Raw genomic sequence first — 72,089 nt, forward strand, 5'->3', positions numbered from 1 at the left:
TCTCTCACTTGCTCCATCCTTTTCTTGGTGATGGGCTTGTCCTCATCAATGAGGATGTCTTCCTCTATGTCAATTCCAGCTGAATTGCAGAGGTGACAAATGAGATGAGGGAAGGCTAACCTTGCCATAGTAGAGGACTTGTCCGCCACCTTGTAGAGTTCTTGGGATATAACCTCATGAACTTCTACTTCATCTCTAATCATGATGCTATGAATCATGATAGCCCGGTCTATAGTAACTTCGGACCGGTTGCTAGTGAGAATGATTGAGCGTTGGATGAATTCCAACCATCCCCTAGCCACGGGCTTGAGGTCATGCGTTCTTAGTTGAACCGGCTTCCCTCTTGAATCTCTCTTCCATTGAGCGCCCTCTTCACAGATGTCCATGAGGACTTAGTCCAACCTTTGATCAAAGTTGACCCTTCTAGTGTATGGGTGTGCATCTCCTTGCATCATGGGCAAGTTGAACGCCAACCTTACATTTTCCGGACTAAAATCTAAGTAATTCCCCCGAACCATTGTAAGCCAATTCTTAGGGTCCGGATTCACGCTTTGATCATGGTTCTTGGTGATCCATGCATTGGCATAGAACTCTTGAACCATTAAGATTCCGACTTGTTAAATGGGGTTGGTGAGAACTTCCCAACCTCTTCTTCGGATCTCATGTCGGATCTCCGGATATTCGCCCTTTTTGAGCTTAAAAGGGACCTCGGGGATCACCTTCTTCTTGGCCACAACTTCATAGAAGTGGTCTTGATGCACCCTTGAGAGGAATCTCTCCATCTCCCATGACTCGGAGGTGGAAGCTTTTGCCTTCCCTTTCCTATTTCTAGAGGTTTCTCCGGCCTTTGGTGCCATTAATGGTTATGGAAAAACAAAAAGCTTTAGCTTTTACCACACCAAACTTAGAAGGTTGCTCGTCCTCGAGCAAAAGAAGAAAGAAGAGAGTAGAAGAAGAAGAAATAGAGGAGATGGATTGGGCTTTATGGTTCAGCCATTATGGGTGGGTTTGGGTGGGAAATTTGTTTGAATTTGAATGGTGAGGTAGGTGGGGTTTTATGAAGGATGGATGTGAGTGGTGAAGAGAATGCTGGGATTTGATAGGTGAGGGGGTTTTGGGAAAGAGGTATTGAGGTGATTGGTGAATGGGTGAAGAAGAGAGAGTGGTGGGGTAGGTGGGGATCCTGTGGGGTACACAGATCTTGAAGTGTCAAGGATATCTCATCCCTGCACCAAGTGGCGTGCAAAAACGCCCCTTTCTGCCAATCCTGGCGTTAAACGCCAGGCTGCTGCCCATTTCTGGCGTTTAACGCTAGCTTCTTGCCCATTCCTGGTGTTAAACGCCCAGAATGGTGCCAGACTGGGCGTTTAACGCCCAATCTGCTACCTTTACTGGCATTTAAACGCCAGTAACTATCTCCTCCAGGGTGTTCTATTTTTCATTCTATTTTTCACTTTGTTTTTGCTTTTTCAATTGTTTTTTGTGACTTCACATGATCATCAACCTACAGAAAACATAAAATAACAAAAGAAAATAGAAATTTAACATAGATAAGTAAAAATTGGGTTGCCTCCCAACAAGAGCTTCTTTAATGTCAATAGCTTGACAGTGGCTCTCATGGAGCCTCACAAATGTTCAGAGCAATATTGGAACCTCCCAACACCAAACTTAGAGTTTGAATGTGGGGGTTCAACACCAAACTTAAAGTTTGGTTGTGGCCTCCCAACGCCAAACTTAGAGTTTGACTGTGGGGGCTCTATTTGGCTCTGTATTGAGAGAAGCTCTTCATGCTTCCTCTCCATGGTTACAGAGGGATATCCTTGAGCTTTAAACACAAGGGAGTCTTCATTCACTTGAATGATCAATTCTCCTCTGTCAACATCAATCACAGCCTTTGCTGTGACTAGGAAGGGTCTGCCAAGGATGACGGATTCATCCATACACTTCCCAGTTTCTAGGATTATGAAATCAGCAGGGATGTAATGGTCTTCAACCTTTACCAAGACATCCTCTACAAGTCCATAAGCCTGTTTCTTTGAATTGTCTGCCATCTCCAGTGAGATTCATGCAGCTTGTACCTCAATGATCCCTAGCTTCTCCATTACAGAGAGAGGCATGAGGTTTATGCTTGACCCTAGTTCACATAGAGCCTTCTCAAAGGTTATGGTGCCTATGGTACAAGGTATTGAGAACTTTCTAGGATCTTGTCTCTTTTAAGGTAATCTCTGCCTAGTCAAGTCATCCAGTTCTTTGATGAGCAATGGAGGTTCATTCTCCCAAGTCTCATTACCAAATAACTTGGCATTTAGCTTCATGATTTCTCCAAGGTACTTAGCAACTTGCTCTTCAGTGACATCTTCATCCTCTTCAGAGGAAGAATACTCATCAGAGCTTATGAAAGGCAGAAGTAAATTCAATGGAATCTCTATGGTCTCAGAATGAGCCTCAGATTCCCATGGTTCCTCATTAGGGGACTCCTTGGAGGTCAGTGGGCGTCCATTGAGGTCTTCCTCAGTAGAGATTACTGCTTCTTCCTCCTCTCCAGGTTCGGCCATGTGAGACGTATTTATGGCCTTGCACTCTCTCTTTGGATTCTCTTCTGTATTGCTTGGGAGAGTACTGGGAGGGAGTTCAGTAATTTTCTTACTCAGCTAACCCACTTGTGCCTCCAAATTTCTAATGGAGGATCTTGTTTCAGTCATGAAACTTTGAGTGGTTTTGATTAGATCAGAGACAATGGTTGCTAAGTCAGAGTGGCCTTGCTTAGAATTCTCTGTCTGTTGCTGAGAAGGTGATGGAAAAGGCTTGCTATTGCTAAACCTGTTTCTTCCACCATTATTATTGTTGAAACCTTTTTGAGGTCTCTGTTGATCCTTCCATGAGATATTTAGATGATTTCCCCATGAAGGGTTATAGAAAATACAATGGCAAAAGGTCTTATTTATAGAAAACTGGTAGCCTAGGGTTTACAGAAATAAGTAATTAATGCAGAAATCTTCTTCCGGGCCCACTTGGTGTGTGCTTGGGCTGAGCATTGAAGCATTTTCGTGTAGAGACTTTTCTTCGAGTTAAACACCAGCTTTTGTGCCAGTTTGGGCGTTTAACTCCAGCTTTTGTGCCAGTTTTGGAGTTAAACGCCAAAATTCTTGAGCTGACTTAGTACGCCTGTTTGGGCCATCAAATCTTGGGCAAAGTATGGACTATTATATATTTCCGGAAAGCCCAGGATGTCTACTTTCCAACGCAATTAAGAGCGCGCCAATTGGGCTTTGGTAGCTCCAGAAAATACACTTTGAGTGCAGGGAGGTCAGAATCCAACAGCATCTGCAGTCCTTTTTCAGCCTCTGAATCAGATTTTTGCTCAGGTCCCTCAATTTCAGCCAGAAAATACCTGAAATTACAAAAAAACACACAAACTCAAAGTAAAGTCCAGAAGAGTGATTTTTATTTAAAAACTAATAAAAATATAATAAAAACTAATTAAAATATACTAAAAACAAACTAAAAATAATGCCAAAAAGCGTATAAATTATCCGCTCATCAAACACCTATAATCTTTCATGGAGAAATCATCCAAATCTCTCATGGAAGGATCAACAGAGACCTCAACAAAGTTTCAACAACAATAATGGTGGAAGAAACAGGTTTAGCAATAGCAAGCCTTTTCCATCATCTTCTCAGCAACAAACAGAGAATTCTAAGCAGAGCCACTCTGACTTAACAACCATTGTCTCTGATCTAATCAAAACCACTCAAAGTTTCATGACTGAAACAAGGTCCTCCATTAGAAATTTGGAGGCACAATTGGGTCAGCTGAGTAAGAAAATTACTGAACTCCCTCCTAGCACTCTCCCTAGCAATACAGAAGAAAATCTAAAAAGAGAGTGCAAGGCCATAACCACATCTCACATGGCCAAACATGGAGAGGAGGAAGAGGCAGTGATTCCCACTGAGGAAGACCTCAATGGACGCCCACTGACCTCCAAGGAGTCCCCTAATGAGGAACCATGGGAATTTGAGGCTCATTCTGAGACCATAGAGATTCCATTGAATTTACTTTTGCCATTCATGAGCTTTGATGAGTATTCTTCCTCTGAAGAGGATGAAGATGTCACTGAAGAGCAAGTTGCTAAGTACCTTGGAGCAATCATGAAGCTAAATGCCAAGTTATTTGGTAATGAGACTTGGGAGAATGAACCTCCATTACTCATCAAAGAACTGGATGACTTGACTAGGCAGAGATTACCTCAAAAGAGACAGGACCCTGGAAAGTTCTCAATCCCTTGTACCATAGGCACTATGACCTTTGAGAAGGCTCTGTGTGACCTAGGGTCAAGCATAAACCTTATGCCTCTCTCTGTAATGGAGAAGCTAGGGATCATTGAGGTACAAGCTGCAAGAATCTCACTAGAGATGGCAGACAATTCAAAGAAACAGGCTTATGGACTTGTAGAGGATGTCTTGGTAAAGGTTGAAGACCATTACATCCCTGCTGATTTCATAATCCTAGAAACTGGGATGTGTATGGATGAATCCATCATCCTTGGCAGACCCTTCCTAGCCACAGCAAAGGCTGTGATTAATGTTGACAGAGGAGAATTGATCATTCAAGTGAATGAAGACTCCCTTGTGTTTAAAGCTCAAGGATATCCCTCTATAACCATGTAGAGGAAGCATGAAGAGCTTCTCTCAATACAGAGTCAAATAGAGCCCCCACAGTCAAACTCTAAGTTTGGTGTTGGGAGGCCACAACCAAACTCTAAGTTTGGTGTTAAACCCCCACATTCAAACTCTAAGTTTGGTGTTGGGAGGTTCCAACATTGCTCTGAACATCTGTGAGGCTCCATGAGAGCCCACTGTCAAGCTATTGACATTAAAGAAGCGCTTGTTGGGAGGCAACCCAATCGTTACTATTCTATGATAATTTTCTATTTTCTATTGTTATTTTATGTTTCCTATAGGTTGATGATCATGTGAAGTCACAAAAACAATTGAAAAAGTGAAAAACAGAATGAAAAATAGAACACCCTGGAGGAGAAACTTACTGGCGCTTAAATGCCAGTAAAGGTAGCAGAATGGGCGTTAAACGCCCAGTCTGGCACCATTCTGGGAATTTAACGCCAGAAAAGGGCACCAGACTGGCGTTTAACGCCAGGAATGGGCAAGAAGCTGGCGTTAAACACCAGAAATGGGCAGCAGCCTGGCGTTTAACGCCAGGATTGGCAGAAAGGGGCGTTTTGCACACCACTTGGTGCAGGGATGAGATATCCTTGACACCTCAGGATCTGTGGACCCCACAGGATTCCCACCTACCCCACCACTCTCTCTCTTCTTCACCCATTCACCAATCACCTCAATACCTCTTCCCCAAAACCCCTCACCTATCAAATCCTACCATTCTCTTCACCACTCACATCCATCCTTCATAAAATCCCACTTACCTCACCATTCAAATTCAAACCACTTTCCCACTCAAACCCACCCATAATGGCCGAACCATACACCCCCTTCTCACTCCTATATAAACCCATCTTCACTCCTTCATTTTCACACAACCTAAACACCACTTCTCCCCCTTGGCCGAAACACAAAGCCTACTCCATCTCCTCTATTTCTTCTTCTTCTACTCTCTTCTTTCTTCTTTTGCTCGAGGATGAGCAACCTTCTAAGTTTGGTGTGGTAAAAGCTAAAGATTTTTGTTTTTCCATAACCATTAATGGCACAAAAGGCCGGAGAAACCTCTAGAAAGAGGAAAGGGAAGGCAAAAGCTTCCACCTCCGAGTCATGGGAGATGGAGAGATTCCTCTCAAGGGTGCATCAAGACCACTTCTATGAAGTTGTGGCCAAGAAGAAGGTGATCCCCGAGGTCCCTTTTAAGCTCAAAAAGGGCGAATATCCAGAGATCCGACATGAGATCCGAAGAAAAGGTTAGGAAGTTCTCACTAACCCCATTCAACAAGTTGGAATCTTAATGGTTCAAGAATTCTATGCCAATGCATGGATCACCAAGAACCATGATCAAAGTGTGAACCCGGGCCCTAAGAATTGGCTTACAATGGTTCGGGGGAATTACTTAGATTTTAGTCCAGAAAATGTAAGGTTGGCGTTCAACTTGCCCATGATGCAAGGAGATGCACACCCATACACTAGAAGGGTAAACTTTGATCAAAGGTTGGACCAAGTCCTCATGGACATCTGTGAAGAGGGCGCTCAATGGAAGAGAGATTCAAGAGGGAAGCCGGTTCAACTAAGAACGCATGACCTCAAGCCCGTGGCTAGGGGATGGTTGGAGTTCATCCAACGCTCAATCATTCCCACTAGCAACCGGTCCGAAGTTACTATAGACCGGGCTATCATGATTCATAGCATCATGATTAGAGATGAAGTAGAAGTTCATGAGGTTATATCCCAAGAACTCTACAAGGTGGCGGACAAGTCCTCTACTATGGCAAGGTTAGCCTTCCCTCATCTCATTTGTCACCTCTGCAATTCAGTTGGAATTGACATAGAGGAAGACATCCTCATTGATGAGGACAAGCCCATCACCAAGAAAAGGATGGAGCAAGTGAGAGAACCTCATCAAGAGCATGAGGAAATTCCTCATCATGAAATCCCTGAGATATCTCAAGGGATGCATCTTCCTCCACAAAACTATTAGGAGTAAATCAACACCTCCCTAGGAGAATTAAGTTCCAACATGGGACAACTAAGGGTGGAGCACCAAGAGCATTCCATCCTCCTCCATGAAATTAGAAAAGATCAAAGAACCATGAGAGAGGAGCAACAAAGGCAAGGAAGAGACATTGAGGAGCTCAAGCACTCCATAAGATCTTCAAGAGGAAGAACAAGCCGCCATCACTAAGGTGGACCCGTTCTTTAACTTCCTTGTTCTTTATTTTCCTATTTTTCGAAAATTATGCTTTATGTTTATCTATGTTTGTGTCTTTATTACATGATCATTAGTGTCTATGCCTTAAAGCTATGAAAATGAATCCATCACCTTTCTTAAATGAAAAATGTTTTTAATTGAAAAAGAAAAAGAAGTGCATGAATTTCAAATTTTAAAACAGTTTAATTATCTTGATGTGGTGGCAATACTATTGTTTTTCTGAATGAATGCTTGAACAGTGCATATTTTTGAATTTGATTGTTTATGAATGTTAAAATTGTTGGCTCTTGAAAGAATGAAAGGAAAAGGAGAAATGTTATCTGATGATCTGAAAAATCATAAAATTGATTCTTGAAGCAATAAAAAGCAGTGAAAAGCTTGCAAAAAAAAGAGAGAGAGAGAAAAACAAGCAGAAAATGCCAATACCCCTTTAAACCAAAAGGCAAGGGTGATAAAAAGGATCCAAGGTTTTGAGCATCAGTGGATAGGAGGGCCCACAGGAATAAAATCCTGGCCTAAGCGGCTAAACCAAGCTGTCCCTAACCATGTGCTTGTGGCGTGAAGGTGTCAAGTGAAAACTTGAGACTGAGCGGTTAAAGTCGAGGTCCAAAGCAAAAAGAAGAGTGTGCTTAAGAACCCTGGACACCTCTAATTGGGGGCTCTAGCAAAGCTGAGTCACAATCTGAAAAGGTTCACCCAGTTATGTGTCTGTGGCATTTATGTATCCGGTGGTAATACTGGAAAATAAAGTGCTTAGGGCCACGGCCAATACTCATAAAGTAGATGTGTTTAAGAATCAACATACTTAACTAGAAGAATCAATGACACTATCTGGATTCTGAGTTCCTATAGATGCCAATCATTCTGAACTTCAAGGGATAAAGTGAGATGCCAAAACTGTTCAGAGGCAAAAAGCTAAAAGCCCCGCTCATCTAATTAATACTGATCTTCATAGATGTTTTTGGAATTTATTTTATATTCTTTTCTTTTTATCCTATTTGATTTTCAGTTGCTTGGGGACAAGCAACAATTTAAGTTTGGTGTTATGATGAGCGGATAATTTATACGCTTTTTGGCATTATTTTTAGTATGTTTTTAGTATATTTTAATTAGTTTTTATTATATTTTTATTAGTTTTTAAATAAAAATCACTCTTCTAGACTTTACTATGAGTTTGTGTGTTTTTCTGTAATTTCAGGTATTTTCTGGCTGAAATTGAGGGACCTGAGCAAAAATCTGATTCAGAGGCTGAAAAAGGACTGCAAATGCTGTTAGATTCTGACCTCCCTGCACTCAAAGTTGATTTTCTGGAGCTACAGAAGCCCAATTGGCGCGCTTTTAATTCCATTGGAAAGTAGACATCCTGGGCTTTCCAGCAATTTATAATAGTCCATACTTTGCCTGAGATTTGATGGCCCAAAATTGCGTTCCAAGTCAGCTCAAGAATTCTGGCATTTAACTCCAAAACTGGCACAAAAGCTGGAGTTAAACGCCCAAACTGGCACAAAAGCTGGCATTTAACTCCAAGAAAAGTCTCTACACGAAAATGCTTCAATGCTCAGCCCAAGCACACACCAAGTGGGCCCGGAAGAAGATTTCTCCATTAATTACTTATTTCTGTAAATCCTAGGCTACCAGTTTTCTATAAATAGGACCTTTTGCCATTGTATTTTGAGACTATCAATCTTTGATAAGTCTTATGCTATCTTAGACACGTTTGGAGGCTGGCCATTCGGCCATGCCTAGACCTTGTTCTTATGTATTTTCAACGGTGGAGTTTCTACACACCATAGATTAAGGTGTGGAGCTCTGCTGTTCTTCATGAATTAATGCAATTACTACTGTTTTTTGATCCAACTCAAGTCTATTTCTTCTCCAAGATATTCATTCACACCCAAGAACATGATCAATGTGATGATTATGTGACGCTCATCACCATTCTCACTTATGAACGCATGATTGACAACCACTTCAGTTCTACATGAACAAGCTTGAATGTGTATCTCTTGGGTTTCTAATCTAAGATTGGAACCTTCGTGGTATAGGCTAGAATTATTGGCAGCCATTCCTGAGATTCGGAAAGTCTAAACCTTGTCTGTGGTATTCCGAGTAGGATCTGGGAAGGGATGACTGTGACGAGCTTCAAACTCGCGATTGTGGGGCGTGTGACAGACGCAAAAGGATCAATGGATCCTATTCCGACATGATCGGGAACCGACAGCTGATTAGCCGATGTTGTGACAGAGCATCAGGACCATTTTCACTGAGAGGACGGGATGTACCCATTGACAACGGTGATGCCCAACATAAAGCTTGCCATGGAAAGGAGTATGAATGATTGGAAGAAGGCAATAGGAAAGCAGAGGTTCAAGGGGAACAAAGCATCTTCATATGCTTATCTGAAATCCACCAATGAATTACATAAGTATCTCTATCTTTATTTTATGTTTATTTTCATCACCTTAAACTCCATAACCATTTGAATCGCCTGACTGAGATTTACAAGATGACCATAGCTTGCTTCAAGCCGACAATCTCCGTGGGATCGACCTTACTCACGTAAGGTTTATTACTTGGACGACCCAGTGCACTTGCTGGTTAGTTGTGCGGAATTGTGACAAAGTGTGATTCACGTTTGAGAGCTCCAAGTCTTTGGCGCCATTGTTGATGATCACAATTTCGTGCACCAGCGTGCGCACAGCTACCCGTGCGAACGCACAACCGCCCAATCAGTGCGCGTGAACCGCTTCGAGCGCGTCACGCATCTAGCCAAGCATCGCCTAGTGTGCGTGCGCACGACTATTCTGGATTTTATGCGAGGTGTGCGGATGCACGTATCTGTGCGTCCGCACAGGTGTCCGCACATGACTTCATTAAAATAGCACGTGACTCGCGATTTGGGGGCTTTGAAAGCCCATTTCTGATGTCTCTTAGCTCATATTAGAGGGGAATTGAAGATCACAACATAACATAACATTTAGTATAGTTTAGGAGTAGTAGTAGTAAGCTTTAGTTAGTTTTTCTCTAAGTTTTTCATCATCTCTATTAGGGTTTATATTAGGGTTTTACATTCAAGTGCCATTTCTATTTTTGATCTTGGATTTTGCTAGCTTTTATTTTAAGTATTCTCTTGTTATTACTTTTTATAGTTACATTGTCATTACTCTTTCTTCTAATTCAAGTTATAGTTCAATTTTGCTTCTCTCTTGCAATTTCAATTTCTTGTTGATGAATTTGATGTTTGATATTTGTTTCATGCTTTCTTGTGTTATTCTTGTTGATTGAGATCAATTGTTGCTTTTAGTTTCAAGCCATTTCTCATTTTCTTCATGTTTAAAGTTTTTGCCCACCAAGTGTTTGACAAAATGTCAAACATGATTTTAGGCTAAATTTTTGGTTCTTGGCTTGGGTAAAGTGAGCAACTGGGTTTCTAGAGTTAGAATGTCCAACATTTAGTTTCAATTCTTGGATTGTTAATCGTTCTTGTTCCCACTAACGCTAATTTGTTGCTAAACTAATTAGCAAGCAATTTAGGATTTGTGGGTTGAGAACACTTATGCTCATTTAACTTATCTTCCGATGTGAGGGTTGATCAAGTGAGACTAACCCATCATAATTGTCATAGTTGTGGTTCCAACAAGGAAAGGACCCTTAGCTCACTCCAATCCAAGACTCTTTTTGATGCTTTAAATATTTCATACATTTAAATGTTAATCTCTTTTATACTTTACTTGTTTATACTACATTGCTGGTTCTTTAATTTCTTCATTAGTTCAATCATTACAATTTTGCATGTTCTTTTATTGCTTTATATGTTTATTTCTTCATTGACAACTCCTTGATCACTACAACCGAAATTGCACACTCATAGTTCTATAAGTACTCCTTGGGAGACGACCTGGGAGCTAAATACTCTTGGTTATAAATTGGTTTGAATTGTGACATTATCTTGTGAATTTCCAATTTGATTGGTGGCCAGTTTGTCGGGTTAGGACTATGCTCACAACGTCGATTTCAATTTCCTAACCCATGCGAATCGGACATCGTCACTATTCTTATGCTCATTACCCTTGACTTGCTTCCTTATAGCATATTGCAAAATTTGTGAGTCCACCCTCTCTAACTCCAACTTCTCCCATTCCATGCTTCATTGTCTTGGAGTTAGACTAGGTGCTTGATTCTCTTGTGCTCATTATCTTTTTCGCATGTGCTACCTTATATGTTTCTTGATGCTTAGGTTTATTCTTCTCATGCCTTATACTTGCATGCTTCTCATACTCTTGCATCTCATGCTAGTGATATGCCCCATGATTATATTGTTGTCTTGTCACATGTTGTAACTGCCATGTCATCAAGACGTTTTTCCCTTTCTTTGGGCTTAACTTTTCACTTGCATGTTATTCTCCACGTGTTGACTCTTTGGGTTTAATGTTTCCTCTTTTTCTTCCTTTTTCAGGATGGCCACCAGAAAAGGCAAGGAGAAGGTGTTGAAAAAGCCGGCCACAAAAAGGGCACCCCAAAGATCCACCGCCAAGGCACACCCTACACTGGGAGCTAAGCCCCTCTCCAGGAAGGCGAAGACAATCATTTATATTGATGAACAAGAGAAGGAAAATCCTGCAAGGGACCCCACAAGGTTTCCCAACCGCTTTTCCGAGCTCATCTTCCCCACCATGGTTGAGAGGAATTATCATTCTGAGCATCTACTCGCCCCTCCGGACCACATTGTTCAGTATGTGATGTCCCGCATTGAGCGGCGGCAACGGGAATTTCTAATGTGGAGACAACAGGAGGCCAACCTTTCTTGGGAGGTGGAGTTCTACTCCAATTACCACTCCCCTTCTCTTCAGTCAGTTTATGTGCGCCGAAAGCAAGTCCCGGTTTCGGAGGAAGCTATTCAGCGGGTGCTTAATGTCTCACAAGAGTGAGGTCGATCCCACAGGGATTGATGGATTGAGTAATTTTAGTTAGGTGATGAATTTAGTTAAGCGAATATTTGATGATTTGAGTGAAACTTGATTAACAGAAGCTAAATTGCAAGTAAATAAAAGGGAGAGGGTGAATTGATTGAATCTTAAAGTGCAGAAGAAGTAAATTGCAGAAACTTAAAGTGCAAGAAAGTAAAAGAGCTGAAACTTAAATTGCAAGAAAGGTAAATGACTGAAACTTAAAGTGCAAGAAACTTAAATTGCTGAATTTAAATTGCTGGGAAATGTAAATTGCTTGAAGAATAAAAGGGATTTGGGTGTTGGGATTCAAATTGAACTAGAACATGTAAATTAAAGTAAATTAGAGAGCTATGAGATGAAGAGAATCAGATTAGGATCTCAGTAGCAAAACAGAAATGGAAAATTGCTTGAAGAAACAAACAGTAAGAAAACTTAGCTCAATTATGAAATTCTCAAAGAGAAATTGACAATTGAAGAAGAGTAATGAGAACAGAAAGCAGATCTAGATCTCAATTACTCCCTTGATAACACAGAAAATAAATTGCAGAAGAAATGAAAATGAAAACAGAAAAGGAAATTCCGATCCAACTTCCAATTCTCAGAATTATCAAAATAAAAGTAGAAGATGATTCTCAGATGAATGATTTCAATGGAATTCTTCAATCTCAATTCAGAAAACCCAAAACAGAAAGTAGAAGTTGCAGAAGCAAGAACAAACAGAAAGAAAACTAGATCTAATCCCAATTCCCCAAATTTCAAATGAAAATTAAAAGTGAAAAAACTAAAAAATGAGCAAAAGGTCTTTCTTCAAATAAAACTTGCTCCTATTTATACACTTTCTATTTTTGTCTTCAAAGCTTTTTGGAATGGGCCTTTTGGGTTTGTGAAGAAATGAATCCAACTTGGCACTTGGTGGCATGGGTCAGGGAGCATTTAGTTCACTCCGAGTGGAGCGTTCTGTGACCAAAATGAACGCTGCGTTCATTCTCCTAGGCGTGCCAATTTTGTGCGCCTTGTTCCTCCAGCGTTGCTTGCCGTTCACTCTTTGAACGCTACCCTTTTGCTGAGCCTTCCTCCCTAAGGCTTGAGAAGCACGAAAACGTTGCAAAAGAGAACGCTACGCTCTAATTTTTGAACGCTACCCTTTCTTGGTGCGTGCCTCCCTTGGTTGAGTGCTGATGACTGTAATTCACACCCCATTCAAAATTGGTGAATTAGTTCTTTTGGCAAGAACACCAAAATTTTCGTCAAGTAATAACCCACAGTGGAGTGGCATCATATCCACAGAGATTGGCAAATTCGAGCAGTTTTAATCAATTGATGAATTAGTCAAGCGGATCAATAGGATTGTGAAGTGCAGAATTGTAAATGACATAAATGTAAATGACTAGAATATAAAGAAAAGCAATAAAGTGTAGGAATATAAATGGCAGAATGTAAAGTGCAGAATCATAAATGACTTAAATGTAAATGGGAATGGGGCATTGCTGAATGTAAAAATAAGCTGTAAAGAAATGGATAGATAAGAATGGGGAAATTCTTTGAGATTGGGAGATGTTGTCTCTTTGGATTAAATCTAGCATATATCCTCTTCAATCATGCAACTTATTGACCTCTTGGCAATCATGATTGATTGAGCCCCAATCCCTTGGTGACTCAATCTCTCAGATCTTGATCAGTAGCCAATTCCTTGGTCTAATTGCTCATGAAGAGAGATATGCTTGGTCCCTGATTATACCACACACCATTGTAGATCCAAGTAGAGGGAAGATTATATGTCACATATCCAAACACCAAAACCCAGATTCTACTAAAGTGTGAGAAGGGATTTCAAGCATGGTTTCATGTTTCCTTTCCTAAGGTTCCCATGAAACCCAATTGTATTCAATCTCTTTTCCAAGATAATTGAATACTAAGCATTAAGAACGAAATTCCTTATAGCAAATCAAAGAAAAGATGAAGTGAAAAAGAGTTTCACTATTATCAATCCATCAAGTGAGAGGGAAGTTAGCTACTCATAGCTCAAAAAGTACTCAAAAGTGAAGTGTAAAAGTGGATCTAAAACTGACTGCTTAACCCCCTTCTTCAGTACTCCTTGGGAGTATTTATACAACTCCTAGTAACATAAAAGAATTACAAAAGTGAAAAAGGAAAATTACATTTTGGAGGGAAAAGAAAACACTCAATAAGCATGACTTCTCAGCTGGCGTGTGGTTGGTTCTTTTCTGGCATGTCACATGCCCTTCATTTCCAGCTTGACGTGCCACACCCAATCCTTCAAGTGGCATGCTCGTCCCTCTAACAACCTTGGCGTGCCACGCCTTCGAACTCAAGTGGCACGCCCCTTGCCTTTCTCACTTCTCTTTGCCTTTGGAAACTTGAACTGGCGTGCCATGCCCAAGGTCTGGTATGCCACGCCCTTGTTCTATACTTGGCTAGGCTTCTCTGGAAAGTTGAACTAGCGTGGCACGCCCAGGGTCTGGCGTGCCACACCCCTTTTGTGAGTGAGTGGTTCCTCTGTTTGGCGTGCCACGCCATGAACTCAAGTGGCACGCCCCAATGCTTCTTTGCTCTCTATATTACACTGGCGTCCCACGCCTGGTTGCTCAAGTGGCACACCTAAGTGAAGAATGGTGAGTGGCGTGCCACGCCTTCGATACCAAGTGGCACGCCCCATGTAATTGGCCTCCTTCATCCTCTCTGAAAACTCATACCAGCGTGCCACGCCCATGATCTTATCTTGGTTCCAGTAGTTGGCGTGCCACGCCTCAGCCTTCAAGTGGCACGCCATAGTGAAATGCTAAGGTTGGCGTGCCATGCCTTCGATACCAAGTGGCATGCCCAGTTCAAGTTTCCAGAGGCAAAGAGAAGTGAGAAAGGCAAGGGGCGTGCCACTTGAGTTCGAAGGCATGGCACGCCAAGGTTGTTAGAGGGACGAGCGTGCCACTTGAAGGATTGGGCATGGCACGCCAAGCTGGAAATGAAGGGCACGTGACATGCCAGAAAAGCACCAACCACACGCCAGCTGAGAAGTCACGCTTATTGAGTGTTTTCTTTTCCCTCCAAAATGTAATTTTCCTTTTTCACTTTTGTAATTCTTTTATTTTACTAGGAGTAGTATAAATACCCCCAAGGAGTACTGAAGAAGGGGGTTAAGCAGTCAGTTTTAGATCCACTTTTACACTTCACTTTTGAGTACTTTTTGAGCTATGAGTAGCTAACTTCCCTCTCATTGAGAGAGGGAGCTCTGTTGTACTTGATGGATTGATAATAGTGAAATTCTTCTTTTCTTCATCTTCTCTTTGATTTGCTAGAAGGAATTTCGTTCTTAATGATTAGTATTCAACCAAGGGATTGGGGCTCAATCAATCATGATTGCCAAGAGGTTAATGAGTTGCATGATTGAAGAGGATATAAGCTAGATTTAATCCAAAGAGACAACATCTCCCAATCTCAATGAATTTCTGATTTAGAAGAGAATTTTTGATGGTTTAGAATTTCACAATTGAAATCTCGTTGCAAGTATAGTTCTACACCAACAAACAATCCTCTCAATCAAAAATTTGATTGTCACAAATAACAATCCCCAATGAAAAATAACCGGAGTATTTTGGACTCCGGGTCATCTCACGAAGAGTTGCAATGAAGTGTATGATTATTGGCTATGAGGGGTATAGAGGGGTTTTTGGTTGATAAGAGGGCAAGAAAATAAATGACAAGAAAAGTAAATTAAGCAAGTAATTAAAGAAAACAATTAATAAAGAGAGACATTCATGGCAATGGATTGAGATCATAGGCTTTCTATCCTAGTCATGCATGATTAATTCATCTTATTTAGTTAACTCACACATCGGGAGAATGTCAAACAAGACTAATTAATCATGTCACAAATTGAAACAAGAATTTATCTCATTACGTCATCTCCAACAAATAGGGAGAAAGTCTAACGAGACTAGCCAATCTCAATCCAAAAGTCCTAACCAACTCACTAATTAAATTAGCAAAAGATTAGCGTCAATGGAAACAATACTAGCTAACAACTCTAGATCACCAACATGAGTTGGGTTTTCATGACTCAAGATTGCCCAATTACGCTTTCCAAGCCAAGAATGCTCAAAATCTACTCTAACATCCTTCCAAGCATTCTATCAAACACTTGGAAGGCATAAAAGGAAAGCATAGTAAATGTGCAAGAATAATAAAATCTACCAACTACCAATAGCAAGAAAAGTAAAATCAATAACTCAAATCAACAATAAAAATAACATCAAACATAAAATTGCATTAAAGGAAAATTAAGATCCAACAAGGTTCATGAACATAAAAGTAACAAAATAAAGGAAATGAACAAGAGAAACTAAGAAGATTAAGATGTAACAACAAGAAATTAAAAAGAAAACTAAATCAAAACAAGAATTAAAAGTGAGATTCAAGAAAATTAAACCTAAACTACCCTAAATTCTAGAGAGAAGAGAGAGCTTCTCTCTCTAGAATTCTATCTTAAAACATGATGAAAACTAAACTATGATTACTTTCCTCATTCCCCCTTCAATCCTTGGGTTCAATAGCATCAGAAATGGGTTAGATTGGGCCCAAAAGGAGCTGCAAAATCGCTGGGGGCGATTTCATTAAAGTGGGCCACGGACAGCATCGTGCGCGCCCCTGAACGCGAAGCAACATATGACAAATTTTATATCATTTCGAAGCTCCAGATGTTAGCTTTCCAACGCAACTGAAACCGCCTCATTTGGACCTCTGTAGCTCAAGTTATGGTCATTTGAGTGTAAAGAGGTCGGCTTGACAGCTTTACGGTTCCTTCATTTCTTCATGAGTTCTCCCACTTTGCATGCTTTTCTCCTCACTTCTTCCTTCCAATACTTGCCTTATGAACCTGAAATTACTCAACAAACATATCAAGGCATCGAATGGAATTAAAGTGAATTAAAATCACCAATTTTAGGGCCTAAAAAGCATGTTTTCACATTTAAGCACAAATCAAGGGAGAATTGCAAAACCATGCTATTTTATTGAATAATGTGGGAAAAGGTGATAAAATCCCCCAAAATAAGCACAAGATAAATCACGAAATCGGAGTTTATCAAATCTCCCCACACTTAAACCAAGCATGTCCTCATGCTAAGAATAAAGAAGGACAAGAAAAGGGTATGAACATTTATTCAATGCGAATAAACTATATGAACCTATCTACATGCATGCAACTAAATGCATTATGATTCTACCTACTTGGTCGAAAGCAAATCAATCTCCAAGAACACATATGCACAAGTAGGGCTAAGTAGTATGATGACTCATGAATCCTACCAATTCAAATATCAAAATGAAGTTCAAATAGACTTGCAAAAAGAACGCTCATGAAAGCCGGAAACAAGGAATTGAGCATCGAACCCTCACCGGAAGTGTATCCGCTCTAGTCGCTCTAGTGTATAGGGTCGATCACTCAATTCTCTTCTAATCATGCTTTCTATGATTTGTTTTTCATCTAACAATCAACAATTATTCAATGCATGCATACATTCATCATGAGGACTTATTCATAGGTTGTAATGGGGCTAGGGTCAAGGTAGGATGCATATGGTCAAGTGAGCTTGAGATTTGCATCTTTGATTAGCCTAAGCTCTCACTAAACACATATAACAACTTATACAGTTCTAATACAATGCCTAGCTACCCATGATTCCCACTTTTTCACATACTCATGCATTCTTTTTAATTCACATTCCATATGCATTGATTTTTATTGAACTTTACTTTGGGACATTTTTGTCCCCCTTTTTTTTATTTCTTTTTCTCTTTATATATATATATATTTTTTTTTTTATTTCATCATTTCATTTTTTTTTGTATATACAAATGTATCAATGCATATGGTTTTTATATATAGTGTATGAATATGTACCCAATTCCCAATATTTTTAACAAAAATAAGAATTACACTTTTACCTCAACTAATGTCCCAAGTTTCCCATACCCAGATGATACACACTCTCACTAGCCTAAGCTAATCAAAGATCCAAATTAAGGACATTTATTGTTTTTCACTTAGGGGTAGTGATGTGCTAAAATTAAGAACAAAAGGGATTCAATAGGCTCAAATTTGGCTAACAATGGTTGATGAAAGGTAGGCTATTTGGGTAAGTGAGCTAAATGAAGTGATGGCCTCAATCATATAAATGCATTCATACATGGAATAATGGACATAAAGAATCAAACAAATCAAAGATTATAATCATAGAAAGAGAACAATGCACACAAGAATGGAAAGTAAGTGGTTATAAGATGTAACCACGCAATTAGGCTCAAAACTCACATGCTTGTGTTCTTAGCTCAAAAACCATGTTCCAAAATAAATTCTTCAAGCAAGTTCAACAAGAAAAACATTTTTCAAATTGGTAGGGTGCCCTAAAAAACAATGATTTCTTGGAAAAGAAATCATCACCCTAACCAAGTAGTCCTAACATAAAAAGAAGTGGTAAAATATGTACAATTTCTAACTAGCATGCAACCTATCTTGCAATGCAACAACTAACTAACAAGGACAAAAATTAAGAATTGGTGTTGAAAAAGGAAGTTGTTACCCATGGAGATCAGTCGGACGACCTCCCCACAGTTAAAAATTTGCACCGTCCTCGGTGCATGCAAAGAAGAGCAAGGTGGACGGGTTTCTACAATTGATGAGTTCTTTCAAAAGGTTGTGCGGGTGGACTTGTTTGTTGCCCCATTTAGAAGCTTTCTCATTCCTTTCCTTCTTGGTGGCCAACCTAAAAGGAAGGAAAAAGAAAGAGAATTAAGCCTACAACAAAGATAGCAAAGCAATTAGAACATAGGCGGGGGCTAATGCCAAATAAGAGTATGATTCTCAAATACATGGTAGCTACAACATGTGAGTGAGAAAGCAATTCAAGCAAAGGCATATTAACTAATACTTGATGCGAGAACAAGTTAAAGCATGAAGAGCACTCAAAAGCATCAAGTTCAAATAGAAAGAATGGGTCATGAAAGACATGCAAGCTCATATCAATGCACAAAGGATACAAGGATCATCAAGGGTTAAGCATTGAATTGGAAATTTCATCACCCAACAATATCAAACAAGTTAAGTAGCACCAAGATTAACCAAGAATTTCTCAACAATTGAGTACGAAAATTCAACACCATTATTAAAATAAGAAACTTAGAAAATAAAATAAGAATAAGCTATAAAAACAAAATTAAAATGCAATAAATGAAAGTAAGCAAATGCAATAAAAGAAATTGGAAGAGAAGAGAAAGAAATTTTTTTTTACCGGCGCGGACGCGCGAAGTGCGTGCACGCGCAAGTGGCATGCACAGAATAGGCACAAAAGTGGCACAACTCTCTGGAAAATGTACCAGGAGTGCAAATGGGTGATCGGTGCGCGCGCACAAGGTGCGCTAGCGCGTCGATCCATGAATTGCCAAAAGGGCGCGTATGCGCCAGGTGCGCGCACGCGTGGTTGGTTTGTGTCTCGCGCACAAAGTAGGCGCAAGTTAGGCACAACTCTCTGGAATTTGGCTTGGAAGTGAAACCTTTGCATCCACGCGTACGCGTACATGGCGCGTCCGCGTGGATGTTCGAAAATGCTTGAGGCGCGCGTACGCGCCAGGTGCGCGAACGCGCGGATTGGTGCTCTGTTTTTCAAAATTTTCCAAGTTCTTGCACCAAACTAAGCATTCCAAACCTCCAAACAGCTACCCAAATACCACAAAAGCCTTATTCAACATGCTAAACTACCAACTAAACTCAACTAATTAAACAAAACATGAAATTAAACCTATTTTACCAATATGTACAAAAGAGAAAAATGAAAAGATGTTACCATGGTGGGTTGTCTCCCACCTAGCACTTTTGTTTAGTGTCCTTAAGTTGGACTTATGGGAAGCTCCTCATCAAGGTGGCTTGTGCTTGTAACCATCTTGGAACATCCACCAATGCTTGAATCTCCATTGTGCTTCATCAGTCAAAGATAATAACTCCAAGCTTTGATGGAGTTCTTCACAAACCATAGGCTCCCAAAGTTGCTCTTCCTTGTGTGATTCGGGATCCCACACTTTGTTTTCACACCCATCTTGAAGTTGACTCTCATTATTAGCCCATCCGGGTGGTGAGCAAGGTGAATTCTCTATAAAGTGACCAACAATCCTCCTAGACCCATCTCGGTGAGCACTACTCCAACCTTTATATCTCATGTTTGATGCATCAACCATAATGAGCCTTGATTTGCAGCGCCAACCACGAAACATCTTTCTTTTATGCTTCATCCCACAAAGCATTCTAAGTTGGCCATCCGTTTCAAGCAAACCATATTCGAGTGGGATAATAAAGCTAATAGAAATGAGTTTCACCCACTCAAATAAAGGTGTAGATGGCAACCTAGGCAAAGGTGATTCCAAGGGTCTTGACAAGGCGTATTCAATTCCCATCCTCCTTTTTCTAAGGACTTCCACCTCTCCACAAGATCTCTTAATTTCAATCCTTTGTTCAACAATTTTATCTAAACCTTTTCCCTTACTCAAATCACAAATGGGAGGACAAGAGAAATTTGCCTCCACATTGCTTTCCATCTCCTTGGGAGAAGGTTCTTCATGCTCAAAGGATTCTTCACCACTAAGACTTGATGCTTGATCTTCATTACCAAGGGGACTCAATTCTTGCTCTATCCCATCCAATTCTCCATAAGAGATATGCCTTGGAGGTTGTGCACATTCCTCCTTAGCATCAAATTCAATCATCTTGGAGGGGTTTTCTTCAATCCTAGACTCCCACGGTGGTTCCGTATCTCCTAAGTCTTCAACCACTCCTTCCTCTTGTTCAATAATCCTTACCTTCTCCTCTTGTTTCAATTCTTGCTTTAACTCCTCTTCTTCACCTTGAAGCTCTAAACTCACTCCCTCACTATGTTCCTTGGTTGCTCCTCCACATTCGTCAATGGGAGTGCCTTGGTTGCTTAGGCTTAGTTGGGACAAGGCCATATTGCTAATGGCTTCCACTAGGATAGCCATCTTGGTTCCTAGCTCCTTAAACTTCTTTTCATCCTCCTCGTGTCGCCTTAAGATATGAGATTCAAGATCTCTCAATTCTTGCATGGGGGCTTCATCGGGAGGTGATGGTAGAAGAGAAGGTTCATTGTTTGGAAGAAAGGGTTCAAGATCTTCCAACTCTTCATCATTCATTATATGCTTAGGAGGTTGCGCATTATCCTCCTCAACACCAAATTCAAGCTCATTGGAAGAAGGTTCAACAACTTCTACAAAATCATCAACAATGTCACTTGGTGTGGAAGTGCTCTTAAGTTTGAAATCCACCTCTTGTTCAATTTCCTCTAACCCTTCAACCACTTCTTCTTCTTTAACAATATCTCCCTCCTCCACTTGTTGTAAGACATACCCCATCTCCTTGTCCTCATGTTGAGATTCTAAAATCTCCTTCATGCTCCTTTCTTAAGTTGATTTCTCACACTCATCCGTGGAGATGCTTTGCTTGTTGCATAAGTCCCATAAGTCCAAGTTGGCTTTAATTTTGGCAAGGTTAGCCTCAATAGCTTCATAATTCCTCCTTTGGGCTTCCTCTTGCTCCTTTTGACGAATTATTGCTTGAAGCCGATCCATTTCTTCCTTGAGACGATCCATTGACTCTTAGATGGATGGATGTGGGTGTTCTTCCTTGGATGGTTGTGGTGGAAAGGGAAATTCATTATGTGGTTGAAAGTGATCATACATGGGAGGTGATTCATCTTGGTAAGGATAGTGAGGTGGTGGTTCTTGAGGGTATTGGTGGTGGAATTGGGGTGGTTCTTCATATGGTTCATATGGTTCACAAGGTGGTTGGTATGATGGATATGGGTTGGGGTCATATGGAGGTGGTTGGTGAAAAGGGGCTTGTGAGTAAGGTGGTTCAAAATTATGTTGAGGAGGTGGTTCAAAGGCATATGGTGGTGGTTGTTGACAATCATAATAAGGGTCACCATATCCATTAGATTGATATGCATTAGGATGAGAGTTATACCCATAAGAATCCGGAGGGGGTTGTTGCCAAGAAGGTTGTCCATAAGCTTGGGGCTCCTCCCACCCTTGATCTCCAAATCCTTGATGCATATTCTCATTGTAGTTCCCATTTCCTACAACATAATTTGAACTAAACTCATAGCCAAAGTGATGAGAATTCATAGTAACAAACAAAAACAAAAACTAACAAAAATAAGCAACAAAATTCTAAGACTAACAAAAACTAACAAATAAGCAAAAAAAAACAAACATATTCACAATATTCACAATAGCCATTAATATAACACCATTGTAATTCCCTGGCAACGGCGCCATTTTGATTTAGAAGAGAATTTTTGATGGTTTAGAATTTCAGAATTGAAATCTCGTTGCAAGTATAGTTCTACACCAACAAACAATCCTCTCAATCAAAAATTTGATTGTCACAAATAACAATCCCCAATGAAAAATAACCGGAGTATTTTGGACTCCGGGTCGTCTCACGAAGAGTTGCAATGAAATGATCAATTATTGGCTATGAAAGGTATAGGGGTTTTTTTTGGTTGATTAGAGGGGCAATAAAATAAAAAGACAAGAAAAGTAAATTGAGCAAGTAATTAAAGAAATCAAGTAATAAAGAGAGACATTCATGGCAATGGATTGAGATCATAGGCTTTCTATCCTAGTCATGCATGATTAATTCATCTTATTTAGTTAACTCACACATCGGGAGAATGTCAAACAAGACTAATTAATCATGTCACAAATTGAAACAAGAATTTATCTCATTACGTCATCTCCAACAAATAGGGAGAAAGTCTAACGAGACTAGCCAATCTCAATCCAAAAGTCCTAACCAACTCACTAATTAAATTAGCAAAAGATTAGCGTCAATGGAAACAATACTAGCTAACAACTCTAGATCACCAACATGAGTTGGGTTTTCATGACTCAAGATTGCCCAATTACGCTTTCCAAGCCAAGAATGCTCAAAATCTACTCTAACATCCTTCCAAGCATTCTATCAAACACTTGGAAGGCATAAAAGGAAAGCATAGTAAATGTGCAAGAATAATAAAATCTACCAACTACCAATAGCAAGAAAAGTAAAATCAATAACTCAAATCAACAATAAAAATAACATCAAACATAAAATTGCATTAAAGGAAAATTAAGATCCAACAAGGTTCATGAACATAAAAGTAACAAAATAAAGGAAATGAACAAGAGAAACTAAGAAGATTAAGATGTAACAACAAGAAATTAAAAAGAAAACTAAATCAAAACAAGAATTAAAAGTGAGATTCAAGAAAATTAAACCTAAACTACCCTAAATTCTAGAGAGAAGAGAGAGCTTCTCTCTCTAGAATTCTATCTTAAAACATGATGAAAACTAAACTATGATTACTTTCCTCATTCCCCCTTCAATCCTTGGGTTCAATAGCATCAGAAATGGGTTAGATTGGGCCCAAAAGGAGCTGCAAAATCGCTGGGGGCGATTTCATTAAAGTGGGCCACGGACAGCATCGTGCGCGCCCCTGAACGCGAAGCAACATATGACAAATTTTATATCATTTCGAAGCTCCAGATGTTAGCTTTCCAACGCAACTGAAACCGCCTCATTTGGACCTCTGTAGCTCAAGTTATGGTCATTTGAGTGTAAAGAGGTCGGCTTGACAGCTTTACGGTTCCTTCATTTCTTCATGAGTTCTCCCACTTTGCATGCTTTTCTCCTCACTTCTTCCTTCCAATACTTGCCTTATGAACCTGAAATTACTCAACAAACATATCAAGGCATCGAATGGAATTAAAGTGAATTAAAATCACCAATTTTAGGGCCTAAAAAGCATGTTTTCACATTGAAGCACAAATCAAGGGAGAATTGCAAAACCATGCTATTTTATTGAATAAATGTGGGAAAAGGTGATAAAATCCCCCAAAATAAGCACAAGATAAATCACAAAATCGGGGTTTATCAATTTCCCCATTTTTATCTATCCATTTCTTTTCAGCTTATTTTTACATTCAGCAATTCCCCATTCCCATTTACATTCAAGTCATTTATGATTCTGCACTTTACATTCTGCCATATATATTCCTGCACTTTATTGCTTTTTTTATATGCTAGTCATTTACATTTATGTCATTTACAATTCTGCACTTCACAATCCTATTGATCCGCTTGACTACTTCATCAATTGATTAAAACTTCTCGAATTTGCCAATCTCTGTGGATACGATCCCACTCCATTGTGGGTTATTACTTAACGAAAATTTTGGTGCGCTTGCCAAAAGAACTAATTCACCAATTTTGAATGGGGTGTGAATTACAGTCATCAAGTTTTATGGCGCCGTTGCCAGGGGTTCTTCTTGGAATGGTGAGTTTGCATGCCACGCCTCTTTGCTCAAGTGGCACGCCCATAGTAGTTGATGGGTCAGGCGTGCCACGCCCAACCTGGCGTGCCACGCCCCTTTTGTGTCCTCCATTTGGCTCTCTGGAATTTGTATTAGCATGCCACGCTCAGTCTCTGGCATGCCATGCCCACATGCATGCTTGGACTTCTTCTCTGAACGTTAGTACTGGCGTGCCACGCCCTGCTCCTGGCGTGCTACGCCAGTGCATTTTTGTGGCGTTTGCTTCAAGTGGCATGCCAGTTTCACACGCCCAGCTTCTTGTTTGTCTTCTACCCATTTTTTGATGCCTTTCTCACCTGAAATTCAGCACAACTCATCTCAAAGTAGTGTACCATAATATTCATCAAATAATGCATGAATTGTACTATTCAAATGAGATTTATGCTCTTTTATGGTCTTCTTTATGCAAGAAAGAAGGGTAGATGATGCAAGTCATCAAGTGCTGTCTAGCGCTCCCTTGGTTGAGCGCTACGTTGCCTTCCTTGAACGCTCCTTAGTGAGCTTTGATGCGCGCCTTTCTTCCCAAGCTGAAATCCACGAAAAAGGTGGAAAAAGTGAACGCTACGTTCACTTCTTTTGAACACTGGCCTTTGTTGAGTGCTGCCTTGTTGTACGGATAGCACGAAAGCTTTGGCTTGAAGGCTTAAATCCATGAAAAAGGTAAGAGAGTGAACGCTACGTTCACTATTGCAACGCTTTCCTGGTTCTTCCCTTTCTTCCTCATTTCTTCACCTACAAGCAACCAAACAACCAATCAAAGTCTCACCAAAATCACAAGATCTTTGCATCATTCATAAAATCAATTAATTCTATCATAAACCTTATGATTTTGTGTAAAATAAATAATGTTTGATTGATTCAAAATGATCATTAAAATCCACTCCAATCACTTACTTATTGTGCAAGAAAGTGCATAAAACCTAATGAAACTAATGAGAAATGCTTGTAAAACTAGCATAAGATGACTTGTCATCACAACACCAAACTTAAACCTTGCTTGTCCCCAAGCAAGCACTAAACATGAGAAGAAATGAAATGAAACAGAGAAGCATATATCCTTATTTAGCAGGTAATTGAATTAAAACCATGAGATTTTATGCAGACAAGATGCAGCTCACTTATTCTTTGCTGATAGATAAGAAATGCTTCTTTGAGGATTCACTAGAGTTGCTGTTATAATTCCTTACTCTTTAATTGATCTCTTTTTTATTTTTCCTTCTTTCTTTTGCTTAGAAAGCTTATTTCTCAATGGTAGCTCAGTGTCAACTGTTGCAGTAGCCTTTTGGCTCAATTTTTTTCTCAACACTTCTTTACTACAGACACTTGGCTCATAATTCTTCTTAGGAACATTGATGCCCATCACCTCTTTGGGTTACTAAATGCTTTGTAACTAGGTTGCTCTTGATAATGGACTTTCGGTTGGTAATCCCAGATTAGTTAATCCAAGTTACCAAGTTTTAAAAGACTCCTCAGAACCTAATTGTCCAAGCATATCCTAGTACAAGAAGCACCACAGGCATATGTCCTAAGGTCCAAGCCATTGGTGTCTAGCCTTATTGTTTGTTTCTTTTATTTTTGTTGCCAATCCTTGGCTTTTCTTTTCTTTTTCTTTCTTACTTTTCTTCATTTCCCAGGGATGTTCATTAATAAAAGGTTTTATGACAGCAACTAAGTTCACACTACAAAGAACATTCTATTATGCAGCTTTTATTATTGAGCTTATCATCCAATCAAGCAATTACCACCACAAGTCTTTATTCTAATTCCTACCACATTGAACAACCACTCCCTATTTCGAACATTTTCTCTTATTGATGTAAAAAGGGAAACAAGACATGAACTTAATGCGGATGAGTGATAACAAGCATAATGCAGAATATAAAACATTTGGAGGCATATCATGTTTCATATATGCATCATCCTTATTCAATTAAAACTATAAAAAGGACTCCATCACCTCTAATTGTCGTGCTCTTTCCCTCTGCTGGATTCTCCCTTCTTCTTCCTCTTCTTGCTTGTTTCTTGGGGTTCCTCAACAGGGCATCTACGATCCCAAATGTGGTCTACCTGACCCCAGAACCCAGCATCCTTCAATCCTTGTTGCATGTGTGCTGTATTGTTCTGGGCTTTTGCTCTTTGATGGTCTACCAATTCTTGGCATTGCTCAAATGGCTTGATCTATTGGTTCAATGATGGCATGCTATTGACTACAAAGTCCAACTTTGCTTGAGTTTCTATATCATACTCCATTCTGTCCAAGTTCCTATGCTCTCCAATTGTATGATATATGTTCTTCCTTTGATAAAGGTTTTGGGTATACTCCCCATACTTGGCTTGTCGTAGGGACAATCTATTAAATGATTCTTGAAAGTTTGTCGATTGTTCCCTTTGCTCATCAAGAATTCTTGCTTGAAATTCTCTATATTGATCTAACATCTTTATCTGGAAGTTTTCTTGTTGTTCCATCATCTGCTGCTGCCAATTCTCTTGTTGCTCTCGATCCTTCAAATATTGCTCTTGTTGCCTCAAGTATTGCTCCTGTTGTTGCTCATGTGCTCTCATGTATTGTTGAGACATTTCTTCAATGGCTCTTTGCATTTGGCTCAGGTCCATTGCACCAGAAGCTTGTTCCCCCTCCACTTGTGGTCTCCTCCTTCTTCCTTGAGCTCTTCTCTCTTGCTGATTGTCAGTCAGTGACACCTTCCATGCTTTGCTTGGTGACCCCTCTGCTTCTTTTTACCTTCTCTGTATCTTCATCCTCAAAGAGTATTCCTGCTCTTTTGCACAGCCTCAGAATAGTGCTTGGGTGACCAAGTCTACTTGATTTGCCAGTATCTTCAGCTATCTCTTGAATGTTATCTGCTATGAGCTGTGGGATATTGATTTTTCCTCCTCTAAGTATGCAATATGTCAGAATTGCTCTCTTTATTGTGACCTCTGAGGTATTTGCAGTAGGGAGTATGGACCTTCTCACTATCTCATACCACCCTTTGGCCTCAGGTATGAGATCCATTCTCTTCAAGTGGCTTGGAGCCCCCTCTGAGTCCCTTTCTCAGTCTTTGCCTTCAAGGCATAGACCATGTAATATCTCATCAGGATCACTCTCACCTGCCATTCTTTCCTCAAAGCTGGGCTCTCTATAGGTTATCACTCTTATCTACAAGACTCTCATGATGGATGATTGGCTAAAATCTACCTCAACCCCCCTAACATAGCTCTTGTAGGGAGGGCTGGTCTTGCTTGACCTCACAGCATTTGCATAGAACTCTCTTATCATGGTTGCACTTATGTCTGTGAGAGATTCACATAGAAGTTCCCATATCCTCTCTACGGTTATTATTCTCATGATGGGATATTCTCCATCTTTCATCCTAAACCCCATCTCTGGAATGACCTTTTTTATTCCATCAACCTATAATATCTTGATTCATGAAATTGAGACTTAAATCTCTTGGAATCATAGATTGGTGGTTCGGTTTCAGCTGGTTCCTTTCCTTTCCTTCTTTTGGAACTTGATGAAGCCATGAATTAGGAATGAAGGAAGGGAGAAGAAAGGCCTTGGTTAAAGCACGGTTATAATGGAAGGAATGGGAGGTAAGGTATTGTGTGGTGTCTTTGGGTGAGAGAAGGACGATGTAACGTGTTTGGGATGAATGTATGAAGAAAGCAATGGTATGTGAGCTTGAGAAGTGCTACTTCCAATTTATAGGAGGGCCGTGAATTCTTGAAACAAAATAATAAGTTGGAGGATTCGATTAAATTGCAATGAAGGGTGAGGATTGAGCAAATCATTGTTGAGGTGGTGGGAATGAACGGCTTGCATGTAAAGGTGGGTAAAGACAAGGATTGCTCCCTCATTGGGCATATGTGGTTCGGCCTCCTAGGTGTTAAACCATGCAGATTTTGTTTCCAAAAGAACACCATTCCCTAAGCACATGTGACTCTCTTTTCCCTCTTGTGACAATCGTACATGCATGCCTCCTTTTGTCTTCTTCTCAACCTTCTTCATACCTAACCACGTGAATCAAGAAAATAATGAGCTTAAACTTTAAATTTAATACGGTGGAGTGAAGAGTAATGAAGAAAAACAAAATTTATTCTATGTTTCTTATTTATGAATAACCAATTATGCCCCTTAGACATTGAACAACATTTTGATGAACACCAAACTTGTTTCCTTCTAAGTATTCCATATAAAACCCAATGAATATTTGTTGTAATTGGTATATTTATTATAAGGAATATTTTATTTACTACCATGCTACCATAAACTCATAAAATGATGCAATGTATGGTTTATCTATTCATGAATTTGAGTCTTTGAGTAAAAATAAATTTCTTGAAATTCATAGCATATATAGACACCAAACTTAAGGTTTGGCTATATACTTAAACAAAATGAATGAGTATATATCCCAAATTGGTTTTATGATCATCATGCTTGAAAAGCTCTTTTTAAAGTGCCTTTAGGCACACCAAACTTAGGAATCAAACATATGCTTCAAAATGATGTGTGTAGTTATCAAATCTGCTCATGAGAGGTCAAATTTATGCTGGAAAAACCATTAATTATTGAAATAAAAATAAAAGCAAGAATATTAAATCATGGGCTGCCTCCCATGGAGCACTCTTTTATTGTCACTAGCATGACATTGGTCCCTTGTTAGGGTGGCTGATGATTGTGGTGCCTCAGTTTGTCCCTTCTCACTGTGAGCCTTCTTCCCGTGTGTTGATGGTCAATCTCCACATGCTCCAGTGAGAGTATTTTATTGACGGTGTAGTAATCATCAGTTTGTGGATCTGTCTCCAACTGCTGGTAGATCAATCTTACTCTGTCCCCTTTTGAGAATCCTTCAGTTGGTATTCTTTTGTTCTTCCACCCTTTTGGAATTCTTTTCTTACTGTTCTTTCCTTTCTTCAATTGTCCTTCTTTCTCTGCAGTAGGTTTTATGTCAGGGACCTCCTTCTCAATAATCAAATCTTCAATCCTTTCCTTCTCTTCTCAGCCTTCACATGTTCCTTACCCTCTTTTTCTTCTCCACTGTCCATCTCTTGCTTTAGAGGTGAGCTGATGAGCGCTGCATTGGGTTTTTCTTTCCACTGTAATTCTTCTTCTTCAACCTTCAAGCAGCTTTTCTCTTCAACAGTGTACTGTATTTCTTGGAAGAAATTTAGAGTGATCTTCTCATCATTTACCTCAAAGTCATTTCTCCTTATTCCACATCAATGATGGCCCTTGCTGTGGCCAGAAAAGGTCTTCCTAATATTATAGAGTCATTCCCCTCTTCACCTAAGTCCAGGATTACAAAATCTGCTGGGAATATGAATTTCCCTACTCTAACCAAGAGATTTTCAATCACCCCCTTAGGAATCACCAGGGATCTATCCACTAGCTCCAATGACATCTCTGTAGGCTTCACTTCTTCTATACATAGCCTTCTCATCATAGACATAGGCATCAGGTTGATACTGGATCCCAAGTCACACAGTGCCTTGTCAATGATTATATTACCAATGGTACAAGGTAAGAAGAAGCTCCCAGGGTCTTTGAGTTTTGGTGGGATGCCTTCTTGGATCACTGCACTGCATTCTTGTTTCAAGATCACTATCTCTTTCTCATTCCATCTCCTCTTCTTGTTGATAAGCTCCTTTAGGAATTTTGCATACAGAGGCATTTGTTCTAGAGCTTTAGCAAGTTGGAATGTTAATTTCCAGCTTATTAAAAACTTCTAGGAACTTTGGGAATTGTTGATCCTTTAGCTCCTTGTTAAACCTTCGAGGATGTGGAATGGAAGGAGTGTATGGCTTCTCCTCCTTCTTCTGTGCTTGTGAATGTTCCTCAATAGCCTGCTTTCCCTTCTTTGAAACTAGTGGCTATTCCTCTTCCTTGGCCTTCTCTTGGTCTTGCTTGACTTTTTCTCCTACTTGCTTCTTGCCGTCAATATCATTCTCAGCTGGCCTCTTGTTAGTTTCTTTGTCATTTACTATAGTTCTTCCACTCCTTAATTGGATTGCTTTACATTCTTCCTTAGGATTGGGAATGGTGTGTCACTTGGCAGTGCATTGGTTGGTCTCTCAACTGTTGTTTGCTTGGATAATTGACCAATTTGCCTTTCCAAGTTCCTTAGTGAAGCTTCATGGTTCTTGCTGGTTAGCTCTTGATGTTTTATCATCTTTTCCATCATTATCTCCAAGTTGGATATCCTTTGAGATTCTTAGGGTGGTTGTGGTTGATTATGAGATGTTGAGGATGGATGATAGTTATTTTGGTTAGTGGATGGGTTATTGGGTGGATAGTAGTTGGGTTGAGGTTGATTGTTTTGTGGTTTTTTATATTGGTTTTGGTTAGTATTTTGATGGTTTTGATGGTTTCTGGGATTGTTTTGGTTTGAGTTTCTCTGCCAAGGCTGCTGGTTTTGATTGTGATTGTCTCCCCACCTCAAATTGGGGTGGTTCCTCCAGGATGGGTTGTAGGTATCTCCCTGGAACTCATTTTGTCCAACTCTTTAGTTGTGCATGTATTGGACTTGCTCAGGTTGTTGCTCTTCATAAAGTTCTTCATTCTGCTGCCATGTATGTGATGTTTGATTTAGAGTGTTCACTGCTGCAACTTGAAGACCATCAATCCTCTTGGCCATCATCTCCATCTGCTTTTGGATCTATTGATGCATCACCTTGTTTTGAGCTAAAATGGTATCCACACCTTCCAGCTCCAATACACCCTTCCTTTGAGCTGGTGGGCATTTCCTTTGATGACCATAGAAGTATTGGTTGTTTGCCACAGTTTCTATGAGGTTCTGAGCTTCCTCAGCTGTCTTCATGAGTTGTAATGAACCTCCTGCAGAATAATCAAGGGCTTCTTGAGCTCTCAGTGTCAATCCTTCATAGAAATTTTGGAGTTTATCCCATTCATTGAACATCTCTGGTGGGCACTTCCTGATCAAAGCTTTGTATCTCTCCCAAGCATCATACAATGACTCTCCATCCATCTGAGTGAATGTTTGGATCTCTGTCTTCAGTCTGATGATCCTTTGGGGAGGATAGAACTTGGCTAGGAACTTGTTCACTAGATCCTCCCAGCTGTTGATGCTTTCTCTTGGAAATGCCTCTAACCATTGGGCAGCTTTGTCTCTCATGGAAAATGGAAATAGTAGCAGCTTATAAATGTCTGGATGCACACCATTGGTCTTCACTGTGTCACATATCTTTAGAAAGGTGGATAGGTGCTGGTTTGGATCTTCCAAGGAATCTCCTCCATAAGAATAGTTGTTCTGCACCAAAGTGATGAGTTGAGGCTTCAATTCAAAGTTGTTTACATTGACATTTGGAGTAAGTATGCTACTCCCACAGTGCCTTGGATTAGGGAAAGTATAGGAGGCTAGAACCCTCCTTTGAGGCTGGCCATTATTGTTAGCCACACCCTCAGGGTGATTTGGGGCATTCCCTTCCATCTCTTGGTTCTCCTCTTCTGATTCCTCTTCACTAATGATCCCTTTTCCTCTTGCTTCTCTTCTTAGTCTTTGGAGAGTTCTCTCGTCATGGTCACAAGAGGTGGAGACCTCTCTCCTTGCTTCTGTCATACACACAAAACACCAAGAAACACAAATAGAGCACTCTGTACTTGAGTGCAGTTAGGATTAGTGGAGACAAAGTCTCAAATAGTTAGTGTGCTTGATAAAAATGAAAGAAAAGAAAAAAAAAATGCTTAATCTAGATTATCACCTTACTTAATTATTGTCAATCTAACTCAATCCCCGGCAACGGCGCCAAAAACTTGATGGGTGAAAATTGATTTCCACACAAACTCACCAGCAAGTGTACCGGGTCACATCAAGTAGTAATAACTCACAAGAGTGAGGTTGATCCCACATGGATTGATGGATTGAGTAATTTTAGTTAGGTGATGAATTTAGTTAAGCGAGTATTTGATGATTTGAGTGAAACTTGATTAACAGAAGCTAAGTTGCAAGTAAATAAAAGGGAGAGGGTGAATTGACTGAATCTTAAAGTGTAGAAGAAGTAAATTGCAGAAACTTAAAGTGCAAGAAAGTAAAAGAGCTGAAACTTAAATTGCAAGAAAGGTAAATGACTAAAACTTAAAGTGCAAGAAACTTAAATTGCTGAAACTAAATTGCTGGGAAATGTAAATTGCTTGAAGAATAAAAGGGATTTGGGTGTTGGGATTCAAATTGAACTAGAAAATGTAATTAAAGTAAATCAGAGAGCTTTGAGATGAAGAGAATCAGATCAGGATCTCAGTAGCAAAACAGAAATGGAAAATTGCTTGAAGAAACAAACAATAAGAAAACTTAGCTCAATTGTGAAATTCTCAAAGATAAATTGACAATTGAAAAAGAGTAATGAGAACAGAAAGCAGATCTAGATCTCAATTACTCCCTTGACAACATAGAAAAGAAATTGCAGAAGAAATGAAAATGAAAACAGAAAAGGAAATTCCGATCCAACTTCCAATTCTCAGAATTATCAAAAGAAAAGTAGAAGATGATTCTCAGATGAATGATTTCAATGGAATTCTTCAATCTCAATTCAAAAAATCCAAATCAGAAAGTAGAAGTTGCAGAAGCAAGAACAAACAGAAAGAAAACTAGATCTAATCCCAATTCCCCAAATTTCAAATGAAAATTAAAAGTGAGAAAACTAAAAAATGAGCAAAAGGTCTTTCTTCAAATCAAACTTGCTCCTATTTATACACTTTCTATTTTTGTTTTCAAAGCTCTTTGGAATGGACCTTTTGGGTTTGTGAAGAAATGGATCCAACTTGGCACTTGGTGTCATAGGTTAGGGAGCATTTGGTTCACTCCCAGTGGAGCGCTCCGTGACCAAAATGAACGCTGCGTTCATTCTCCTAGGCGTGCCAATTTTGTGTGCCTTGTTCCTCCAGCATTGCTTTAGTGAACGGCATGTTCACTCTTTGAATGCTACCCTTTTGCTGAGCCTTCCTCCCTAAGGCTTGAGAAGCACGAAAACGTTGCAAAAGAGAACACTACGCTCTAATTTTTGAAAGCTACCCTTCCTTGGTGTGTGCCTCTCTTGGTTGAGTGCTGTCTAGCGCTCCTTTGGTTGAGCAATATATTTCCTTCCTTGAACGCTCCTTAGTGAGCTTTGATGCGCGCTTTCTTCCCAAGCTGAAATCCACAAAAAAGGTGGAAAAAGTGAACGCTACGTTCACTTCTTTTGAACGCTGGCCTTTGTTGAGTGCTGCCTTGTTGTACAGACAGCACGAAAGCTTTGGCTTGAAGGCTTGAATCCATGAAAAAGGTGAGAGAGTTAATGCTACGTTCACCATTGCAATGCTTTCCTGGTTTTTCCATTTCTTCCTCATTTCTTCACCTACAAGCAACCGAACAACCAATCAAAGTCTCACCAAAATCACAAGATCTTTGCATCATTCATAAAACCAATTAATTCTATCATAAACCTTATGATTTTGTGTAAAATAAATGATATTTGATTGATTCAAAATGATCATTAAAATCCACTCCAATCACTTACTTATTGTGCAAGAAAGTGCATAAAACCTAATAAAACTAATGAGAAATGCTTTTAAAACTAGCATAAGATGACTTGTCATCACTGGTACCAGCGGAGATGGATGGTTACCAAGAGATCTTACGGCAGCGGAATGAATTTCAGTTTGATTGGGACTCGATCCTTCCGGTCATTGCCCAACCAGAGACATGTTGGACCCAAGGGAGACCCAGGCTCCGGCCTAAGGGCATTGATGCACGCATCCTTACTGTGGAGGCTCAAACGTGGGCCCAGATCTTATCTCACTATGTATTTCCAAGCACCCATAAGTCATCCATCACGGCGGATCTAGCCTTCATTGTCTGGTGCATACTCACGGAGAAGCCAGTCAACATCCCTCCCCTCATCCGACAAGCGATGGGTCGGGTCCATGCCAAGGGTAATCTCCCGTTTCCCGCCTTGGTATCCAATTTGGTTGTTGTTGCTGGTGTCCCCCTGATAAACCCCCTTTGTAGGGTTTATCTTGTGTTGCATTTAGAGCATTTTGATAACCTTTCCTCACATTTATTCAAGGAAATAGCATGATTTTGTGATTGTCTCCATACTTGTGCTTAGATGTGAAAATATATTTTTTAGACCTTTAAATTAATAATTTTGATTTGCCTTTGACTTTCGCTAGATGCCTTGATGTGTTTGCTAGTGATTTCAGGTTGAAAAGGGCTAGGAAGGGATCAAAGGAGTGAAAGGAACGCATACAAAGTGGAGAAATCATGAAAAGCTAATAATCTGGAAAAGCCCATGGGAGCGCACGTGCACTATGCACTTACACGCAGATCGCAAAATTCTCCAGGGGCGCGCACGCGCACTGTGCGCGTACGTGTCGATAACCGCACATGATTTTTAAAGAGGAAAACGTGCTTGGCGATTTTGGAGGGTTTCCAGCCCCATTTGGAGCTGATTTTTTGGCGGGAAAGGGCTAAAAAAAGACCAAGGAATGGAGGGGAAGGGGAAAATCATCATAGATACATACACACTCATTAGGATAGTTTAGTTTTAGTTTTAGAGAGAGAAGCTCTCACTTCTCTCTAGAATTAGGATTAGGATTAGGTTTAGTTCTTAGATCTAGGTTTCAATTCAAGCTCTCTTCTACTTCTTCTTCTTAATTCCTTGTTGTTACATTCATCTTTCTCTATTGTTTGTTAAAAATTCTTCTACCTTGCTTGTAGATCTACTTTTGTTCCTCCTATTTCCTTTTAATGCAATTTGAGGTAATTCATGTAGATCTTATTTTCTTTGATTGTTGTTGTTGATTTCTTACATTCAATTGTTGTTAGATTATATTCTTGTTATCAATTTACTATGCTTTTCTTTTGTGCCTCCCAAGTGTTTGATGAAATGCTTGGTTGAATTTTAGTATAGATTTTGCTCCTCTTGGCCTAGGTAGAGTAATTAGTGACGCTTGAGTTATCTAATTCCTTTGTTGATTGATAATTAGCAGTTGTTAATTGGTTTGGATACAACTAAAGCTAGTCTTTCCCTTGGGAGTTGGCTAGGACTTGTGGAATCAAGTTAATTCATCCACTTGAATTTCCTCCATGGTTAGAGGTTAACTAAGTGGTAGCAATGGATAATTTGTGGTCACAATTGAAGAGGATAACTAGGATAGGACTTCTAATTCTTATATCTTGCCAAGAGCTTTGTTAGTTGTTAGTTTATTTTCTTTGCCATTTATATTTCTTGTTTAAAATCTCAAAAACCCCAAACATACTTCATAGCCAATAACAAGAACACTTTGTTGTAATTCCTAGGGAGAACGACCCGAGGTTCAATACTTCAGTTTATAAATTTAGGAGTTTGTACTAGTGACAAACAAATTTTTGTATGAAAGGATTAGTGTTAGTTTAGAAACTATATTGCAATGAGACTTCATTTTTGAAATTCTAAACCATCAAAAGTTTAATCATCAAAATGGCGCCGTTGCCGGAGAATTGCAATGGTGTTATGTTATTGGTTATTGTATATATGTGAATATTATAAATAGTTTGCTTGTTTGATTTAGTAGCTAGATTTTAACTCCTTGTTTTTGTGCCTTCTATTTTTGTCTTTGCTATCATGAATTCACACTTTGGCTATGAGTTTTAGTTCTAATTGTGTTGTAGGAAATCTGAACTTCAATGATGATACTCATTATGGATGGAACCAACAAAGATGGGAGGAGTCTCAAGGAATTGATCACTCCTATTGGCAACAACCTCCGGATACTTATAGGTATAACCACTATCCTAATGCATGTCAATTTGATGGCTATGGTGACTCTTTTTGTGATAATCAAGTACCACCACCATATGCTTATGAACGTTATCCTCAACATGACTATCAACTATGCTCACGAGCCCATTTTTACCAAGCACCTTCTTGTGACCCATATCCATCATGTGACCAATCACCCATGCCATATTCTCATGACCATTATGAGCAAGAACCTTTAGAACCACCACAACCTTATCATGACTACTATGAAGAACCACCTCAATACTCACCATCTCCATACCCCTACTAAAAAGAACCACACTCCTACCATGAACCCTTCCTCCAAATTGATGAACCCTCTTATCCACCTCAAGCCCCAATAGATGACCCTCTCACCTTGCTACTTCAAGGACAAGCGGATATACAAAGGAACACCCTAGAGTTTGTGACTAACTTGACCAAGGTAGTACATACTTTAGCCTACCAATGCTTGAACACTCAAGGTGCTTCCATAACCACATGTGAAGAATCAATTGAAGATCATAGCAAGAAGGAGAGATTGGCAACTGCGGTGGGAAATGAGGGATGTTATTTTGTATTAGAGCAATTGGAGGAGCCTATGGTTATTGAAGAAAAGGAAGAAGTGGTTGAAGATTTAGGAGATGTTGAAAGTCCATGGGAATGTAGCATCATGGAGCACTCTTCCAAGAAGCTTGATATTGATGTTGAGGAGGGTGCGCAACCTCCAAGGCATATCATAGTTGGAGACTTGAAAGAGGTTTATCAAGAGATGGATTCAATCATGGATGAATTTCTATCTATAATGGAATCCTCTCTCATTGGACATGAAGTTGAAATTATAGAAGAATGTGCATAACCCCCATACCTTTGGTGAGCAATGAGAAAGAGAGCAAATCGGAAGAAAGCTACCAAGGGAAAAAAGTTGAATTGGTGTATATCGAAATTGAAGAATATGAAGAGGTTGATCAAGAGATGAATTCATTCATCAATGAATTCCTATCCAAAATTGAATCACCTCTCATTGGGCAAGAAATTAAAGTTCTTGAAGACAACACTAAGCCAAGTGATAAAGGGGAAAAGGTTGAAATTGAAGAAGCTTGAGAAGAGGTGGAAACAACTAAAGAAGAGCCTAAAGAAGTAGACCTCGCATTGTCTAAGTGTGGGGAGGTCTCCCTCCCCAAGTCACCATCCAACACAATATTCAAGTGGGTAAAATTCTTATCCCTAAACTTTACTTTCTCACTTGAATATGGTTTAATTGAAAATGATGGTTGATGAGCGGATAATTTATACGCTTTTTGGCATTATTTTTACATAGTTTTCAGTATGATATAGTTAGTTTTTAGTATATTTTTATTAGTTTTTAAATAAAAATCACATTTTTGGACTTTACTAAGAGTTTGTGTGTTTTTCTGTGATTTCAGGTATTTTCTGGCTGAAATTGAGGGACCTGAGCAAAAATCAGATTTAGAGGTTGAAGAAGGACTGCAGATGCTGTTGGATTCTGACCTCCCTGCACTCAAAATGGATTTTCTGGAGCTACAAAACTCCAAATGGCACGCTCTCAATTGCGTTGGAAAGTAGACATCCAGGGCTTTCCAGAAATATATAATATTCCATACTTGATTAAGGATAGACGACGTAAGCTGGCATTGAACGCCAGTTCCATGATGCATTCTACAGTCAAACGCCAGAAACAGGTTACAAACTGGCGTTCAACTCCAAGAAATACCTCTACACGTGTAAAGCTCAATGCTCAGCCCAAGCACACACCAAGTGGGCCCCAGAAGTGGATTTCTGCATCATTTACTCATTTCTGTAAACCCTAGTAACTAGTTTAGTATAAATAGGACTTTTTACTATCTTTGTAAGAGATCTTTGATTAGTTTTTTTGCTATTCTAGACTTTTAGGGGGGCTGGCCATTCGGCCATGCCTGGACCATTATCACTTATGTATTTTCAAATGGTAGAGTTTCTACACACCATAGATTAAGGTGTGGAGCTCTGCTGTTCCTCATGAATTAATACAAAGTACTACTGTTTTTCTATTCAATTCAAGCTTATTCCTATTCTAAGATATCCATTCGCACCCAAGAACATGATGAATGTGATGATTATGTGACGCTCATCATCATTCTCACTTATGAACGCGTGCCTGACAAACACTTTCGTTCTACATGCAAACAAGCTAGAATGAATATCTCTTAGATATCTAATACAGAGGACCGAGTCCGAGATATTAGAATCTTCATGGTATAAGTTAGAACCCATGGATGGCCATTCTTGAGATCCGAAAATTCTAAACCTTGTTTGTGGTATTCCGAGTAGGATCTGGGAAGGGATGGCTGTGACGAGCTTCAAACTCGCGAGTGCTGGGCATAGTGACAGACGCAAAAGGATAGTAAATCCTATTCCAGTATGATCGAGAACCGACAGATGATTAGCCATGCAGTGATAGCACATTGGACCATTTTCACAGAGAGGATGGGATGTAGCCATTGACAATGGTGATGCCCTACATAAAGCTTGCCATGGAAAGGAGTAGGAATGATTGGATGAAGACAGCAGGAAAGCAGAGGTTCAGAGGAACGAAAGCATCTCTATACCCTTATCTGAAATTCTCACCAATGAATTACATAAGTATCTCTATCCTAGTTTATGTTTTATTTATCTTTTAATTATTAAAACTCTATAACCATTTGAATCCGCCTGACTGAGATTTACAAGGTGACCATAGCTTGCTTCAAGCCGACAATCTCCGTGGGATCGACCCTTACTCACGTAAGGTTTATTACTTGGACGACCTAGTGCACTTGCAGGTCAGTTGTGCGAAGTTGTGACAAAGAATTAAGATTATGAACGTGCGTATAAAATTTTCAGCACCGTTACCAAGGAATGGAACCGTCACAATTTCTGCGCACCAAGTTTTTGGCACCGTTGCCGGAGATTGTTCGAGTTTGGACAACTAACGGTTCATCTTGTTGCTCAGATTAGGTAATTTTATTTTAATTTTAAGCTTTTTATTTCTTATTTTTGAAAAATACAAAAAAATTTTCTTCTTTTTTCGTTTTTCCCAATTAAATTTCGAAAAAAAAATCAAAAAAGTTTAATAAGATAATAAAACCAAAAATATTTTGTGTTTCTTGTTTGAGTCTAGAGTCAAGTTTTAAGTTTGGTGTCAATTGCATCTTTTTAATTTTCTAAAAATTATTTTCAAAAATTTCATGCATTGCATTCTTCATGATCTTCAAGTTGTTCTTGGCCAGTCTTCTTGTTTGATCTTCATATTTTCTTGTTTTGTGTCTTTTCTTGTCTTTCATATGCATTTTCAATTTGTTAATGTCTAAAGAATAAAAATTTTTAAGTTTGGTGTCTTGCATGTATTCTTTTCTTGAAAATTTTTCAAAAATAAGTTCTTGGTGTTCATCTTGACATTCAAAGTGTTCTTGGTGTTCATCTTGACATTCATAGTGTTCTTGCATGCATCACATGTTTTGATCCAAAATTTTCATGCATTGAGTCTCTTTTATGTTTTTCTCTTTCATCATTAAAAATTCAAAAATAAAAAAAATTATCTTTCCACTTTTCACTCATAAATTTTCAAAAATTTGACTTGACATTTCAAAAATTTTTAAAATCTAGTTGTTTTTTATGAGTCAAATCAAATTTTCAATTTAAAAATTCTATCTTTTTCAAATCTTTTTTTCAAAAATCAAATCTTTTTCATTTTTCTTTCATAATTTTCGAAAATTTCAAATTGATTTTCAAAATCTTTTTCTTATTTTGTTCTAAACTTTCAAAATTTTTACTAACAATTAATGTGATTGATTCAAAATTTTTAAGTTTGTTACTTGCCTAATAAGAAAGGTTCAATCTTTAAACTCTAGAATCATATCTTTTTAGTTTCTTGTTAGTCAAGTAATCAACTTTAATTTTCAAAATCAAATCTTTTAAATTTCTTTTTCAAATCTTTTTCAAAATAAATTTCAATCACATCTTTTTCAAAATCAATTTCAAAATCTTTTCTAACTTCTTATCTTTTCAAAATTTGATTTTCAAATATTTTTCAATTAACCACTTGACTTTTTGATTGATTCTTATCTTTTTCAAAACTACGTAACTAATTTTCTCTCTAATTTTCGAAAATCCCTTCCCTCGTTTTCAAAAAAAAAATTCCTTTTTAATTAATTAATTGTTTTAAAAATTTAATTTAATTTGATTTCAATTTTAATTTTCAAAATTTAACTTTAAATTTTCATTTTAATTTAAGTAATTTTCGAAATTCCCTCTCTCTCATCTCCTTCTAATTATTTATTTATTTACTAACGCTCCTCTTCATCTAAGAATTCGAACCTACTCCTCACCCTTGTGTTTGGATTCTCCATCTTCTTTTCATATCTTCTTCTACTCACATAAAGGAATCTCTATACTGTGACATAGAGGATTCCATATTTTCTTTTCTGTTTTCTTCTTTTTCATATGAGCAGGAACAAGGATAAGAACATTCTTGCTGAGGCTGATCCTGAACCTGAAAGGACTCTGAAGAGGAAGCTAAGGGAAGCTAAAGCACAACTCTCTGGAGAAAATCTGACAGAAATTTTCGAAAAAAAAGAGACATGGCCAAAAATAATAACAATGTAAGGAAGATGCTTGGTGACTTTACTGCAACAAATTCCAATTTACATGGAAGAAGCATCTCAATCCCTGCCATTGGAGCAAACAATTTTGAGCTTAAGCCTCAATTAGTTTCTCTGATGCAACAGAATTGCAAGTTTCATGGACTTCCATCAGAAGATCCTTTTCAGTTCTTAACTGAATTCTTGCAGATCTGTGATACTGTTAAGACCAATGGGGTTGATCCCGAGGTCTACAGGCTTATGCTTTTCCTATTTGCTGTAAGAGACAGAGCTAGAATATGGTTGGACTCGCAAGCTAAGGATAGCCTGAACTCTTGGAATAAGCTGGTCACGGCTTTCTTAGCCAAGTTCTTTCCTCCTCAAAAGCTTAGTAAGCTTAGAGTGGATGTTCAAACCTTCAAACAGAAAGAAGGTGAATCCCTCTATGAAGTTTGGGAGAGATACAAGGAACTGACCAAAAAGTGTCCTTCTGACATGCTTTCAGAATGGACTATCCTGGATATATTCTATGATGGTCTGTCTGAGCTATCAAAGATGTCACTGGACCATTATGCAGGTGGATCCATTCACCTAAAGAAAATGCCTGCAGAAGCTCAAGAACTCATTGACATGGTTGCAAATAACCAGTTCATGTACACTTCTGAAAGGAATCCTGTGAATAATGGAACGCCTATGAGGAAGGGAGTTCTTGAAATTGATACTCTGAATGCCATATTGGCTCAGAATAAAATATTGAATCAGCAAGTCAATATAATTTCTCAGAGTCTGAATGGATTGAATGAATCATCCAACAGTACTAAAGAGGCCTCTTCTGAAGAAGAAGCTTATGATCCTGAGAACCCTGCAATAGCAGAGGTAAATTACATGGGTGAACCCTATGGAAACACCTATAATCCCTCATGGAGAAATCATCCAAATTTCTCATGGAAGGATCAACAAAATCCTCAACAAGGCTTTAACAATGGTGGAAGAAATAGGTTTAGCAATAGCAAGCCTTTTCCATCATCCACTCAGCAAAAGACAGAGAGTCCTGAGCAGGATCCATCTAGCTTAGCAAATATAGTCTCTGATCTATCTAAGGCCACTTTAAGTTTCATGAATGAAACAAGGTCCTCCATTAGAAATCTGGAGGCACAAGTGGGCCAACTGAGTAAAAGGGTCACTGAAACTCCTCCTAGTACTCTCCCAAGCAATACAGAAGAAAATCCAAAGAGAGAGTGCAAAGCCATTGATTTAATCACCATGGCTGAACCTAGAAGGGAGGGAGAGGACGTGAATCCCAGTTAGGAAGACCTTCTGAGACGTCCAGTGATCAACAAGGAGTTTTCCTCTGAGGAACCAAAGGAATCTGAGACTTATCTAGAGACCATGGAGATTCCATTGAACCTCCTTATGCCATTCATGAGCTCTGATGAGTATTCTTCTTCTGAAGAGAATGAAGATGTTACTGAAGAGCAAGTTACCAAGTACCTTGGTGCAATCATGAAGCTGAATGCCAAATTATTTGGTAATGAGAATTGGAAAGATGAACCTCCCTTGCTCATCAATGAACTAAGTGATCTGGATCAACTGAGATTGCTTCAAAAGAAACAGGATCCTGGAAAGTTCTTAATACCTTGTACCATAGGCACCATGACCTTTGAGAAGGCTCTATGTGACCTTGGATCAGGGATAAACCTCATGCCACTCTCTGTAATGGAGAAACTGGAAATCCTTGAGGTTCAAGCTGCCAGAATCGCATTAGAGATGGCAGACAACTCCAGAAAACAGGCTTATGGACAAGTAGAGGACGTGCTAGTAAAGGTTGAAGGCCTTTACATCCCTATTGATTTCATAATCCTGGATACTGGGAAGGATGAGGATGAATCCATCATCCTTAGAAGACCTTTCCTAGCTACAGCAAGGGCTGTGATTGATGTGGACAGAGGAGAATTGATCCTTCAACTGAATGAGGATAGCCTTGTGTTTAAAACTCAAGGATCTCCTTCTGTAACCATGGAGAGGAAGCATGAAAATCTTCTCTCACTACAGAGTCAACCAAAGCTCCCACAGTCAAACTCTAAGTTTGGTGTTGCACCCTCACATTCAAACTCTAAGTTTGGTGTTGGGAGGTTCCAACCTTGCTCTGAACATCTGTGAGGCTCCATGAGAGCTCACTGTCAAGCTATCGACATTAAAGAAGCGCTTGTTGGGAGGCAACCCAATGTTATCTAATTATATTTATTTATTTTCCATTGTTATTTTATGTTTTCTTTAGGTTGATGATCATGTGAAGTCACAAAAACTACTGAAAAATCAAAAACAGAGTGAAAAATAGAATGAAAAACAGCACACCCTGGAGGAGAACAGTCTGGCATTTAAACGCCAGAAACAAGCATCTGTCTGGCGTTTAACGCCAGAAACAGGCACCAAGCTGGCGTTTAACGCCAGAAACAAGCATCTACCTGGCGTTAAACGCCAGAACAAAGCATTGAAGTGGCATTTAATGCCAGAAACAGGCAGCAGTCTGGCGTTAAACGCCAAGATTGCATGTATAGGGCGTTTTACACGTCTAAAGGGTACAGGGATCAAAAAATCCTTGACACCTCAGGATCTGTGGACCCCACAGGATCCCCACCTAACCCTATTCTCTCGTCTTCACACCTTTTCATAACTCTCTTCCCCAAATGCCCTTCACCAATCACTTCAATCACTCTTTCCCATCACCCCCTCAGCACTCACATCCATCTTCTCTTCCCCATAAACCCCACCTACCTTCAAATTCAAAATATTTTTCCTCCCAAACCCATCCCTAAATGGCCGAACCCTAAACCCCTCCCCACTTCTATAAAAACCCCTCATTCCTTCTTCTATTTCACACAAAACAACCCTCTCTCCTTCCACTTGGCTGAAACCTACTCTCTCTCCCTCTCCTCCATTTCTCTTCTTCTTCTACTTCTTTCTTTCTTCTTTTGCTCGGAGACGAGCAAACATTTTAAGTTTGGTGTGGTAAAAGCATTGCTTTTTGTTTTTCCATAACCATTTACGGCACCTAAGGCCAGAGAAACCTCTAGAAAGAGGAAAGGGAAGGCAATTGCTTCCACCTCTGAGTCATGGAAGATGGAGAGATTCATCTCAAAGGTCCATCAAGACCACTTCTATGAAGTTGTGGCCAAGAAGAAAGTGATCCCTGAGGTTCCTTTCAAGCTCAAAAGGAATGAGTATCCGGAGATCCGACTTGAGATTCAAAGAAGAGGTTGGGAAGTTCTCACCAACCCCATTCAACAAGTCGGGATCCTAATAGTTCAAGAGTTCTATGCAAACGCATGGATCACAAGGAACCATGATCAAAGTGTGAACCCAAATCCAAAGCATTGGCTTACTATGGTTCGGAGAAAATACTTAGATTTCAGTCTGAAAAATGTAAGGCTAGCGTTCAACTTGCCAATGATGGAAGAAAATGCACGCCCCTACACAAGAAGGGTCAACTTTGATCAAAGGTTGGACCAAGTCCTTATAGACATATGTGAGGAAGGAGCTAAATGGAAAATTGACTCAAGAGGCAAGCCGATTCAACTAAGAAGGCATGACCTCAAACCAATGGCTAGGGGATGGCTAGAGTTCATTCAACGCTCAATCATTCCTACTAGTAACCGGTCTGAAGTTACTATAGACCGGCCCATCATGATCCATAGTATCATGATTGGAGAGGAGGTGAAAGTTCATGAGATTATACCTCAAGAACTTTACAAGGTGGCTGACAAGTCCTCCACTTGGGCAAGGTTAGCCTTTCCTCACCATGAAATCCCTGAGATACCTCAAGGGATGCACTTCCCTCCATAAAACTATTGGGAACAAATCAACACTTCCCTAGGAGAATTAAGTTCCAACATGGGACAACTAAGGGTGGAGCACCAAGAGCACTCTATCATCCTCTATGAAATTAGAGAAGATCAAAGAGCTATGAGGGAGGAGCAAGAAAGACAAGGAAGAGACATAGAGGAGCTCAAGAGCACCATTGGTTCTTCAAGAAGAGGAAGACGCCACCCTCACTAAGGTGGACTCATTCCTTAATCTCTTTGTTTACTTATTTTCCTGTTTTTCGATTTTTGAGCTTTATGTTTATTTATATTTGTGTCTTATTACATGATCATTAGTGTCTAAGTGTCTATGCCTTAAAGTTATGAATATGAATCCACCACCTCTCTTGAATGAAAAATGTTTTAATTACAAAAGAACAAGAAGTACATTGTTTTGAAGTCATCCTTGAAACTAGTTTAATTATTTTGATGTGGTGGCAACACTTTTTGTTTTCTGAATGAATACTTGAATAGTGCATATGTCTTCTGAAGTTGTTGTTTATGAATGTTAAATATGTTGGCTCTTGAAAGAATGATGAAAAGGAGACATGTTATTTGATAATCTGAAAAATCATAAAAATGATTCTTGAAGCAAGAAAAAGCAGTGAATACAAAAGCTTGCGAAGAAAAAAAAATGGCAAAAAAAGAGAAAGAAAAAGAAAAGGCAAGCAGAAAAAGCCAAAAGCTCTTTAAACCAAAAGGCAAGAGCAAAAAGCCAATAGCCCTTAAAACCAAAAGGCAAGGGTAATAAAAAAGGATCCAAGGCTTTGAGCATCAGTGGATAGGAGGGCCTAAAGGAATAAAATCCTGGCTTACGCGGCTAAACCAAGCTGTTCCTAACCATGTGCTTGTGGCATGAAGGTGTCAAGTGAAAACTTGTGACTGAGCGGTTAAAGTCAAGGTCCAAAGCAAAAAGAAGAGTGTGCTTAAGAACCCTGGACACCTCTAATTGGGGACTTTAGCAAAGCTGAGTCACAATCTGAAAAGGTTCACCCAGTTATGTGTCTGTGGCATTTATGTATCCGGTGGTAATACTGGAAAACAAAGTGCTTAGGGCCACGGCCAAGACTCATAAAGTAGCTGTGTTCAAGAATCAACATACTGAACTAGGAGAATCAATAATACTATCTGAATTCTAAGTTCCTATAGATGCCAATCATTCTGAACCTCAATGGATAAAGTGAGATGCCAAAACTATTCAAGAGGCAAAAAGCTACAAGTCCCGCTCATCTGATTGGAGCTAAGTTTCATTGATATTTTGGAATTTATAGTATATTCTCTTCTTTTTATCCTATTTGATTTTCAGTTGCTAGGGGACAAGCAACAATTTAAGTTTGGTGTTGTGATGAGCGGATAATTTATATGCTTTTTGGCATTGTTTTTACATAGTTTTCAGTATGATATAGTTAAACGCCAGTTCCATGCTGCATTCTGGAGTCAAACGCCAAAAACAGGTTGCAAAGTGGAGTTAAACGCCAGAAACAGGTTACAAACTGGCGTTCAACTCCATGAAAGACTTCTACACATGTAAAGCTCAATGCTCAACCCAAGCACACACCAAGTAGGTCCCGGAAGTGGATTTCTGCATCATTTACTCATTTCTGTAAACCCTAGTAACTAGTTTAGTATAAATAGGACTTTTTACTATCTTTGTAAGAGATCTTTGATTAGTTTTTATGCTATCTTAGACTTTTAGGGGGGCTGGCCATTCGGCCATGCCTGGACCATTATCACTTATGTATTTTCAAACGGTAGAGTTTCTACACACCATAGATTAAGGTGTGGAGCTCTGCTATTCCTCATGAATTAATACAAAGTACTACTGTTTTTCTATTCAATTCAAGCTTATTCCTATTCTAAGATATCCATTCGCACCCAAGAACATGATGAATGTGATGATTATGTGACGCTCATCATCATTCTCACTTATGAACGCGTGCCTGATAAACACTTTCGTTCTACATGCAAACAAGCTAGAATGAATATCTCTTAGATATCTAATACAGAGGACCGAGTCCGAGATATTAGAATCTTCGTGGTATAACCATTTTTGAGATCCAGAAAGTCTAAACCTTGTCTTTGGTATTCCGAGTAGGATCTGTGAAGGGATGGCTGTGACGAGCTTCAAACTCGCGAGTGCTGGACGTAGTAACAGAAGCAAAAGGATAGTAAATCCTATTCTAGTATGATCGAGAACCGACAGATGATTAGCCATGTAGTGACAGCGCATTGGACCATTTTCATAGAGAGGATGGGATGTAGCCATTGACAACGGTGATGCCCTACATAAAGCTTGCCATGGAAAGGAGTAGGAATGATTGGATGAAGACAACAGGAAAGCAGAGGTTCAGAGGAACGAAAGCATCTCTATACGCTTATCTGAAATTCTCACCAATGAATTACATAAGTATCTCTATCCTAGTTTATGTTTTATTTATCTTTTAATTATTAAAACTCTATAACCATTTGAATCTGCCTGACTGAGATTTACAAGGTGACCATAGCTTGCTTCAAGCCGACAATCTCCGTGGGATCGACCCTTACTCACGTAAGGTTTATTACTTGGACGACCCAGTGCACTTGCTGGTCAGTTGTGCGAAGTTGTGACAAAGAATTAAGATTATGAACGTGTGTATAAAGTTTTCAGCGCCGTTACCAAGGAATGGAACCGTCATGATTTCTGCGCACCAATGGTCAACTTAGAGCTCTTTGTGGAATTAAGAGTAAAAATGAGTTGTATAGTGGTTGGAGGTTTGGAATTAGGCTCATCAAGGACAAAGATTCAAAGTATAGGGACTACGATTGGATGAATGCTACTTTACATGGGTCTAGGAAGAAGACTTGGTATGCTAAAGAGAATTCTACTTATCATACTTGTCAACCACCCGAACGGAAAATTCATGAAGATCAACAAGAAAATGGGTGAGAAAATAAGATATGGGACCCGGAATCAAAGCACGGAGACCAACTATGGGAGCTCATATCTTGGGTGGAACTCCATCCAAACTTGGTGAAGATGGTTGGAACTTCTGTCAACCATTTGAGGAGCAAAGATCCTTGGAGAATCAAGGATGAGTACAAGCATAAGCCACCATGACAAGAGCTTCCCAAATGTCCAACTTAAGGACTTAAACTAAAAGTGCTAGGTGGGAGACACCCCACCATGGTATACTCTTTCCACTCTCTTGCAGATTTCATTAATAAGTGATTTGAGATACCATTGTAGGTAGTTTTCCATTTCATTTTAGTTGTTTTAATAAATTGATTGTTAGCATTCTAACATGTATGTTGTGCTTGTTAGTAGTTGAATGAATCTCATAACCAAGATTAATCTTTGTGAATTGTGTACTTTTTGATTGGTTAGAAGTTGTAGGTGTTGTTAGGGAGTTTTTTGTCATTTTAAGCTTTTAGCTTTTCTGAAAAAAAAAGTGTCAAGAATGCGCACGCACGCTGTGCGCGTGCGCGCCTATCAGCATATGTAGGCCTATACTCTTTCCAGAGAGTTAGGCCAATCTTGCGCAAAAGTTGGGCCAATGGCACAACCAAGTGTACGTGTGCGCGCACTGTGCGCACGCGCGCGACTATCCAAAATTTGCAAGGATACGCGCCCGCGCGCATGGCGCGTGCGCGCCGATTCGCCATAACTAGTTCCAGGCCAAGGACCCGAGACTTGTGCCAGTTCTGGGCTGGCTTTAAGCCTTGAAGCCCAACTCACGTTGCGCGGACTCGCACGGTACGCGTCAGCGCCCATACTCTTATCTCTCGTCTACGCGGACGCGCACGGTACACATCAGCACCCATGCTCATATTCACCATCTGCGCGAACGCGTATTTGCCGCCTCCGCGCCGCTCTTCCATTTTTTCCAGCCTACACAAACGCACACAGAGCGCTGCCACGTCGACCCCTTTTTCACCATTCGCACAGACGCGCACAGTGCGCGCACGCGCAGATTCAAACTAATTAAACCCAAGGGACGCGGGGATCACCTTCACTCGCAGACCCCCCCACCAGCGCCCTTTCTCCCCCATAACTACCTCCCTCAACCCTCTAAGCTACCTACCGGCACCGCGCTGGCCGTGCCACCGCCGCCCCCCCCCCCTCATTTCCATCTTCCCCCTATCTCTTCCTCTCTCTCGCTCGTCCCCTCTCTCTCACCCTCTCACTCTCACTTTTTCACTCTCTCTGCCTTAGCTACCGCCGGCGAACCACCCTCCGCTGCGAGTCTCTGCGCCCCCACCTTCCAGGGCGACGCTCTCTCACCCATTTCCACTCTCTGGTGCCACTCCTTTTTGCTCTGCACCTCTGCTTCCAAGTTTTCTATAACCTGCACTGCTACTCTGTTTTTCATTGCTGCTTTTATTAATTTTGTTATTACTTTTAGTTAGTTAGAATTTGATTTTTACATGTTAGGATAGATAGAGATATCTCCTGTTAGGTAGTTAGGTTCTGAATAGAGAATTCTAGGCCTGATAATTTCGCTGTATTTGTTTACCAAATTGAGCACATATTGATTGATTGCTGAGTGATATTGATCATGTTTTTCCATGATGTACTCTTCATATTCTGCTGCCTGCTGCATTTCTCTTTCTGTGATTATGTTGCTGCTGCCTGGTTATGTGCTATCCACTTGTCATCATGATTATTTCTTTTTGCTACTAATTGATTATGCTTGTTGTTTTTTGGATTCATATGACTCTTTTGCTGTTTTTGGCTATCTGGGACTGTCCATTTTACTGCCAGGATGCTGCCAAAATTTTTATAAATTCCTTGATTCCAACTTGTTACCTAGAATTGAACTTGCAATTTCCTCAATTAAGGTTACCCAACCTCACCAAGTTCAATTCTTAGGTTACTTGGTTAGCATTTCCGCATCCAAATTGATTCCCGTTAATGTGCATTGGAAAAGTGTAGTTGAGGAATTATTTGACGGTTTTCTATATCAAATAACCTCACCTCGCTCATTAGTTTGGACCCTTTTGAGGCTTCACTCTTCAAAATAAGTCAAATGCCTTTTGATTTGAATTAAACTTTACATTTGACTATAACCTACAATTTCTCTAAAGGGTTCATTCATTTCCAATATTGGTGATTTTCACTAGTGTGACCTTCTTGGTCTAAATTATTTCAATTTGATTTTCGTTACACTTAGTGCATGTTCCATATACTTACACCAATTACTGCAAACCCAGTAATCACGGCATTGATTGAGGACTTGCTTTCAATTAATTGCTTCTTTTGCAATTTCATATTTCATCATCAATGACTGCACTTTCCTCATGATTGTGAGCATGCTTATTTTCTTTGCTTGGTGAACTTCATTTGATTGAAACAATGGCCATCATACCCCTAACTTTTGAACTGGATTTTCTAACTTCTGACTTGTTTTACCTTACTCACCTCCCTTTTTGTTTTAAGCTAATCCATTGACCATTCTTTTGGGTATGATTCTCATTGAACTTAATCAACAAGCATGATATGTTTGATGTTGGAATTCTTGGTTTGTGACCTTATCTTTTTCTTTTATAGTTACTTGCATTCCAAGTTTTTCTTTATTTTTAACTCACTTCATGACTATCCCATTACTTGCTTGCTATCTCTCTACTTGGCTAGGTACTTATATATCATATTTGATTTTCAGGATGGCCGATAGAGGAATAGAAAAGGCCACTACCTCCAAAAAGAGGAAGAAATCTCAAGATCTTACCCTTTCCCCTTATGCCAATTATGCCAAGAATCTAATTAATAGGGTGGATAAGGAGAATCAGCTAAAACTGCCCACCGATACACACATGTTCTGAAATCTCTACGATGAGCTCCGTTTTTCCACCTATCGGAAGACGAACCTGAATATTGAGAAGAAATTGGCCTTACCCGACGATCTGAAGGAACCCATTGAGACCCGTATTCAAGGATTGGGCCTTGGCTTTATTGATAGGAATTTGGGACGGATCAACACGTCCTGGGTCAAGGAGTTTTATTGTAACTTCTTTCGAGAGACTCTGGATTCGGTGCACCTACGAGGTGGGCAGATCTCGATCCTTGAGGCAGCTATTGAGAGTATTTTACAATGCCTACCTCGGATTGGTGATATTTGTGCATATCATGAGGCAGAGACTGCAATAAACACTATGACTTTTGATTATGAGGCACTGAGGAGCGTTATTGCCACGCCGGACGCCCCTTGGGTGATGGAGTCTATCAACATAAGGCCCAAGGATATGTTATTCACCTATCTGACTAGGGAGGCCAAGACCTGGCAGCAGATATTCACGCACTATGTCCTGCCCACTACACACTTTTCTGAGATTCCGATGGACATGCTACTTCTGATTGGCTATGTCATGGAGGGAAATGAGGTATATTTCTCCCGACTAATCAGGAGAAGCATGTGGCGTGCTCACATCTGTGGCCTTCTACCATTTTCCACCATGGTCACTAGGATGGTTGAGTTGGCTGGCGCCCCATGGAGGGATGATGATGTGATTTCACCACCCCCAGACGAGGATGAGAAGGAAGTTACTATCCTATGGGGCGGGTGGGTGCACGAGAAGCCCTCTTCCAGGCGCCTCTCTCAAGCTAGAGCAGTAGTCGAGGCAGCTAGACCTTCATCTTCCACAGCAGCAGCAGGACCATCTTTTTCTACAGCACCAGCAGCAGTACCTCTACCACCACCAGCACCCGAGCCGACTTACATGCTAGTACAGCGCCTGTTTCGCTTTATAAAGCGTACCAAGCGTCGTCTTCTGTGACGTCTAGACCGCATCGACCAGGTGTTTGTCTCCCAGGACATTGAGCTACACCCTCTCCCTAACTCTCCCGCTTCTGACGAGCCAGATCATGAGGAGGAGCACAGGGCAGAGCATGAGGCCGAGCACGCAGAGGAGCATGTTGAGGAGCCGATTCGTCAGGAGGCACCTCCAGAGACTTAGGCTACCCAGGATACTCCACAGCATGCCAAGGAGCCAGTGCCCCATTCTGAGATCCAGCAGGATGTAGATGTGACCGTTAACCCTCGCCATGAGCCCGATCAGTAGCATCGAGGACGATGGTTCATCTTAAGTTTAGGAGGTCACCGCCATCGCCGTCGGTAGATTTGGTGAACACTTTTCGGACATTATTACTTAGCTCTTCTTATTTTACTTTATTTTGCACTATTTTAGGATTGTTGTATATACGTTTATTTTGGTTGTTGCACACTTTCATTGTATATGTTGCATTTTAGCCTTGTGGTTGTGATTTGGAAAATGTTTTGAATTGTTGAGAACTTAGTTAAACCCTTTGTGCATGACAGAAATTGTTTTGATTAGGAAAGAGGGTAAACTAAGGGATTTTAGAAAATCTTAGTCACAACATTGCATTTAGGATATGCTTAGTCAAAATGATAGAATTTTCAAGAGAATTTATCTAAAGGGCACCACCCCAGTTGATTGAAAATTTTTTTTTTTGTGGAATTTGCTTGAATTTACACTCTTGTGAATCATGTTTTTGAGCTAAGAACACAAGCTTGTGAGTTTTGAACCTATTGTTGTGGTTACATCTTATAACCACTTATTTTCTCTTCTTGTGTGCATTATTCTCTTTCTATGATTGTAATCTTTGATTTGTTTGATTCTTTATGTCCATTATTTGGTGTATTCATGCATTTATATGATTGAGGCCATCGTTTCATTTAGCTCACTTACCCAAATAGCCTTACCTTTTATCTTCCTTTGTTAGCCAATTTGAGCCTACGATTAACCCACTTGTTCTTAATTTAGCACATTACAAGCCTTAAAGTGAAAAACAATAAATGTCCTTATTTGGATCTTTGATTGGCTTAGGCTAGTGTGTGTGTGTAACATTCAAGTGTGGAAAAATTGGGACATTGGTTGAATAAAGAGGGTAGTTTGTATTTTTATTGAAAATATTGGGAATCGGGTACATGCTCATGTATTGACTAAATATATAGACCTTATGCATTGATGTTCTTGTATATAGTTTGAAAGAAAGAAAAAATGAGAAAAACAAAAGAAAATTAAAAGAAAATAAAAAGAAAAAAATAATATGGAGAAGAAAAGAAAAAAATAGAAAAAAAAAGAAAAAAACAAATAAAAAGGGGACAAAATACCCCAAAGCAAAGCTCAATAAGGGTCAATGTATAAGTGTTGTGAAATGAAAAAGGAAATGCATGAGTATGTGAAAAAGTGAGAAAATGGGTAGTTAGGTTAGCTTTGAAACTGTATAGGATGTCATAAGTTAGGTGGGAAGTTTAAGCTTATCAAAGATTCAAATTTTAAGCTCACTTGACCAAATATGCATCCTTATCTTGACCCTAACCCCATTACAACCTAAGAAAAGACCTCATGATACTTGTATGCATGCATTGAATAAATGTTGATTGTTAGAAGAAAAACAAATCTTAGAAAGCATGAAATAGAGGAGAATTGAGAGAATCAACCCTAAACATTTGAGTGAAAAGAGCGGATACACATCCCGGTGAGGGTTCGATTGCTCATTTACATGTATTCATCATTATCACCTATATTCATGCAAGTTTGTAAACTCTTTTGATAATTCAATACAATTGTGGGTTGGGTTTGATTCCCATAGTTTGAGCCTTTGTACTTCCATGTATTCTCCTGGAATTTGATTTGTTTTGACGAAGCATTAGCATCCACATAGTTAGTTGCATCCATTTAAATAGTTGCATTTAGATGATTTAGTTGCATTGAATAAATGTCATACCTCTTGCTTCATTATTGGTTAAGCATGAGGACATGCTTGGTTTAAGTGTGGGGAGGTTGATAAACCCCCTTTTGTAGGGTTTATCTTGTGTTGCATTTAGAGCATTTTGATAACCTTTCCTCACATTTATTCAAGGAAATAGCATGATTTTGTGATTGTCTCCGTACTTGTGCTTAGATGTGAAAATATGTTTTTTAGACCTTTAAATTGATAATTTTGATTTGCCTTTGACTTCCGCTAGATGCCTTGATGTGTTTGCTAGTGATTTCAGGTTAAAAAGGGCTAGGAAGGGATCAAAGGAGTGAAAGGAAAGCATACAAAGTGGAGAAATCATGAAAAGCTAAAAATCTGGAAAAGCCCATGGGCGCGCACGTGTACTATGCACTTACGCGCAGATCACGAAATTCTCCAGGGGCGCACACGTGCACTATGCACTTACGTGCCTGGCGATTTTGGAGGGTTTCCAGCCCCATTTGGAGCTGAGTTTTTGGCAGGAAAAGGTAAAAAAAGACCAAGGAATGAAGGGGAAGGGAAAAATCATCATAGATACATACACACTCATTAGGATAGTTTAGTTTTAGTTTTAGAGAGAGAAGCTCTCACTTCTCTCTAGAATTAGGATTAGGATTAGGTTTAGTTCTTAGATCTAGGTTTTAATTCATGCTCTCTTCTATTTCTTCTTCTTAATTCCTTGTTGTTACATTCATCATTCTCTATTATTTGTTATAAATTTTTCTACCTTGCTTGTAGATCTACTTTTGTTCCTTCTATTTCCTTTTAATGCAATTTGAGGCAATTCATGTAGATCTTGTTTTCTTTGATTGTTGTTGTTGATTTCTTACATTCAATTGTTGTTAGATTCTATTCTTGTTATCAATTTACTATGCTTTTCTTTTGTGCCTCCCAAGTGTTTGATGAAATGTTTGGTTGAATTTTAGTATAGATTTTACTCCTTTTGGCCTAGTAGAGTAATTAGTGACGCTTGAGTTATCTAATTCCTTTGTTGATTGATAATTAGCAGTTGCTAATTGGTTTGGATACCACTAAAGCTAGTCTTTCCCTTAGGAGTTGGCTAGGACTTGTGGAATCAAGTTAATTCATCCACTTGACTTTCCTCCATGGTTAGAGGTTAACTAAGTGGTAGCAATGGATAATTTGTGGTCACAATTGAAGAGGATAACTAGGATAGGACTTCTAGTTCTCATATCTTGCCAAGAGCTTTGTTAGTTGTTAGTTTATTTTCTTTGCAATTTATATTTCTTGTCTAAAATCTCAAAAACCCCAAACATACTTCATAGCCAATAACAAGAACACTTTGTTGCGATTCCTAGGGAGAACGACCCGAGGTTCAATTCTTCGGTTTATAAATTTAGAGGGTTTGTACTAGTGACAAACAAATTTTTGTATGAAAGGATTAGTGTTGGTTTAGAAACTATATTGCAACGAGACTTCATTTGTGAAATTTTAAATCGTCAAAAGTCTAATCATCACCCCCGCGAGGCTAAGGACATGAAAGCAATAATTTCGGCAAAGGGCGCTATCGTCCCGAGTGGGATATATCTTCAGCCTCCTACGGACACCACAAGCCTAGACAAAGCCCCTTCCTCCGCCATTCCTACCACTTCATCCGCACCACCAAAGTCAACCCATCAACTGCTTGTGGAGCTCCATGAGAAGATAGATCGATATGAGCGGCAAAACAAACGCCGATTTGCTTACATGAAGAAGCTTTGGGGTTGTGTCAACCCACCTATGGAAGAGCCGGATATTTCTACATCCACTTCGGACCGCAGTGGAGCAAGCACTCAAGGCACAGATGGTGGAAGTGGCAACCCGAATCCCCCTTTGTGTATCACCATTGGCACGGAGGACTGTGCAAACTTCTAAGTGTGGGGAGGTCGGTTACCGACTTCCGTAGGTACCCTTTTCTTTTCAACACCCATGATTTTAATTTTTCTTTCGTTAGTTAGAATAGATTGCATGATTAATTTTGTATTTGAACACTTTTTGCATGTTAGGACTACTTGATTAGGGTGATGACTTATCTTCCAAGAAATTGTCTTTAGGGCACCCTACCAATTTGAAAAATTTTTGTGGCAATCTTGCTTGAAGAATTTATACTAGAACATGGTTTTTGAGCTAAGAACATAAGCATGTGAGATTTGAGCCTAATTGTGCGGTTACATCTTATAACCACTATTTTCCATCTTGTGTGATTATTCTCTTTCTATGATTGTGATCTTTGATTTATTTGATTCTTTATGTCCATTATTCCATGTAGGCATGCATTTATATGATTGAGGCCATCATTTTATTTAGCTCACTTACCCAAATAGCCTACCTTTCATCAACCTTTGTTAGCCAACTTTGAGCCTATTTTAACCCATTTGTTCTTAATTTAAGCACATTAGAAGCCTTTAAGCAAAAAACAATAAATGTCCTTTATTTGGATCTTTGATTAGTTTAGGCTAGTGAGTGTATCATTCAAGTGTGGGAAAACTTGGGACATTGATTGAGTTAAAAGGGTGTTTAGAATTTTCATTGAAGATCTTGGAAATTGAGTACGCATTCATGCATTAAATGTGAAGCCATATGCATTGATGCTCTTGTATATATTTGTAGTTCGAAAAGAAAAAAATATACAAAAAAAGAGAAAAAAGAAGAAAAAGAAAGGAATAAAAAGGGGACAAAATGCCCCAAAGTAAGGTTCAATAATAATCAATGCATATGGGAGGTGATAAAGAAAAGAAAATGCATGAGTGTGTGAAAAAGTGAAGAATGGGTAGTTAGGCTTGTATTATATTTTTATAGGTTGTTATATAGGTTAGGTAGGAAGCTTATGTTAGTCAAAGATTCAAATTCTGAGCTCACTTAGCTATATATAACCTTACCTTGACCTTAACCCCATTACAACCTATGAAAAGACCTCATGATAGGTGTATGCATGCATTGAATAATTGTTGATTGTTAGATGAAAAACAAATCGTGGAAAGTGATGCATGGAAACTTGTCCTTTAACAAATCTCCCTCGGCAAGTATACCGAATTGTCGTCAAGTAAAAACTCACAATAGAGTGAGGTCGAATCCCACAAGGATTGATTAGTCAAGCAACTTTAATTGGAAGAATGTTCTAGTTGAGTTAAGCAGAAATTGGGTTGAGAATTGCAAGAAATTAAATGGCGGAAAAGTAAATTGCAGAAAATAAATGACGGAAGGTAAATTGTAGAATCTTAAATGGGAAAGGGGAGTTTAGCATGAAAGTAAATAGCAGAAATTAAGGGAGAATGGGTAAGATCAGAAATGGGGAGTTCATTGGGCTTAGGAGATGTTTCATTCTCCGGATCAAGTTCATTTTCATCTCTTCCTCAATCAATGCATTCATTGATCTTCTTGGCAATCTTAAGTGATTGAATTCCAATTCCTTGGTAATTCAATCTCTCAAATAAGATCAATAGCCAATTCCTTGGTCTAATTGCTCATGAGAAGAGATGAAGTGTGGTCACTGATTATACCACATGTATTTCCAAATCAAAGTATTGGGAGAATTATATGTCACCATATCCGCCCAAACCCCAATTTGGTCCAACATGAGAAAGCAATTCTAGCATGATCTCTTCATTCTTCTTCCAAGATTCAGAAGAGATCCAAGTATGAATAGCTTCTTTTCCAAGATAACTACTCAATTGGATGAAGATTGAAAGCTTTCTAGTAAAATCAAGAGAAAATAGAGAAGAAGGATAATGAAAACTATTATTGATCCTTCAAATTACAACAGAGCTCCCTAACCCAATGAAAGGGGTTTAGTTGTTCATAGCTCTGGGAATGAAAAGCATAGATGGAGAGTACATTCTGAGAATTAAACTAAAAGTTGCAGAGAAAGTAAAATAAAGAGAGTAATTCTAATAATGCCAAAAGCTCCTTTCTAGTTCAAAGCTCTCCCTATTTATACTATTCTTCTGATCTTTTAGTTGGCTCTTCAAGTCTTGGATATGGGCCTTTGGATCTTGAGTTGAAGCAGTTATCTTCTTCAGTGGGCTTAGCTTTACTTGCAGAGAGAAAGTGTGAAGTAGGCAGGGATTCTAGCTTAGGACGTCAGTGGCGTTAACGTTAAGTGAAAGTGTTGGTTCGAGAACGTTAGTGACAATCACCTTTTTCACTAACGTTCCTAACCCAAGGATGCTCCACGTTAACTTCAACGTTAGTGGCATCAACGTGACCACTAACGTTGCCTCTTGGTCCTTTGCACACGTTATTGGGACTTACTTTTTCCAATAACGTTGAGAATCCTCCTTTCTCCCTACGTTAGAGTTCACGTTAGTATGGCTAACGTGACCTTTAACGTAGGCTTGCTACATCTTCGAGAACGTTAGTGACACTTACCTTTGTCACTAACGTTCCAAAATGCCCCTACTTCCCACGTTAGAGTTCACGTTAATTAGGTTAACGTGGCTTCTAACGTGGTATTGCTAGCGATCTCCAACGTTAGTGACAAAGGTGAGTGTCACTAACATTGGCTCATCATCCCTTTTACTCACGTTAGCTTCCACGTTAATGTAGTTAACATGGGAGTTAACGTGGCTCATCCCAACGTTAGTGACAAAGGTGAGTGTCACTAACGTTGGCGATTCTTTGATCCCTCCACGTTAGAGTCCACGTTAACTGAGTTAACGTGGCAACTAACGTGGTTCAAAGTGGCTTAGCTCAACGTTAGTGACAAAGGTGAGTGTTACTAATGTTGGTCATTCTTTTGTTTCCCCACGTTAGAGTCCACGTTAACTGAGTTAACGTGGCTCTTAACGTGGCCAATATGAGCTTGGTCCAACGTTAGTGACAAAGGTGAGTGTCACTAACGTTGGCTTCATTTTCTTCTTCCACGTTAACTACCACGTTAATGTAGTTAACGTGGCAATTAACGTGGGCTATGATGGCTTCGAGGATGTTATTGGCGATTACTTTTCTCATTAACGTTGCAAGCTAGCTCCCCTTCCACGTTAGAGGTCACGTTAGTTAGACTAACGTGGCTGCTAACGTGGTTCTTCCTTGCTTCTTTTGTCCTGAAATTAAGCAATAAAGTGCATCAAAGTTCTAGTCCAAGTTATGAGACATGCATCATCCAATTTGTCATTCAATTCATGCATAATTCTCATGAATTCATATAAAAATCACAATGTTAGCTTGAATCAAGATGTAAGTGAAATTCTACCCAAAACTTGCTTATTTCCTAAGAAAGTGCATGAAACTACCCTAAAACCATAAAAAAAAGGTCAGTGAAACTGGCCAAAATGCCCTGGCATCAGAAAGCATTATTAGAGGAGAATTGAGTGGTCAACCCTAAACACTAAAGAGGATAGAGTGCAAACACTTCCGGTGAGGGTTTGATGCTCAATTCCTTGTTCTTGGCTTTCACGAGCTTTCTTCATGCAAGTTATATACACTCCACTTTGATGTTTGAATTGGTAGAGTCATGAATTATTTTGTCATTTTGGCCCTGTGTGCTCATATATATTCTTGGAAGTTGATTTACCTTTGACCAAGTAGATAGATACATTTGCATTTAATAAATCCCCATTCTCCTATGATTCTTTAGTCTTTTAATCCCTTTTAGCATGAGGACATGCTTGGTTTAAGTGTGGAGAGATTTGATGAACCCCAATTTTAGGGTTTATTTTGTATAGAATTTGGGAGGTTTTATCAATATTCTATCACACTTATCCATATAAAATGCATAGTTTCGTGTCTCCTTCCTAATTTTGCTTGATGATTAAAAACATGCTTTTTAGGCCTTAAATATGCTATATTTTTATCTCCCTCTATTACCATTCGATGTCGTGATCTATTTGTTAAGTGATTTCAGAGTTTATAGGGGCAAGAATGGTCTAGAAGAGAGGAAGGAAGCATGCATAAGAGGAAGGAGCATGAAAAATGGAGCTTTGGCGCATTAGCATCAACGCGCACGCATGGCCGACGCGCATGCGTGGGAGCTTGGATTTGGGATTGGCGAGAAAAAGTTGATGCATCCATGTGGCTGGGTAGAAATCTCATCGACGCGTATGCATGCTTGACGCGTATGCGTGGCTCGCAAAAACCCAGACGACGCGTACGCGTGACCCACGCGTACACGTGACGCTCGGCACGTGACTTCATTAGTGAAATCGTGGCTGGTGAATTCTGAAGAGCTACAGGCCCAATTTGAGCTGAATTCTAGAAGGAAAAGACCTAAGGGACCAAGGAGGAAAGGGGGATTCACACATTAGAGAATTTTCTAGCTAGCTTTTGAGTTTATGGTTCTAGAGAGAGAAACTCTAACTTCTCTCTAGGTTTTGGCTTTCTCAATTTCCATTTCACTTGGATCCTTTGGTTAGATCTAAATTTAATTCAATTTTACATTGCTCTAATTTGTAGATCTCACTCTCCTAATCTCATTTAGTGTTCTTACTCTAGTTATTTTGGATCTAGGATTTGGATATTGTTTACATTGATTTCTATTAATGCATTGAGGAATTTCATGTTCATTGTTGTTAATTGTTTTATTGTTGTTGACTGCTTGTAGTAGATAGCTCTAATTTTGAATTCTCTTCTCAATTTCACAATGCCTTTCATTCTTGTTCACCAAGTGTTTGAGAAAATGTCAACTATAGCTATGGAGTAGATTTTCACTCTTGGGTTGGGGGTTGGGCAATTAGAGACACTTGAATTATCAAAGCCTTTTGTTGATTGATAATTGGAAATTGCTAATTGATTTGAATGACATTAACTCTAGTCTTTCCTTAGGATTTTACTAGGACTTGTGGACTCAAATTGATTATCTCCACTTGACTTTCTTTCTTAGTTAGAGGTTAACTAAGTGGAGCAATAACCAATTCTTATCACAATTGATGGAGGAAATGATGATAGGAATTCCAATTCTCACCCATAGCCAAGGATTTTACATTGATTGATAGTCATTCACTTGCTAGCTTAAGTTCTTATTTTCCTTAGTTCAATTGTTAATTGCTCATTGCTTTAATTCATGTTCATTTACTTTTCTTGTACTCAACTTCAAACTACCAAGAGAACTCCTAACCAATGATGTGCATCTTAGAGAAACTCCTAGGGAGAACAACCTGAGATTTTACTCCAGATTATTGATTTTGAATTGAGGCGACATATTTTCTAAGTTTGATGTGTTATAGCTTGTTGGTTTAGACTATACTCACAACATAATTCTATTGAAAAATTCTATATCGACAAAATATCGTGCATCACTCTTGTCTCAAACTTCCAACATCTGGCACATAAATCCTTCCTTTATGCCTCCATAACCCTTCATTGTCCTTGGTAAACTCTCCATGCCTCTCCTTACCAATCGGTTGGAACAATCTCTGAAGTTCTTGTTCATTTTGCTGATCCCTCTGAATTTTTGACTTAAACGTACTGGAAATTTGCAACTGATTCAAACAAGCTATTCCGGAAAATTCACCAATATCCAACTTAAGGTCTGCAAACTTGTCCACTAACTCCTCCTCTTTAATCCTCATCCAAGCTATCGTTAGAGACTTTCGGCTCAAGGCATCCGCTACAACATTCACCTTTTCGAGGTGATAACTCAACTCGAAGTCATAATCTTTCAGTAGCTTCATCCACCTCCTTTGACGCATATTGAGCTCTTTCTGATCAAAGATGTACTTAAGACTATTGTGATCAGAAAAGACTCTAAACTTCACTCCGTACAAGTAGTGCCTCCAAATTTTCAATGCAAACATAATTGCCGCCAATTCCAGGTCATGAGTTGGGTAATTCACCTCATGTGGTCTCAGTTGACGCGACACGTAAGCCACTATGTTCTGGTGTTGCATTAACACGCAACCCAAACCCTTCAACGAGGCATCACAGTCGCATTCCCACATCTTTCTTCTTTACCAACAAAACTGGCGCTCCCACGGGGATACACCGTTGAATGAACCTCTTGTTCAGATGATCTTCTAACTAACTCTTTAATTCTGCCAGCTCTATCAGAGCCATTCGGTACGACGCAATCGACACTGGTCCAGCTCCTAGCACCAAGTCAATAGAAAACTCAATCTCCCTTGAGGAGGGAAATCGAGAACACTTCAGGAAAGTTTCTAACCACCGGAATTTGATCTAACATCTACTCATCACTAAACGTATTCGCAGCCAACAATGTATAACCCTAACAATCTTCTCCACTACAGTTCACCAACAAAGAGTTCAGGTAATAACCCTTAACTACCATTGCTCCACCTTCCCCTTCCGGCAAAAACCCAATTGATCGCTCAAAGCAATCTAATGTTACCCAATTCTTTGACAACTAATCAAACCCCAAAATCATCTCTAACCCAACCATTGGCAAACAGATCAAATCATGAACAAACTCGCTATCATCAAGCTTGAAAGATACTTGCCTACAACCTAACTTTGTCACAACCATCTGATATGGGGTATGCATTGATAAATCACTATTTTACAGTTTATTTTGTATTGAATTGAGTGGATTTTATCAACTATTCTTTCACTTATTCATGTAAATTACATGTTTTTAAGTTTCCTTCCTAATTTTTTGCTATGATTGAAAAGATGCTTCTTTGACTTTAAATCACTCATTTTTAATCCTCTGTTATTATCATTCGATGCCGTGATATGTGCGTTAAGTGATTACAGGATTTATAAGGCAGGAATGACTTAGAGGATGGAAAAGAAGCATGCAAAAGTGGAAGGAACACAAGAAATTGAAGTTTTGAGAAGCTGGTGTCCACGCGTATGCCTGCCTGACGCAAGAAATTGTGACTGACGCGCACGCGTGACGAGTGTCACGTGCTAAAATTAATAGAAAATGTTGGGGGCAATTTCTGGGCTGCGTTTGACTCAGTTTCAAGTCCGAAAATACTGATTAGAGGCTGGGGAGTGAAGCAGATTGGGGGATCCATACACTTTCATTCATTCCACACTTTAGGTTTTAGATGTAGAATTCTAGAGAGAGAGGCTCTCTCCTCTCTCTAGGTTTAGGGTTTCTTCTTCCAATTTCTCTTTAGATTTAAGTTTCAGTCTTATTTTAATTTAGTTTCCTCTTACTTTTATTTGTTTTAGCACTTTAGTTATCTACTTCTCTTATTGATTCCTTTAATTTGCTAATTTAGTTTATGAGTTCATGTGTTACTCTCAATTTTCATTAATGCAATTTATGTTTCATGTTTCTTATTGTTCAATTGCTTTGTTATTGTTATTTCTTTGCTTTGGTTTGTCTTAGAATTTCCTATGTCTTTTCAATTTTCTATGTTTTTATTTTATGCCTTCCAAGTGTTTGATAAAATGCTTGGGTGGATTTTAGTTTAGATTTTTATGTTCTTGACTTGGATTTAATAATTAGAGACTCTTTAGTTGTTAAAGTCTCTTGTTGATTGGTAATTGAAGATTGCCGGTTAGCTTGAACTTCACTAAATCTAGTCTCTCCCTATGAGTTGACTAGGACTTGTGAACTCAAGTTGATTGTATGCACTTGACTTTCCTTCATTAGTTAGAGGTTAACTAAGTGAAGGTAATTTACATTTACCATCATAATTGACGATGATAATGAGGATAGGACTTCTAATTCTCTTTCCTTACTAAGAGCTTTCTTAGTTATTAGTTTATTTTCTTGCCATTTTACTTTCTTGTTTCTTATTACAAAACCCAAAAATATACTTTTCCATAGCCAATAATAAACTACACTTCCCTGCAATTCCTTGAGAGATGACCCAAGGTTTAAATACTTCGGTTAATTTTGTTGGGTTTGCTTAAGTGACAAACAATTTAAACGTTGACCGAGGATAATTTGTAGGTTTGAAACTATACTTGCAACGCAACATTTATGTGAAATTCTTTACCGACAATTTTCTTCCGTAATGCACATGCAAATCGAAAGCTAATTCTGACATTCTCAACCCTAGTTCCTCAACCTTATCAAATTATATGAAAGAATGCGAAGTCCCAGTATCATGCAATGCAACGAATGTTTTGTCACTGATGAGCGGATAATTTATACGCTTTTTGGCATTATTTTTAAGTAGTTTTTAGTATGATTTGATTAGTTTTTAGTATATTTTTATTAGTTTTTAAATAAAAATCATATTTTTGGACTTTAATATGATTTTGTATGTTTTTCTGTGATTTCAGGTAATTTCTGGCTGAAATTGAGGGACTTGAGCAAAAATCTGATTCAGAGGCTGAAGAAGGACTACAGATGCTGTTGGATTCTGACCTCCTTGCACTCGAAATAGATTTTCCAGAGCTACAGAAACCTAATTGGCGCACTCTTAATTGCGTTGAAAAGTAGACATCCAGGGCTTTCCAGCAATATATAATAGTCTATACTTTGCCTGAGTTTTGATGATGCAAATTGGCATTCAAACGCTAACTTCCTGCCCTATTCAGAAGTTAAACGCCAAAAACAGGTTGCAAATCGGAGTTAAACGCCAGAAACAGGCTACAACCTGGCGTTTAACTCCAAAAAGAGTCTCTACACATGAAAGCTCAATACTCAGCCCAAGCACACATCAAGTGGGCCCGGAAGTGGATTTTCTGCATCATTTACTTATTTTCCGTAACCCTAGCTACTAGTTTAGTATAAAAACTACTTTTAGTGATTTATTTAAGAGAATCTTTTGATCATTTTTGAGACTATCTTTGTATCACTTTTGATCATTGATCACATTTAGGGAGGTTGGCCATTCGGCCATGCCTGGACCACTTTCACTTATGTAATTTTTAAAGGTGGAGTTTCTACACCTCATAGATTAAGGTGTGGAGCTCTGCTGCTCCTCATGAATTAATGCAAAAGTACTATTATTTTTCTATTCAATTCAAGCTTATTCCTATTCTAAGATATTCGCTTGCACTTCAACATGATGAATATGATGATCCGTGACACTCATCACTATTCTCAACCTATGAACGCGTGCCTGATAACCACTTCCGTTCTACCTTAGATCGAGCGTGTATCTCTTAGTCTCCATTCCGAAAGATCAGAGTCTTTGTGGTATAAGCTATAATTATTGGCGGCCATTCATGAGATCCGGAAAGTCTAAACCTTGTCTGTGGTATTTCGAGTAGGATCTGGGAAGGGATGACTGTGACGAGCTTCAAACTCGCGAGTGTTGGGCGTAGTGACAGACGCAAAAGGATCAATGGATCCTATTCCAACATGATCGAGAATCGACAGATGATTAGCCATACGGTGACAGCACATTTGGACCATTTTCACTGAGAGGACGGGAAGTAGCCGTTGACAACGGTGATGCCCAACATACAGCTTGCCATGGAAAGGAGTATGAATGATTGAATGAAGGCAGTAGGAAAGCAGAGATTCAGAAGGAGCAAAGCATCCCCATACACTTATCTGAAATTCTCACCAATGAATTACATAAGCATCTCTATCTTATTTTATATTTTATTTATATTTTAATTATCAAAATTCCATAACCATTTGAATCTGCCTGACTGAGATTTACAAGATGACCATAGCTTGCTTCAGCCGAAAATCTCTGTGGGATCGACCCTTACTCACGTAAGGTTTATTACTTGGACGACCCAGTGCCCTTGCTGGTTAGTTGTGCGGAGTTGTGAAAAAGAATTGAGATTATGAAAGTGCGTACCAAGTTTTTGGCGCTGTTGCTGGGGAACGAACAATCACGATTTTGTGCACGAAGTTTTTGGCGCCGTTGTCGGGGATTGTTCGAGTTTGGACAACTGACGGTTCATCTTGTTGCTCAGATTAGGTAATTTTATTTTAATTTTAAGATTTTTGTTTTTATTCCTTTTATATTCGAAAAATTTTCAAAAATTAATAAATAAATTATTCTATGTTCTTCAGAATTTTTAAGAATGAATTCTAGAGTTTCATGAGATATGTTGAATCCTGGCTGGCTGTTAAGCCATGTCTAATCTTTTGGACCGAGGTTTCAACTAACCTTAGAAGAGCTTCTTTGTCTTTCTCAGCAAATCAGCTATTGTATGTAATGATCTGATAAAGCTTGGCTGGCCATTGGCCATGTCTAGTGTTTTGTACCGAAGCTTTCACTGAAAGCTTGGCTGGCTAGTAAGCCATGTCTAATTCCTGGACCAGAGTTTTAGGCTGACATTACATGATTCTTGGAATTCTCATTAAAAATTTTGAAATCCTTATTTTTCTTTTTCCAAATAATTTTCGAAAAATACAAAAAAATTTAATAAAATCATAAAACCAAAAATAATTTATGTTTCTTGTTTGAATCTTGTGTCAAATTGTAAGTTTGGTGTCAATTGCATGTTTTATTTTTTCACTAAAATTTTCGAAAACTCATGCATGATGTTCTTCATGATCTTCAAGTTGTTCTTGATGATCTTCTTTGTTTGATCTTTGTATTTTCTTGTTTTGTGCCTTTTCTTGTTTTTCATATGCATTTTCAATTTGTTAGTGTCTAAACATTGAAAATTTCTAAGTTTGGTGTCTTGCATGTGTGTCTTTTCTTAAAAAATTTTCAAAAATAAGTTCTTGGTGTTCATCTTGACATTCAAAGTGTTCTTGGTGTTCATCTTGACATTCAAAGTGTTCTTGCATGCATCATGTGTGTTGATCTTGAATTTTTATGTTTTGCATCATTTTTATGTTTTTCTCTCTCTTTACTAAAAATCCAAAAATAAAAAATATATCTTTCCTTGTTTTACTCATAAATTTCAATTTCAAAATTCTACCTTTTAAAATCTTTTTCAAAAATCAAATCTTTTTCATTTATTTTTACATATTTTTCTAATTTTTTTTAAATTGATTTCAAAATCTTTTTCTTATTTTTATTTCATAATTTTCGAAAATAATGCTAGCATTTAACATTTTGATTCAAAAATTTTCAAGTTGTTACTTGCCTATTAAGAAATGTTCTTGAAATTTTAAAATCATATCTTTTAGTTTCTTGTTAGTCAAGTAATCAACTTTAATTTCAGAATCAAATCTTTTTAAATTTCTTTTTCAAATCTTTTTCAAAATAAATTTCAATCATATATTTTTCAAAACTTAATTTCAAAATCTTTTCTAACTTCTTATCTTTTCAAAATTGATTTTCAAATATTTTTCAATTAACCACTTAACTTTTTGTTTGATTTTTAAATTTCTTATCTTTTTCAAAATCATCTAACTAATTTTTTCTCTCCAATTTTCGAAAATCACTAACAATATTTTCAAAAATCTCTTTTTATTTAATTACTTCATTCAGTTTTCAAATTTTATTTTATCTCTTCTTTTAAATTTCGAATTCTAGCTAATATTTAAAATAAAAACAAAAATATTTTTCCTTTTATTTTAATTTAAATTCGAATTTTTCTCTTCTCCTTCTTCTATTCTTCTCTTCTTCTACTCACATAAAGAAATCTCTATACTGTGACATAGAGGATTCCTCTTCTTTTCTGTTCTCTTCTTTTTCATATGTGCAGGAACAGGGACAAAGACATTCTTATTGAAGCTGATCTTGAACCTGAAAGGACTCTTAAGAGGAAAATAGGGGAAGCTAAGGCACAACCCTCTGGAGAGGACCTGACAGAAATTTTTGAAAAAGAAAGATACATGGCCGAACCCAATATCAATGCCAACAATGTAAGGAAGATGCTTGGTGACTTCATTACACCCTCTTCTGACTTCTGTGGAAGAAGCATCTCAATTCCTGCCATTGGAGCAAACAACTTTGAGCTTAAGCCTCAATTAGTTTCTCTAATGCAACAGAATTACAAGTTTCATGGACTTCCATTGGAAGATCCTCATCAGTTCTTAGCTAAATTCTTGTAAATATGTGACACTGTCAAGACCAATGGAGTTGATCTCGAGGTCTACAGGCTTATGCTTTTCCCTTTTGCTGTAAGAGACAGAGCTAGAACATGGTTGGATTCACAACCTAAGGAAAGCCTGAACTCTTGGAAAAAGCTAGTCAGTGCTTTCCTGGCCAAATTCTTTCCACCTCAAAAGATAAGCAAGCTTAGAGTAGAAATCCAAACCTTCATACAGAAGGAAGGTGAGTCCCTCTATGAAGCTTGGGAAAGATATAAGTAATTGATCAAAAGGTGTCCTACTGACATGCTTCCAGAATGGAGCATCATATGTATATTCTATGATGGTCTGTCTGAGTTGTCAAAAATGTCATTGGACCATTCTGCAGGAGGATCTCTTCATCTGAAAACCCCTGCAGAAGCTCAGGAACTCATTGAAATGGTTGCAAATAACCAGTTCATGTACACCTCTGAGAGGAATCCTGTGAACAATGGGACACCTCAGAAGAAGGGAGTTCTTGAAATTGATACTCTGAATGCTATATTGGCTCAGAACAAAATATTGACTCAGAAAGTCAATATGATTTTTCAGAGTCTGAATGGATTGCAATCTGCATCCAACAGTACTAAAGAAGCATCTTATGAAGAAGAAGCTTATGATGCTGAGAACCCTGCAATGGCAGAGGTGAATTACATGGGAGAACCCTATGGAAACACCTATAATCCTTCATGGAGAAATTATCCAAATTTCTCATGGAAGGACCAACAGAAGCCTAATCAAGGCTTTAATAATAATAATGGTGGAAGAAATAGGTTTAGCAATAGCAAGCATTTTCCATCATCTTCTCAGCAACAGATGGAGAATTCTGAATAGAGCCATTCTGGCCTGGCAACCATAGTCTCTGATCTATCCAAGACCACACTAAGTTTCATGAATGAAACAAGGTCCTCCATCAGAAATTTGGAGGCACAGGTGGTTCAGCTGAGTAAGAAGATTACTGAAACTCCTCTCAGTACTCTCCCAAGCAATACAGAAGAAAACCCCAAGAGAGAGTGAAAGGCCATAACAATGACCAACATGGCCGAACATGGAGAGAGTGAGGAGGAGACGAGTCCTAGTGAGAAAAGCCTCATGGAACATCCTCTGGACAGAAAGGAGTTTCCCTTTGAGGAACCAAAGGAATCTAAGGCTCATACAGAGACTATAGAGATTCTGTTGAACTTCTTTCTGCCATTCATGAGCTCTGATGAATATTCTTCCTCTGAAGAGGATGAAGATACCATTGAAGAGCATGTTACTAAATATCTAGGAGCAATCATGAAGCTGAATGCCAAGTTATTTGGTACTAAGACTTGGGAGGATGAACCCCTCTTGTTTACCAATGAACTGAGTGCATTAATGAGGCAGACATTACCTCAGAAGAAACCGGATCCCGGAAAATTCTTCATACCTTGTACCATATTCACCATGACCTTTGAAAAAGCTCTGTGTGACCTGGGGTCAGGGATAAACCTCATGCCACTCTCTGTAATGGAGAAACTGAGAATCTTTAAGGTGCAAGCTGCAAGAATCTCATTAGAGATGGCAAACAAATCAATGAAAAAGGCTTATGGATTAGTAGAGGACGTGCTAGTGAAGGTTGAAGACCTTTACATCCCTGCTGATTTCATAATCCTAGACACTGGGAAGGATGAGGATGAATCCATCATCCTTGGCAGACCCTTCCTAGCCACAGTAAAAGCTGTGATTGATATTGACAGAGGAGAGTTGGTCCTTCAGTTGAATGAGGACTACCTTGTATTTAAGACTCAAGGTTCTTCTTCTGTAACCATGGAGAGGAAGCATGAAAACCTTCTCTCAATACAGAGTCAAACAAAACCCCCACATTCAAACTCTAAGTTTGGTGTTGAGAGGCCACAAATAAACTCTAAGTTTGGTGTTGAGAGGCCCCAACCTTGCTCTGATTATCTGTGAGGCTCCATGAGAGCTCACTGTCAAGCTATTGACATTAAAGAAGCATATATTGGGAGGCAACCCAATGTTATTTAATTATATCTATTTATTTTCCATTGCTATTTTATGTTTTCTTTAGGTTGACGATCATGTGAATTCACAAAAACAACTAAAAAATCAAAAATAGAATAAAAAACAGCATGAAAAATAGCTCACCCTGGAGGAAGAGCTTACTGGCGTTTAAACGCCAGTAAGAGTAGCAGAATGGGCGTTAAACGCCTAGTCTGGAACCATTCTGGGCGTTTAATGCCAGAAACAGGTACCAGACTGGCGTTTAACGCCAGAACAGAGCATCTACTTGGCGTTTAATGCCAAAAATGGGAGAAAAGCTGGCGTTAAACGCCAGAAACAAGCAGCAACCTGGCGTTTAACGCCAGAAGTACACTCTAAGGGCATTTTGCACGGCTAAATGGAGCAGGGATGCTAATTCCTTGACCCCTCAGGATCTGTGAACCCCACAGGATCCCCACGTACCCCACCTCTTCTTCTCTCCTCTTCACACCCTTTCATAACACTCTTCCACAAATACCCTTCACCAATCACATCCATAACTCTTCCCCAAATACCCCTCACCACTCACATCCATCCACTCTTCCCCAGAAACCTCACCTACCTCCAAATTCAAAATCCTTTCCCTCCCAAACCCAACCCTAATACATGAAACCTAACCCTTCCCCCACCCCTATATAAACCCCTCAACTCTACCTCATTTTCACACATTACAAACACTTCTTTCTTCCTTGGCCGAATACACACTTCCCCTCCATCTCCTCTATTTTCTTCTTCTTCTACTATTTTCCTTCTTCTTTTGCTCGAGGACGAGTAAACCTTTTAAGTTTGGTGTGGTAAAAGCATTTCTTTTTGTTTTTCCATAACCATTAATGGCACCTAAGGCCAGAGAAACCTCAAGAAAGAGGAAAGGGAAGGCTATTGCTTTCACCTCTGAGTCATGGAATATGGAGAGATTCATCTCAAAGGTCCATCAAGACCACTTCTATGAAGTTGTGGCCAAGAAGAAGGTGATCCCTGAGGTCCCTTTCAAGCTCAAAAGGAGTGAGTATCCAGAGATCCGACATGAAATTAGAAGAAAAGGATGGGAAGTTCTCTCCAATCCTATTCAACAAGTCGGGATCTTAATGGTTCAAGAGTTCTATGCAAACACATGGATCACTAAGAACCATGATCAAAGTATGAACCCGAATCCAAAGAATTGGCTTACAATGGTTCGGGGAAAATACTTAGATTTCAGTCCGGAAAATGTAAGGTTGGCGTTCAACTTGCCAATGATGCAAGAAAACGCATGCGCCTACACTAGAAGGGTCAACTTTGATCAAAGGTTGGACGAAGTCCTCATAGACATATGTGAGGAAGGAGCTCAATGGAAAATTGACTCAAGAGGCAAGCCGGTTCAACTAAGAAGGCATGACCTCAAGCCAGTGGCTAGGGGATGGTTGGAGTTCATCCAAGGCTCAATCATTTCCACTAGCAATCGATCTGAAGTTACTATAGACCAGGCCATCATGATCCATAGTATCATGATTGGGGAAGAAGTGGAAGTTCATGAGATTATACCTCAAGAACTCTACAAGGTGGCTGACAAGTCCTCCACTTTGGCAAGGTTAGCCTTGCCTCACCTCATTTGCCACCTCTACAATTCGGCTGGGATTGTCATAAAGGGAGACATCCTCATTAAAGAGGACAAGCCCATCACTAAAAAAAGGAGGGAGCAAACAAAAGAGCCCACTCATGGACCTCAACAAGAGCATGAGGAAATTCCTCATCATGAAATCCCTGAGATGCCTCAAGGGATGCACTTTCCTCCACAAAACTATTGGGAGAAAATTAACACATCCCTAGGAGAATTAAGTTCCAACATGGGACAACTAAGGGTGGAGCACCAAGAGCACTCCATCATTCTCCATGAGATTAGAGAAGATCAAAGATCCATGAGGGAGGAGCAACAAAGGCAAGGAAGGGACATAGAGGAGCTCAAGAACACCATTAGTTATTCAAGAGGAAGAAGACGCCACCCTTACTAAGGTGGACCCATTCCTTAATCTGCTTGTCTATTTAATTTTTCTGTTTTTCAGTTTTTGAGCATTATATTTTATTTATGTTTGTGCCTTTATTACAAGATCATTAGTGTTTAAGTGTTTATGTCTTAAAGCTATGAATGTCCTATGAATCCATCACCTCTCTTAAATGAAAAATGTTCTAAAAACAAAAGAACAAGAAGTACATGATTTCGAATTCATCCTTGAAATTAGTTTAATTATTTTGATGTGGTGACAATACTTTTTGTTTTCTGAATGAATGCTTGAACAGTGCATATTTTTGAATTTGTTGTTTATGAATGTTAAAATTGTTGGCTCTTGAAAGAATGATGAAAAAGGAGAAATGTTATTTGATAATCTGAAAAATCATAAAATTGATTCTTGAAGCAAGAAAAAGCAGTGAAAAACAAGGCTTGCGAAAAAAAATGGCGAAAAAAAAGAGAGAAAGAAAAAAGAAAAAGCAAGCAGAAAAAGCCAAGAGCTCTTTAAACCAAAAGGCAAGAGCAAAAAGCCAGTAACCCTTTAAACCAAAAGGCAAGGGCAAAAAGGATCCAAGGCTTTGAGAATTAATGGATAGGAGGGCCTAAAGGAATAAAATCCTAGCCTAAGCGGCTAAACCAAGCTGTCTCTAACCATGTGCTTGTGGCGTGAAAGTGTCAAGTGAAAAGCTTGAGACTGAGCGGTTAAAGTTGTGATCCAAAGCAAAAAGAGTGTGCTTAAGAACCCTGGACACCTCTAATTGGGGACTCTAGCAAAGCTAAGTCACAATCTGAAAAGGTTCACCCAGTTATGTGTCTGTGGCATTTATGTATCTAGTGGTAATACTGGAAAACAAAGTGCTTAGGGCCACGGCCAAGACTCATAAAGTAGCTGTGTTCAAGAATCAACATACTAAACTAGGAAAATCAATAACACTATCTAAATTCTGAGTTCCTATAGATGCCAATTATTCTGAACTTCAAAGGATAAAGTGAGATGCCGAAACTGTTCAGAGGCAAAAAGCTACTAGTCCCGCTCATCTAA

At 39.0% G+C, this 72,089-nt stretch overlaps 1 protein-coding gene and 2 non-coding genes across 3 annotated transcripts; all 3 read right to left on the bottom strand.

Annotated features, from left to right (window-relative positions):
- Nucleotides 1-29,486: 29,486 nt before the first annotated feature.
- On the bottom strand, nt 29,487-29,948 carry LOC107620781 (uncharacterized). The gene has a single exon (XM_016322904.1). The coding sequence runs from the start codon at nt 29,946-29,948 to the stop codon at nt 29,487-29,489; it is 462 nt and encodes a 153-aa protein (XP_016178390.1).
- Nucleotides 29,949-41,042: 11,094 nt separating this feature from the next.
- Nucleotides 41,043-41,150, bottom strand: LOC148581139 (small nucleolar RNA R71). The gene has a single exon (XR_015899624.1). It is a non-coding gene; the product is annotated as a small nucleolar RNA R71 (small nucleolar RNA).
- A 26,053-nt stretch (nt 41,151-67,203) lies between these two features.
- LOC148581140 (small nucleolar RNA R71) lies at nt 67,204-67,311 on the bottom strand. The gene has a single exon (XR_015899713.1). It is a non-coding gene; the product is annotated as a small nucleolar RNA R71 (small nucleolar RNA).
- Nucleotides 67,312-72,089: the final 4,778 nt, after the last annotated feature.

This window comes from Arachis ipaensis, chromosome B10 (genome assembly GCF_059453495.1).
Source record: "Arachis ipaensis isolate K30076 ecotype BB chromosome B10, ASM5945349v1, whole genome shotgun sequence".
NCBI classification, from domain to species: domain Eukaryota; kingdom Viridiplantae; phylum Streptophyta; class Magnoliopsida; order Fabales; family Fabaceae; genus Arachis; species Arachis ipaensis.

Coding starts and splice junctions, on each gene's coding strand:
- LOC107620781 (XM_016322904.1), bottom strand. CDS start 29,948: ATGCCTCTGTATGCAAAATTCCTAAAGGAGCTTATCAACAAGAAGAGG.